Raw genomic sequence first — 54,322 nt, forward strand, 5'->3', positions numbered from 1 at the left:
CAAGTGGGGAAGTTGAGTTTGAAAAGTTAGGGTAGCTACCTGTTATTCCTTTATATCTCGAACGGCCTTTTGTAATCTTTTCCACTAGAAACAATCCTCCAGATCGAGAACTCCGAATAATTGGGACCTGTTCCAAAAAAGACAAAAGCATTTCTCATCCCCATGCAGGAAAAAAAACAGTCCAAGAACCCCAGTAGAACACCTGAAACAGGTAGGACCTAATTCTACACTGCTCCGATGCATGGACCGTAATGAAACCCAAAGCCTCGCAGCCATAAATTTCATTAGCATATTCTATCTGAACTGAGTGCGCACATAAAGGGAGAGAGAGAGAGAAACATAACTTTATTAAAGAAGCTGTGTCTATACAAAAAATTCTGGTTGGCGATTTTACACAACCAGCTTCAAATAACCCACCCAGGAGCAGCCACATGAATCATCATGTAAAGAACCAATTTCAAAAATTGGATTAGAGAGGAGGCTACAAAACGAAAGAGAAAAGAAAAAGATATCTACAATAATTAGCTGACTCAGGTCACTTCTGACGGCTCTACAAAACTGTTCTCCTGCAGGCTACAATGAAAAACTACGTCCAATGCATTCAGCCAACCGTCTCATTTTGTTGGACATCTCGGCGCTCTTGCCAAAATATGCTTGAGCATTGAACAGCATTACGGTCAGGTCATGCTCGAATGCCTCTACACTGCGATAGTAGCCATTCTCGAACCTTGTCTTGATCAAGTCAAAGGAGAGGGGAACGGGAAATCTGTGCAGAATACAAAATCAAAATACTAGCTCAAAAGCACATAAACAAGACAAAAATTGAAGATACATGCACTGGAAACATTTGCCGGAATACTCGAGTTTGATAGGAAGATATCAGTGAATGCTTGTACTAATCATGAAAGTACCTTCAAAAACATTTGCACACGCACAGTTTTACTATGATATACCTCAAAACACGGCCACAAGATCAGCTGGCAGAATAACATTAGCAGATGAAAAATGATTCATGACAAAAAAAAAAAAATCTTTAACAAGCAATGCACCCAGTGGGTACAGTCCAACGGCACAAGCTAAAGGGTTGTTTAGCAAAAGGCAATTGAACCAGTTTGTAACTGTTCCATGAATCTGCTACAAAGACTCAAGCAAATACATGGAATTCAGTAACAAAATGTTACTGTTGTCAAATGACACCTAAATTGCTCTAAATGTCCTCACGTGTCAGAGTTATAATGAAACCAAGATGCTCTAGACATGACCCACGCAGACATCCATCCTTCATTTTTCCAGCATCTCATTATGCTCAATTGACTGCCCTAACTTTTCAAACTCAACTTTCCACCACCACAAGGTCCACAACCAAAAACATGAAACTAAAGTGCAATATATAACTATGTTTGGGCCATGACATTGTCGGAGCTTGCGTATGCTTCATAAAAGGCAACACATTAACACAAGATAGTGTAATCATCATTTCAGGAGAAGCAACAGACTGAATCTGTTAGATGAAGCAACCTTATACAGATAATATACATATGCAAAACAGCAGCTTTGGATGGCAACGTATGCTGACTTGATAATTAGAACTAATTCACCATGCAAATAACTATCATTCATCCAATTCACGAAAATGCACAAAAGCAACAGAAAGCACACACTCCAGCTGTTCCTTCAGGAAAAGGCCATAAAAATGTCCCAAGCATAGAAGGAAAAGCATAGAAGGAACAAACTTATAGCATTGTCATTTTTTTTTTCCAATATCATCATACAATATAAAAAAAAAGGAAGCTAACAGTAATCAACATCAAAAGCCACTGTGCATTATGAACACAAGTCCCACACAAAGAAACCATTCTATGAATATAAAAGCATGTAGGCAACATCTTTCAAATAAAGACAGGTACCTGTTTAGAAAATCACACTTCACTGCAACTTGCTGCAGCTTCTGAAGTCCATAATGATCCTGCAATTTAATATAAGAAATCGCAGGGTCATCAGTCGACGATCTCTGGTAAGAATCATATCCAAATTTCACTAAATTCAATGTAGCCAAACCTGGCTTTTGTTGGATATGCACTCAATTTCATGAAAGGAAGAAATCAACTTCCTTTTGGTCCTATCATCAATCTGTGGATGTTCCCATTGAGGGCCATTTGGATCATGTAGTTCCCATGGGCTATGGAGATGTTGACCTGATGAATCACTCTTGTACTGAATGATACATCTTTCCCATGGACTATCAGGAAATTCAGCCGATTTTGGCTTTACTGCCAAAATTCTCCCTTCCCACCAACTACCACCTTCACCACCCTCACACCTCCACCAGACCTGACACTTATCCCTGTGTGTCCAGTTTCTAGACATAGCAGCATCAAACCGTGATCTTTCAACAAGAAAATCAGGAAAATCTGTCAGTTCTGGCAAAGTCAACCTAAAAGTTTTACCAAATAGGTTGGATGAAGGATCATTAAACTCAAGAGAAAGCTTGCAGCAACTTTCACCAGACCCTGGAAGAGAGGAATATTCCAGGTCTCTAACACTACAAAATTCAACAGCCCTTAAATTCTTATGAAGTCTCCAAGGTGCTGTGTCTTGCAAACGGCTCAGTTCTAAAAACTCTTGATGGCCCTGCATAACATAATTTGAACCAGATTCATAAAATTCACATCAAATAGGACATGCAATGTGAATAAAAAAAATCATTATTATTAATACAGTACCTGACGTAGATACGCAACTTCATCACCTTTTTGGGGAATATACCGATAACCAGCCTCATGTTCTGACAAAGTCAACCATGAATGTTTTCGAACTGGCTGATGGGTCCTTTTCCTATCAGAAAAGCTCTGTTCACCACCATAGAAGCTTGCTCTCCTGCTCCTACTGGACCTTAACCCAACGCTTGTCCGTGAACTAGTTCTCCAGTCGTCATGAAAAAATTGCTCATCATCCTCAAGGCTTAAATTGTGCTTTCCCTCTTTTTCTGAAAACCTGCGTTCTTCCTGGGCTTTCAAATCACAGGGTGCAGAACCCCTGTTAGAAAACCTAATAGACGATTTCCCTGTGGTACGCAATTTGTAAGAATCAGCTGGCAACATCGAAGAACCCCTTATGTCCTGAGATTGCCTTTTCACAGTAGCAATGTTTTCTTCCATGTAAGAAACACTTTCCAAGTCTGGATCATCTTTCACCCATGAAGATTTTGACCTTTTATGGGCAGCAGCGTACAGCTTTTTAGACCTGTCAGGACTTGAATTCCTACAATCGTATGATGTAGAAGTACCAGGTTGCTTATCGATTTTATACCGAATATCCGTGATCTCATCCCATTCTCCATGGCTGAGGCTAGGTTCAGTACCACTATCATCCTCGCCACTAAAAGCAAATGTTTCATTCTCATTCTTTCTTCTTGGACTTCTAGGTAGTACTTTACTGTCAGAGCCTTTCCAATCATCACTTATATGCTGCATCTTTGCTGATGAGCCACAAGATTCTTTTGTTTGCTGTCTTGATTTTATCTTTAACTTGCAACCTACAGTACGCATTTTTCCGTTGAGTTCAAAATTATGAACGTTCTCATTTTGGTATTTGATCTCCAAATATTTGTCTTTACTTTTTATAAGTTTGCTGGATACTTCAAGGATATTCTCAGAACTCAACTCATTGTCTTTGACAGATATGGACTGATCCAGGAATTTCTCATCTGTATTCAGAATTGCCCCCTCCTCCATCTCATGAGCACCATCAGCTGCACGATCATCACCATCATACTTGTTGTTCATCAAGACTGTGTTCTCTGCTGCAGGGTGCCAAGAATGTCCAGGAGCATCAGGCCTCAAAGAAGCAGAAACACCCAACTTTTCCTTGCCAAGTAACTTAACTTCTTGCAGGACTTCACCAGTTGCTTTGTCTACATCCGGTATTCTACCAGATTCACCTGAAACCAAGCGACTGTCCTGAATTGATTTTTCTTGGCAACTGCCATTGTTCTCAATCTTTTCTGGAATGTCAGGCCTCCAACTTGATGATGGCCATGGATCCATTGCTGAAGCATCTCCCAGACGCAAACGCTTTGACGTGCGTGCTTTCACTTCTCCCCATTTTATCTCACTGTCCTTTTGCCCTGTAGAAGAGACATGATGGCCATCGATCTTCTCAAAGGCCTCATCATTGTCAGGTGGTTTACCACTGTTATTTTCAGAAAACACAGTATCAACTATCTCATCAACCGCACACTTGGGATCAGATTTCTTTTTGCTTGACGATGCAACTGGCCAAACCTGCTGCACAGCATTTGGTTCAGCTTCTTGTGGATCTCTCATTTCAGAAGCTCCTGAAACAGATGTCATTCTGTTACCATGACCATGGGAGAGAGTACTGGTGCCCTCTGAAGGAAGCAGCTTCTTTGAATCACGAAGAGGAAATTTAACCACCAATCTTTTCTTTGCTCCGGTTTTCATTTGTGATTCATGATGTTCATGAACCTTAGCAACAGTTGACTCAGGAGGTGAAACACCATTTTCACGCACATGTCTGTGATTGGAAAGATGCATCAATTCACCTGATCCATTGCTTAAAATATTTGAGTCAGTTTTTACTGTTTCACCATCTACTGACCCACTATCAGCATCTTCTTCTCCATCAGAAGATACTCCACCAATTCGAGAGAAAAGATTGAGAGCATTACGTGCAGCAACCCTCTGTGGTCTAGATGACTTTACGGCTCGTTTATTCTTCCTAGAGGACGATCCATTTTTTCGCTTCTTAGATTTGCCAGACTGGGAAAATGTACTGTCATTATCATCCAAGTTTCTCCTCTTAACTCTCCTACCAAAAGATGTAATAAATTCCACCTGCAAATTTAGGATGTAAAAGAATAAGTTGTCATGCATTGAGAAAAAAAAATACAAATAAAAAATTGTGCAACAAACCTGCTCTCTGCGCTTTTTCCGCTTAGACCGTCTAACGTGTTCATTACTGGGACCTGCATCATCACTGTCCTCTGCACCAGAAAGTGAATCTTCAGAAGAACTGGCGCTGATACTAACATGTTCCCCTTCACTAGAAGATTCTTCTGTCACATTATACTCGGAGTCATTATCATCACTTTGGATATCATTGTCCTGGGGTTCCCAGTCTATAACATCTGTAAAATCTGTTGGCTGTTCAAGCCATCTGTCCAAATCTCCATCCAAATGCACTTGGGGAAAGTGGAGACGGTAGTCTTGAATACCAAGGTTGCTAAAATCTACAGGACCAACTGCTAGGTTTACAGAAGGAGGACGCCATTCGATTCCCAGTGCACCTAAACGCCGCTGCTGGTACATGCTTTGATATGGGTCAGGATAAGGAATCAAACCTGCCATGGGCAATTCTGGATCACTATAACTGCAGAGGAGAGAACAATAATTTGACGAAAGAAGAAGAATTCATAATGACGACGAAAATACATACCGTAATCACAGAGGAGATCTTGCATGTTTCGTCGGTAAGGTTGCAGCTGGGTCTCCTAAAACAAGAAGCAAATAGATTCATCTGTAACACCAAGTGATTCATAGCACCTATAGCGTATGTTTGGCAATCTAATGTCACCATTTGGCTCACTCAACATTAACATCTCAAAACATGGCCGACAAAAAAAAAATAAGAAGAATAAGAAACCAGGACTTCTCACCAAGAAAACATCAAAGACATGCAAACCCGAAAATCTACTTGAAGGTTGCCAGGACAAGCAAACTACACACACTTTCAACATTTTAAAATACACATGTTCTTATAGTGTTGACATGGATATCAACGACCAGAACACCATCAAATATGGGAGTTAAATGTTTTGTTTCCCCTTTGACTAAAAGTCTAAAGGTTATCATTTATTCCCTTTAAATTCACTTAATTGCTTCCTTTGATAAGCTAACTCCCAACAAATATTCAAAATAAAAGCCGCACCAGACAACATAAGTGAAGCTGTCCCTGAGCTGAAATTTTCAGGTAGCAGCACATTTGCGTCTAGAATGGAACAAGTATCCCCATTTGTCAACATGTGAAAGAGGTACATTATATATCATATAGCATCCAAATGAGTAATCATGACAGTAATATACATTATTCACAAAGAAATGATCGTCATACAAACCAACTTATACTCGTTCTGATTTTGAATTATCATACATAGACTTTTTCTTTGTACACTGCATTTGTAACTTAGCTCTTATTCACAGTCTGATAAGTAAACTGATTAATTTCAACATTTTCCATGTTCTATAGAAATTGCAACATATAGATTCCTGTGACAAAAAAAAAATACAGGATTTGAGTTCAAAAGGGAAAATCTTATACACAATTAATATCCATGGTGAACGGATGTTGCATGGGATCTCCATTTCCTTTTCCTAATTCAGATTATTACACAGAAACAAACTAAACCACATAGCAAAGAAACACGTTTAGCCAAGAAAAGATACCTGATCCAGAACATTTCCATTTGTATCTTGGATGAGGGGTCGATAATCTCCAAGGAAAAACTGTGATAGAATATGAGAAGAAAGAAATCAGAGCATAAACTTGTTTCATTTTTAAAGCCTTAGGCCTTGCAACTAGCGATACCTGGTCATATTTGGCATCCTTCTGAGATTCCCCTTGTCCAGTTGCTAGTATATATATCTGCCCAACCTCATCTGAAAGTACTATTGATGTCCCATCCCTACATTAGTAAAGCAATAGCAGTTGAGAAACATCTGTGCAAATAGGGTCAACTTATGGAAGAAAAGTCCAAAGTCAATGGCAAAAAGGACTAGATTGCGCATAATGTGCTCAATTTCTGAAAAAAAAAACATATGAATACCCAAGAAAAGAAGCATAACGTCAAAACATTGAAGAAAAAAGGACAAGTTCTCCAGAATAGCAAGTACACACCTAGGATCCCAGCACGAAAGCCGTCCTAGTTCATTGACATCTAACAGAAACATGTGACTATATTGTTCAGTTCACACTGCTCATGGGTAAACAGCAGTGGTGATGAAAAAAGATGCTCAATACAATTTTAGGTACTCCCAAGAAGCATTGATGAGATTAGTGTGAAAAAATCTAAAAGATTCTGAATTTGATTAAACAAATAGGAATTAAGAACCAAGAAGAAAGGAGGAAAAAGGGTCAATTTTCACCTGGAACTGCAAATTAGGCCCATAATGCTAAGTAATTAGATAACAGCAGAAAAGCAAAGAGGCACATTTTGGGAATTAAATGGTTTGGATTCAAGTTGGATCCAGCTTTCAACGAATTTGACTCAATCAGATTCTACAGAGCCAGAAGGATTATATTCAATATTATGTACCCATGTTTGAGGACTTGAATTCAAAGCCTACTACTTTTCAACTGAATTTAGATTCAACTACCATAAGATCGACATTTATATGCAACTGGGTCAGATTTTCATATAATCCCAGTTGGATATTGGACAAAAATACGGATTTACAACTGCATACTAAACCCGAGTCCAATCTATACTCAGATTTCTACTTCTTTACCAGATCTAACTAAACAGATTCAATAAGTAAACAGATATATTGGAATCATGACATCCCTAAGCACAATTTTGTATGATACAAGACCGGCAGAGGTATTACTCAAGTAAAATGACACAATAGTAGCAGATAATAATTACTTTAAGTTCACAGATCAGTAAAGATGCAGTTTTTACCAAAAGCAAGAATACAAGTATGTAAGTTTAAGGCCCTGTCATAGAACTATAAATTACAAAGACAACACTTGAAATCGTAAAAGCTAAAGATGCATATATAATGAAGTTACCAACAGTAGAACCATAATTAACATTCCCATGCCTCAAAGCTTTCTAAGGATTTAGTCAGACCACATATAGATCATGTTTAACCAAGCACATAAAATTAGGCCTGTTGTATCCAGGTATACATGTCCTCATAACATTACTTTAGTCTTTAGCATGTAGAGTACCTTATGCAACACACCATTCTAACTGAATGTTTGAAACAATCATTTACCAGAGTTACAGAGAGAGATAGTGAGAGACTGACTTCTTTATATCATCCTAAAGCTGGAGATGTCATAACATACTCTATCGAGGTCATGGCACCACCAAGAATAAAATGCAAAAGCAAAAGTGCATATGACACAGAGAGAGAGAGTAGAAAGGTTGAGTTGGTGATGTGGTAATAAAATTTATCTGGGACCTGGGCACCAACCCAGCATACAATGCAAAGGTTCTTTCCATAAGAAGAACCTCAGGTCCTCAAGAGATGTAATAACATTCTCTATCTGGGCCTGGCACCAACCCAGTATACAATCCAAAAGTGGAACCAAGCATACAATGCAAAGGTTCTTTCAATAAGAAGAACCTCAAAAGCCTTTTAATTGTGTATAATGATCTATTGGATTTGGGCCAGCTCATGTTTACTTGTCAATCGATATTGTGCAGTGTTCATAGATTGTTATACTTGTTACACTTGGAGACACTTCATGAAACATAAATTTGAAATCTTCAAATTATTAAAGATTTTTGTGCCTAACAAAAATAAATTCCCCTCCAACATTACGCATTTTCAACGTAATGGTAAAGCTTCGTTGACTTCCCTGAGTCGACGTGTGTCTTAACTCTACCCTTGTTCCCCTCAATAAAATGGGGTGGCTAAAGAGAAACACTATCACATCCTCAAGAGCACCATAATCATGCTCCATGATAGTGATGTTTCTATCAGCTTTTCACACTATTGTCCATGTAATTAACCGCTTGCCTGTGTCAGTTTTATCACACAAGTCTTATTATTTACACTCTTTGCACAATCCTTACTATAATAACTTGCATACTTTGGCAATGTGTGTTATATTTGTGTCAACAATTCCTTGACAAATAAGTTTCAGAACAAAGCCATCAAGTGCAGATTCATTGAATATGTGAATGCTTATATTGGGTATAGGTGTAATGACCTTGTTGTCAAACACATCAAAATGAAAGTTTCTCTTTCAAGTTAAAAGTTATGGTTTTTCCAATGTCACTTCATTGTTGTTCATATGTGTGGATGACAGTTATTACAGGCGATGTTGACAACCATACACAAATAGTAAAGGGCCTCATGATGAAAGATCTTGGGGAATTATACTATTTCTTGGGTTTGAAGCTGATAAACAAGAGAATGCTTTGGCTCTTATGCAACATAATTAACCCTTGATTTATAAAGCAAGACAGGAATGTCAAATTGCAAGACAATACATGTCCCTAATGTTTTACATCAAAAACTGACATCTGAAAATGAAGACTTGTACAGTAGTCTGACTAGATATCAAAGTGTTGTGGGATGCTTCCATATCTTACTTATAACAAGCAAGACATTGTGTGCTCCATTAATCAGCTATTCTAATTTGTGCATGAACCAAAGTCTGGGGCATGCTACTGATGTGAAAAGGATTTAATGATATTTAAGAGGACCATTAGATATGGGCTTGTTATCAAAGAAATAGATTTGACAAAAGACAGCATGAGATCATTTGTAAAAAATGCAAATTCGGCAGGAGATCCAGATGAACTGAGATATTTTTTGTAATATATCATGTTAACCTAGTGACATAGAGTAGAAAAAAATAAAAGGATGTTGCAAGGTCTAGCACTAAAAGTAGAATACAGGCCTGTGGCAGCAGGAACAGCTGAAGCCACATGGATCCGACTAAGGCATCAAGCACTTATAAAAATTTAACTGCATAGATGGTTAAGAAATGTCCAGAATGACGGAACAAGGGAATTCATGAAAGATCAGATTTTATGAGACAAGAAAGCTACTACGATCATCAATTTTAAAACCTAAAAAAAACTGGTTTATGCATTGGATTTTTACGACTTTGAATCCTATAGTTTTGGATCTTACATTTATTTGTATCGTCAGTTTTGAGCTGTTAACACATACATACATGTATGTATGTATGTATGTATGTTTGTACTTTGTATACATAAGAGGATTCAAATCTACCAGATGGCAGACGTTTCCAAAAGGCTAACCACCATGAACCGCTGCATAATGTGTGTGTGTGTGTGTGTATGCCTGTAGGAAAACTGGTATATTCCAGACCACTTAGGTCAGGGACAAAACCAGACCTCTTACATTTTTGTTACAAAATATTTTAAACAATATATGAACATTATAATATGTTTATAAACACTAATTCACATAAAAAACTGTCTTAGTCCAAGTTGTCTTTAAGGAAAACAATGATTTTTATATTATTCAAAATGTGATGCCATAAGAACCGGTCATCTTTTTATTACTACAGAAACATGTTCAACTCAAAAAGTGTCCAACTTAGCGTACGATTCCCATCAAGACATTCTTAACATCATAACAATCAATTTTAAGTGGGCTAGTTTTTGTCCCAGACCTAGTGGGGTATATATATATATATATATATATATATGAAAAGAGAGAGAGAGAGAGAAAGGTTTCTTAGTTTTTCACCCTGGTTTAAAAGAGGAAAAAGATGGCACTTACTACAGAACGCCACCGTTCCATTGGTGTGCTTCTTTTTCTTTTTCCAGGATAGCAACTGATCAAATAGTGAACTTCTACCCTCAATCAATGCCTACTCTACTTGATATTTTTTACATTCTTCAAGAGAAACTATGTATGTCATGGCACTAAATAAGATCCAACAGAAAAAAATATCTAGAAATCTAACCAAAATGCAAAAGACATTGGCACTCAAAGTCTTGAAAAATCCATAGGCAGTTTCAAGGGTTCAGTTTACTTTTTCCAGCCAAAAATCAATCATTTCTACTAGTTATTGATCGAACACTGGAATCCTAACAAACCTTTTAAACTAGTGAAACCACGTAAAAAGCTCAAGAATCTGGCAAAAATTCAAGATAAATCACTCGGTTTTCATAAATATAGCAGAAAACGGTAATAAACAGTTAAAACAATGGTCCAATCCATTGAACATGTGTCTAGATGTGTTTTTTACTCTCTTAAAAGTTAAAACACTCAGATCCCAGTCTAGACACATGTAGCAATAAATCAGTGCAAGAAATCAAGATTAGCATAAAAATATCTGCTTTTTAGGTTGAAAAGGGGCTGCCATGAGGTCATTGTTCATAAAATTTTCAGCTGGATTCTGGCAACATCTAACCTTCATAAATCAGAGAGAGAGAGAGAGAGAGAGGCAACTTGGTGAGAGGGAAGAGAAGACGGAGGAATGCCAAGGGGTCTGTTCATCAACCCCAAATTCTCTTTTCCTTTTAAGAATCAAAATGGGAATTTCAAAATACACATGAGAGATCATTATATGAACCACCCGATCAACACAGGATGGACGGTTTTCAGAATTCCATAGCAGTCTGGAAAAAAAATGGTTTTGCAAATACCCGTCTCCCTTTCACACACACACTCTCCCCCCTATCTATCTATCTATTATATACATATATACAGGCATACATACATATATATATATATATATATACAAAAAACCTGTCTTTTTCAAAAAAATCCTGATAAAAATTTTCAATACAATAAAATGAAAAAACCCAAACTCCAAAATGACTTTTTCACGTTTTTTCCCATTATTTTTATGCTATTTTTGCTTTAATGTTTAAAACATAAGTTAACATCTTCGTTTATGTTTTGCGTTTTTATTGAGTTTTTCTCATTATTTTTATGTTATTTTTTCTTTGAAGTTTAAAGCTTAAGTTAAATTATTTATCTTTGTTTCATTCATTATTTAAACATCATTTTTATTATTTTATCAAGCTATGTTGTTAAGGTGTCGCCAGCACGCCTAGTCCATGGGAAGGTATATGCCTGTGATTTTATTGTAAAACTATGTACAATCACTTATAATGTATAATACATGTACAATCTAAAATAATGTATATTTACGTATCGTATATTAATGTGTTAGATATGTATATTAGCACAATCTGAAGCAATTTTTAAAGTGGTTCCATCTGCAGTTGAATCTATTATAATGTATATTATATGTACTGATTTGTACAATCTGTTGTAAACTTGTAATGTATATTATATGTACTGATTTGATACAATTTTTGTTTGACATGATTCAAATGATAGTCCGTAAGGCCTATAACTAACAGTCTATAAGAAATGCAAGCATTGTGTCCAGTATATAAACAAGAATGACGTGTCTTCTTTGTGTATCAAGCTAAGGCATTCGCTAGAACAGAGAAGCACAGTTTTTCAGTATGTAAACAAGCTGGAAATGTACTGTTAGTTTGTCATGTAAACAAGAACATAACAGTTTTTCATGTTTTACCTTTTAGCTTTACTTACAAAGTGTAATCATTCAATTAGAACAGGAACAAAACAGTTTTTCAAGTTTTACTTGGAATAGAATCTTACAGTTCAGTCAGTAAGTACATAATTTTATTATGTAATGGTTAACAAAACTAAAAAAAACCAAAAAAAGTAAAACGGTTACCTTTTTTACCTACGCGCACCTAGTCCCGCCTAGGTGCTGCGCTTGGCCGCCTTGACAAAAAAATCTACAAGTTATTTTTTATGTTCTCTTGTTAGTTTTCAATTATTTTACATTTTTATAATTTTTAGGATTTTTTCTTTTCTCAAAAGATTGTCTATTTTTCCTGAGATTTTTCAGCTTTTGCTGAAAAATACCCAACCAACATCACCGCTCAAAGCCCTTTACCGATATTTATGACTCTGCTTTATAGTAATGCTACCATCATAACCAAACTTAATTTGGTGCCAATCACAAGGCAATAGAAGAAGCAGCACTTGCAAGTAGAATCTCGACACAAGTGTCATTCACCGTATGTCATATAAGTCACGATCATACTGTACATGATACAAGTCACGATACACCACTGGTACACCTTTCTTAAGTGTACTACTGGTGTATTGGTTGTATCTTATAATATGGTTGTTGTATTGTATCATACGGCCGATACACCTCGTATTAATAGGCATTCCTTTTCTATGTTGTTCCATTTTTTTAATTTTACAACTCATTGCTCCCCCCTCATTCCAAATACTTTTAGAGCCTTGAGAGGAGAATCTTTTTTGGGTTTTTGAGATAAAACACTGATCTACATCGACTTGCGAGAGAATACAGCCGGTTTGAAGGAAGATTTGTCTGTGGAATACCAATACGCATAGTGATAATCATGGATTTGTGTTATTAATCACAAACATATTTTCAATTCTCATTTGGCAAAAAAAATTATATGTTGTGATATGATCTAAAACACTTTATTCTTATTAAGTTGTTTTTAATGTGTCGTTACTACATTATGGCTTATGAATGATGAACCATGAATGTTCATTATGTGTGATAAGTTTTTTATATAGAACACATTTGTCATCATTTTTACTTATTTTATGAATTTTCTCTACTTTCTTTTTTTATTTTTTTGAATTAAAATTAATTTTACGATACATTTAGAATACCTTACGATACGGCACATAGGTCAGCTTGACCAATACGTGATACGATATGCCTTTTACAACATTGCTCAACATGCTTTTTTTATTTAACGTTTAGTAGTCTTATAACTCCATAAAGTAATATTTGATACAGTCACATGCATTCAATGAGATCAAAAGTTAGCAGCAGCAAGTCAAAGACCAGAAACATCAGGAGGACAAAAATATCATATTAGAAGGTGAACTTACGGTGAGAACTTTCCATCTACGAGTTTGAAGCGCCCTATATCATATGTGCGTACAGGTATGCCCTCCCATATCTGATTAATGTAGCACAAATCAAAAGAATTAAAACTGAGAAAATCAAACAGATGTGGGTGGAAAAAGCACACTGAAAAAGATGTAGAAAGACAAATATTAGAAGCTCACATCCCACACTATCGTCTTCCCATCATATCCTGCGCTCATGGCTATCCGAGGATTGAAAGGATGTACATCCAGAACATATGTCTGTAATACACAAACAATATCTGGTAATGCTTAATAAATTTCTCAATCCCAATAATAAACATCTTATCTGAATTAGTTGGTTTTTTACTAAACAGATAGAGTATAATGTAATAATGTTGACAGAAAATTTGATTTAAAAATGGAGAACAAAAAATTCATGGCATGGTTAAAGGAACAGTTAGCATTGCAACTAAACCCTGCCAAAATGTCAAAGTAAAGGCTTAAAGTTTCCCAACCAAAATACAGAGACAATAAGGTCTATTAGTAATTTGGAGACAAATATATCAGTGCATCCATGGACACAGTCATACATGGAGTTTTGTGATTACAACGGTGATGAGGAAGACATTGTTGTGGTCACAGAGATCAAACTTTCTTCAAGTTAGAAGGATATAATAAGCAACATCACTTGTAGAATTATAGTTAGCCCCCAGGCACACTGGATCAGCCTCAAAAGCACTTGAGCAGCCAAGGCCTGTTGACCTCAGCAGCTCCTTAATATTTTCTAGCATTTTGCATAGATATGGAAATGATTGTGATACAGCCTTCCTTGTACAGGAGGACAGAAGGCAGCCAAGTATGACACGAGATAACCAACCATTGAAAAGGTGAGCTATGCAAGATGATGACATGCGGCCCATATTGGCAAAGCAAGAGGCACCTGCAAAGGCTTTTCTGTTTATTACAAAATCCTTCTTGCAGCTTTTGAGCAGATGCCTGTACTATCTTTACAAGCATTACAGCATACATGAGACACACAGAAGCCATGCATGAGGTACTGGAGTATCTCATATGCATGATGCACAGGACATAGTTGAAAGACTTGACAAAAGAAGAGAAAGCTATAACTTCCACTGCTCTCAAGAGTGATGATCCCGTCATACTTTCAACTTAAGAGGCAACATGGATGTCCTCAGGAAATCTTTCTACTTCAGCATGTATCTTCAATATGCATGGGAGACATCCAAGACTGAAATTGGTTGATGCTATTGACTTTCAAAGTGTACTTATTCTATCAGATCTCCTTTTCATTGCATGGCATACTCGCAGAAGCCAAATACATGTATAGATAAGCTTTCTCAGTCACAGATGCAACAGACATACAGTGTAGCACTGTGGCTATTTCATATGACTTCTCCAGGATTACCTAAAAAGCAATTGAAGAATGAAAGCCTACATGTAGTTCATAAAAGTTTAAAACATCAAACTTCACAAATAATGCATACAAATTATCGTTGTGTCCATATCTCATTGTAAATGTATACGCAACAAGAACAAGTTCCTGCAAACAAACATACGGCAGAAGCAGGACCATTGCAGTGAAAGAGAAGCACATTAAAGAAATTGTGTTTCTTTAGCATTCACAGAAGAAATACAACATAACTCACCTCAAGAGTTAAGCTATCATAAGAGGAAAGGTAAAGAACATTATGAATCACGTGTGTACCAAACCACAGGTGTATGCCAAAACCACACAACTATTTGACCTCAAAATTCTTTGACACGCACTATTAAAGGTTTAAAAATGGTGCCGAGCATGCAAGGAAAAAATTCCAATAAGAGACAAAACCTAGGACAACTGAAAAAAATGCAATTATAATCAGCTGAAATTTTTGTACAAGTGATAAAGCAACACTCACAGATTGGCTGTGTCCTGTTAAAGAATGCACTAAACTGCCATCAGCAGCATTCCAGACACAAATTCTGCAATCTAAGATACAGAATTAAGAAATGAGAGTTATTAAAACTGTGTGACATATTACTATAGCATGTTTCAAACATTTGTCGGACAAAAAGAAAACTACAAAATGAACAAATTTAGGAAAAAAACAAGCTAAAAAAGGACTGCAGAAGGATACAGCAGTGACTATATCAAGACAACCAACCAATGTCTCTTGAGATATGGATGCAAACAACACACACACACAATATATATATATATATATATATATATATATATATATATATATATATATATACACTCCTCGAAGACATCTAAAGGTCTAACTGAAGGAGAAATACTTCCATGAGGATAGAGAGCAACTAAGACACGATATTCTCACCCTAGGATTTACAAGAACACCAATAAATTTCAACTTGCATACAAATGTGAAAGAGCATAAGCATAAGATTAACTTGGACAGATGATGGTGTAGCTTTTGTTTCTTGAAAGTAAATTTTGCCCTATTCAAGAGTAAGGAAAAAGGCATAGCTATGAATATCTCAAAATCTTGCAAATATTGGTGTTATATATCCAGAAAATAGCATGACAAAAAATATTTTCATATTTGCTAAAAACATATCAAAGAGAAATACCCAAAAAACTGCAGTGTTTCTCTTTTGTTTTTCAATTTCTAGTAGTCACATGACTATTTTTTACGTAAGGTCCCAAACCACATCCTAGAAAACCCCAACAAAAGCTACTGAAATGACAGATAACATTTTTGAGCTACTCTTTCTTGCAAGTTCTTTATTTCTAGTTCTTTATTTCTTAAGGGTGTTGTATCATATATAACACAACGTCGATAACATGCTACTTGCTAGTAGCTTTCATCACCTTGAATGCATGACAACATTCAGCTCCTGACACGATTAAAAGCAGCCGCTCATAATTCATGAATATGCCACTATTTCAAAAATTATCAGAAAAGTAATATCCTCTTCAACATATCAAAAACAGTAAATGATATCCCATTACAGATGATCCAAAGGTTACCTTTCCTTTTTGAAGACCAGATAAGCATGTACTATCATGAGTTATATTGGTAGGTTACTACAATACTCATATGCCTACATGTGTGCATGCATATGATATGACAGTATGACACACCACACTAAACAGGGTTGGATGAGCACGACATACCCATAATAGCAGCAAGGACGAACCGATTATCCAAGCTCCAAACAATCATATTAACACCACGAGGTGTTGGCAGAAATCGCTGCCGCGGTCCGCCACGTGCAGGTTGAGGTGGCATTGGTGGTGGCGGAACTTTGAGATGGTACGCACGAGTCCAACGTCCAACTTTCCCCTAAAAATAGATGTAGAATTATACAGCAGATACGAATTTCTCACATTCAAAATTTCAAAAAAAAAGCATGGTAGGTTGAAAATTAATAATTTAACACCAGCAGGAAGGAGACAGGTAGCCATGGAATTAGATGGATAAAATGATTTTGTACTAGCCAAGACTTGTGTTGCTCAATTAAAATGTAAAGTTTTGAAAATCAACAACCAAAAAAAAAATCCAAAATATTTTAGCCCACAACCATATTTTTACCCAAAAAACATTATTCAAATCTATACTTTCAGAAAACAGACAATAATAAAGGCATTCAATGTTAGCTTTTATATGTACATTATACAGTGATTGCATGTACACCTCACAATTATTTGAACAGCACAACCTTTCGGAATTTTATATCTTATTTATTTTGTAATCCAACCTTACACATCTGATCAATAGGGTTCTTAGTGCAGATCAATTTTTTGACCGCTAGAACCATCATGTATCAAGGTTTTTTTTTTGTGGACCATTTCCACAAATATCATTTTTGGGTATTAGACTGCAACCTGATTTCTCGGGTATAATACAGCAGAGTTGTTTTTCTCAAGATAATCTCGGAAAATTTTAAAAATGTTAAAAAAGAAAAATGCCAAGAATAAAATGTGAAAATGTGAAAATAAAAATATGGTAACTAAAAAAATTAAAAAAAAAACAAAAAAAAATGAAAAGGCATGAAAAAAATGAAAAGGGGGGAAAACATGTTTTTTTTCATTCTGGAGTTTTTTCACACAAAAAAAAACGTTCTTTTTGGCTACCTGTTTTTCACATTTTTTTGTATTTTTTCAAATAAAACGTGTCTTTTGTGAAACCAATATTCAATGGCTGAGAAACCAGAATGCATCAAATTTCATAAGGCCACAAAACATTGTTCTTCTTTGAATTTCAAGAATACATGATCTATAGGCTTTCTGGTTCATGCAGAATGCATCTTGCCCAAATTTGCACAAAAAAGGGAGAAAAGCAAAGACTGGAAAATTTGAACTAAATGCATGTACAATCCTTGCATGAAATATTTGTATACGTATAATTCTTTATGCAATTTATTTCACTTAATGTTTTAATTGTATCTATGCAGGCATGTAATTCATTATATGTTCTTGTACATGTTTATATTCATGTTGATATGCTTTCATTGCTTGGGAAATTAAGTAGTATTTTACTATTTCTTTTTAAATTTTCATTCTTTAGAAACTAACGGACCAACCAATAACACCTATTGCTACCCAGTCCTCATTTAGAAAAATAGAAGGTGAATGATGTCATTGGCTCCTCATCTACACCCATGTGTTCTTAATTTTTCACTTATGGTAGACATGCAGTAACACGGGTCCAATAACACCTATTGCTACCCAGTCCTCATTTAGAAAAATAGAAGGTGAATGATGTCATTGGCTCCTCATCTACACCCATGTGTTCTTAATTTTTCACTTATGGTAGACATGTAGCCTATGTAACACGGGTACTGCTCACCGTACTGATACGCATTGTCATAGAAAACGCGTTTTATTCGGAAAAAAATGCATATAAAACGTGAAAAACAAGTCAGCCATGAAAAAAAATGTTTTTTTAAAACGCCAAAAAATAAAAAACGCAAAAAAATGCATATAATACGTGTTTTGTTACATATTTTTGTATTTTTATTAATTTTTTGTTTTTTTATAATTTTCAGGATTTATTAAATGTTTTAATTTTAAAAAAAAATCGCCAAGATTTTCCTGAGATATTCCCAAGATATACAACTTTGTCGTATTATACCTGAGAAATTTCTCGGCGTATAATACTCATACACGTTTTTTGTCACAGTGCTGGTACGATATTGGTACGGGTACAGGTACGTACTCGAGTACGTCCTGTAGCATCGTCAAGTGTCAACGTACCTGAGTACGTATCCATCAATTTCGAACTCAGTCAAAGTTGACCAAGTCCAAAATTGCCCACGGGTTAGGGCTTATGTTTTTTTTTAACTTTAAAGAAAATGCAGCATTTGTGTTTCACCCACAGCGACCAGCAATGCTCACTGCTCAAGCGAATAGTAAGTGCAACTCCAGCGACCTCCATCCATCGTTTTCCGGCAAGCGATCAAATATTCCGGAGAATGGCGACTTCTCCAGCAAACGACGACGCCTTTCCTATTGTATCAGACGTCATCTGCTTTTCCATTGCCTGATTTGGGCGTTTTTTTCTCTGTCCAACGTTTAAGCTTCTTCCACCTCCGACAGCCTTTCCCGTCGACCGGCAGCAATAATTTTCATCCTCCGTCGACTTCTTTATTTCTGCCACTTTCCCTTTCTTCGATTTGAACTGCTCTATTTGTGGTTCACACACGAAAAATAAGCCATTGTCGCTTGATTGGTGCATTTTTCTGGTCCACTAGAGATAACCTGATTTGTGTGTTTTTCAGTCAACATCGTTGGAGCTGCATCACATAAGTGCACCTTGTGTGAAATATTTATAAATTTATTTTGGATCATGATTTATGAATATGTTATTCTGTTTGTTTAAATTCCAATTTTTTGTTTTTTTTTTTTTGTGTGTGTGTGTGTGTGCAGCCGTACCTCCACACCCAAGTTTTTTGAAAATGGTCCTTACCTGTTCCCATACCAGCACCCGTACCCGTACCTATGTGACATAGCATGTAGCTTGAAGAAAATTCAGGAATGGGATTTTGATAATGAGGTCCAATAAGAGAACTCTAGAGCAGGATCATATGTTGTATCAAGTGTAAGTTCTTTAAACCAGTTACCCATGATCTTGTCACCATAGAAAAATGCAAAATGGAAGACAAGAGAGAAAAATCAAAGAGAAAGAAAAATTGCAGGTGCCTAGTCAAGCAGCTTATGTAAGACATGCATATAACAGTGATTTTGAGGTAAGATGATAATACATGGTGTAAAATATAAAAATGAGAAAACTTACATGTGAACGACGTGATCTAGGAATCCAAATTATTGCACTGCCATCACGGGAACAGGTAACTATATTGTCATGGGTAAACCTATCAATACAACTATCATCAGCACAGAAAACAAAGAGATTGGGGTAAAGATAACTGATAATTATGTTAACAGCAAGTCAAACAATTGCAGATAACTAAAATCTGAAAGGCAAGACAAACATGTGCTTAATATACTTTTAGATTACTAATAAAAGAGAAGTAGAAACAGACCAGGAATTCTTAAATTTCGGAACATTTTCCTCCCTTGAAGCATCAGTAGTACCAGATCTAGATGCCACAGCACATCCACTGAATCATTATAAAGCCATACATCAGTATTTGGGAGACAGAAAAAGTTACTACTGACTCAACGGAGACATACTAACACCAATTACTTTCTAATTTCATTATATCACACGCAGATAATAAAGATATATAGATACATAGATACACACACACATACACTCACACACACTCATACACAGAGAGAGAGAGCGAGAGAGGAAAAAAGAGAGAGAGAAATACCTAAACTGCACATAATTCACATCATTTTCATGGCCAGCTAATACATCCAATTCATGATTTGGTTGATCAGAGTCCTCTGAGTTCGGCTTACAAGCATTCCACACCTGAGAGTATCTAAAGCAGATCAGAAAATCATGATACATCAAATATCAAGAGAACGACAAGCTATGACAATGCAGTCAACAGGTAACAATTACAAACCCTTGCATATGTATCAGAGCTACCCGTGACAAAAACAGTGCCATTAGCATTGAATGCACAGCATAGGATCTGGTGATTTCGTTGGCTGGATGCTTGAGAAGGTTCATTACTTTTTCCTGATTTCAAATAGTACATTTTGAGAATAATAAACAGCACTAAGCACATACACATCAAAATAGTAATCCATCTAACCTGCTACAGTTTCTGGAGGTTTTGGGAGGTAAATACGGGGATTTACACTAGAAGATCTAGCATCCCAAATCCTACATGTTCCATCATCAGATGACCTGCAACAACAAAGGTCAAGCGTATTGCAGTAATGTTAACCTCAAGAGAATAAAATAAGAAAGTATTCAACATACCCTCTACCCTCTGGTCTAGAAAAACAAATAAGTGAGGTAATATGAACAAAAAATGACAGCATATACCACCATATCATCGCTAAATTCATGGGATGTAAAAAAAGAACAAGTCATTCAACTACTTACAACAACTGATAGTGTGATACTCTCTTTTTTCTCAATTCAGTAGTTTCCCACATACACATGAGAAAATTAGAAATTTAAGGGGAAAAAATCAGATGGAATAATATTCAGTGTCAAACATGGCAAAGACTAAAAATAGACACTGGAAACAGCTTCAGGGGGGTGTGTATGTGTACATTTTAGTTACTTCGTGTCGTCCAAAGTGTATTTAAACATGAAGCAGGAAATCACAAAAAAGCAACTGGCGTCTCTGTTTTTTTAAGGCGCGTCACATGTCGGTGTTGAAGTCCAGAAGTGTCAGACAGAGACACTCAAATTTTTAATACTTTGGAAGTATCCATGTGAGATAGTTCTAGATTTAAAAAAAATCTCCATAAATGAAATAATGAGATTACTCTGCCTAAGCACACTGAAAGTCAATGAGTATGATACCTAAAAATAGCAGACTGTATCAGCTGGAAATGGAGATAGACATGTCTGTAACCTAGCTGCTGATATCAAAATTGAAAAATACTCTTTTCAGTCAAAATTGTAAAATTTTCTTTCATATTTTATAAGTTGGTCGGATGGTTGACTGTTGGAAATCCTACCTCGTTTTTTTATGTCCCTCCCTTTTCTTCTCAAACCCCTTCTTCCTTTGCAACCTCTTTTTTCTTCTTCTTTGTTTCACTTTTTCATTTTTCTTCCTGCCAACTAGTTCCAACTTCCAACCTAGGCCTCAATGTTAATATAATGATTACATGCTGGTCAAAATGAAACCCTAATCATGCAGTCTGTGTCTCAAGATCAAGAATAATTTATATCCGATAGACATGAAGAATATAACTTCACAACAATGATCGCCACAAATTTTACAGAAATTGTTAAGACACGTTTAGCCAAATTGTTCCCTCAATTTGTCAAATGCAAGAAGTGGGTAGACTTAAAAGCTCAAGGTATGTTAAAAGGTTTTTCTTTCTCCAATAAAAAAATGGAACAAAATCTCAGCAGCATACATTTATTGATTATGCAACTAAAATTTTAAAAAACCTCATATTCAAAAATCTACAAGAAGTGGGGGGGGGGGGATTTGAAAAGCTCAAGGTCCTACAGTCACATACTTACGCGGTTACGCCTATAAAGTGGAAAAAAATTAGGGCTAATGTCATGCAACAAAGTTGAGTTTTCATGGTTTTTCTTTATAAGACCCAACATCTGTCCTTGAAACTAAGAAGTCTTAAATTTTATGACTATTAAATTGTTTAAAGGCTGCAACAAATAAGTCATACATTAAAAAAGAATCTTATTTCTCTTGATACCCATTTAATCATTAGGTTTCTAATAGAAGCCTACATGTTTTAGGTAGCATCTAGTTGTTATTTTCTTGTGTTTATGTCATTCGTGTTTTTTAGTAGAGAGAAACTCCTTTCATTTTTCTCATTGCTTCGTGTTTTTCTAACTTTGGTATCAAAATTAAATTCATGATTTTTATGTTACATTATGTAGCTAACTTTGAACCCAAATGACATGGGCTACATTATCCATTTTATAATTTTACAGCACTGAACCTATGTGGAGCATCCTCGAGAATACTGTGCACTGCAGAACAATTCAGACAGAAATGTCAATCGTGCTTAACACCAAAAGCATATATAAAGCAGATAAAACTGGAAAAGTTTCTTATAAGGAAAAGCTTACAAGAAAGAGCGTGTGAGAACAATTTGTGGACAAAATCATAATGTAGTAGCTCTCCTTTTTATTGCTCCCATATTGTGTTTGGTGTATATTGCCATATCAGGCTATACTTGCCATAACAATTTGCAACAAAAATGTCTAATAAAAGAGGAGGTTTTGACCTTCCAACATTAGGAATCATCCTGTTTTGGATGTTTCCCTCTCTCATATGCTGGCACTTTGTTCAAAAAAGTGAAAAAATATGTAAAGGAAACCTAAAAAAAAGGAGAAGTCACGATAAATTAAAAAGAAAAATGTTAAAATGAAAAATATGTCCTTTTTTAGAGGCAAAAAAAAAATTCAATATATTTTAAGAATTTGAGGTTTATCTTAACATATTACATAATATACATATATAAGCACAAAAATACAGGATATATATATATATATAGATAGAGAGAGAGAGAGAGAGATAGGTTGACATTTTATAGAGAAAGAACCTACAAGCACTCTGCTGCAGAATACAGAACACACGCACACATATATATGCACAACGGAGCTTCACATTTGAGAGAGAGGAGGGAGATGGCCAAGAGCTACACAAAATGACTCACGATAAAAGCTGATAAACAGCAGATGGCCTTGGACTAAACGCAATGGCTGTGACAGCACCAGTATGACCCCTTAAGACTGAAATTGGCATCCCATCAGGCAAGCGCCACTGTAAATAAAAAAAGTACAAAGCAAGTCACTTGAAAGAAGGGCGAAAATCAGACCACATCAAACACCAAAGAATAGAAAATTGAGAACAAATTCTTAAAAGAGAGAGAAAGTACTCATCAAAGATTCTTACAACTCGAATAATAAAATCATTTGAAGCAGATGCCACCAAGGTGTTGTTTGAACTCACAGCCAAATCTGTAATATCTCCCTGAAACCCAACTCCACAGAGTAAATAGTAAATAAAAACAGTATTGCTTATGGTGACAACATATTCCTCAAGCCGAAGCAGAAGAAAACTCACTTCATGTCCACGACAGCTAGACAAACAAAATGCAGTCTCCATGGACCATATCTTGACAAGACGGTCATCTGACCCAGTAATCACATATCGCCCTGAACGATCAAAAATGGCTGCACAAACCATGGAACTCAAATCATCCAGTTCAGGGCAAGAAAATTAATTGAAAAAAAAATAATAGTTTCTTATGAAAACAACCCGAAGTGACTACATGCACTATTTATGTGCTATAACCCACACAAGAATAATTACTGTCATGAAGTGATCTCCTCTGTCTGTGTGTTTACCGGTTTCACCATGATGTGGATTGATCCAAAGCAAATGCAAAAAAAGTCAGATGGTTCTTTTCGATGTTTCATGTTTTTGACAGGAAAAATTGAATTTATAACCTTTACCACTAGGCCATGTTCAAAAAGCATGTTCCACATTTCTGAACTTCCAGATACAGGCCAAGTCAATGCTGACAACTGTTAATAAAGGACATAACTGTTGCATTAGTGGAATCTATAAATTTCCCTCTTCCAAAAGCAGGTGTCACATTCCCGGACTTCCAAATATGAGCCTAACCTTTGCTGACAACTGTCAAAAAATGATCTAGAAACATATGAAGGTATTGAAGTCCAATATTTGTCCTAAGGTTGAAAAATTTTTGTTTGCACTTATCAGGAGCGATTTTATTATTAACTTGAATCAATGGACAATAAGTCCACAACACAAAGCCCATTTTTGGAATTATGAGCAAAAGTCTGTCCTAGATGGAAAGTTGTGTTTCTTCTAACCTAGTGAAATAAGATCAATAGAAAGAGAAAGGCAGATCCGGGGACCCTGGCTAGATTTTTTAAGCCCAGAGGAGTCGTGCTAATGGACCTATCAGTTGACTGATTGGCAAGTGGCAACCCAATGAATAACCTGCAAAAAAGCTTTCAGCAATTGGTCCTGGATGTTCCAAATCAAGAACCTATTTGGGATAACAACTGCCCTACCTATAGAATTTCCTGACAAGGTTATCATGAGATCAGAATTTCATAAGAAAGTTCCACTGTCAAAACATACCTGAGTTTCCTGTTGGTCATGTAAAAACGAGGGGATAATTCTCATGTTTGTATGTTTTTTTTTAATGGAATTCTCATGTTAGGAACTTAGGAGGCATGGGTTCAGAAGAACAACAGGACTTGAGGATACACTTGGATTATCGAGCAAGAGACCATGAGATTGGAAGTCAGCGGCCCAGAGACGGTTACAAGTCATTCTCTTAAAAGTGACAAAATCAGGACTACAGAAAAAGAAAAAAAAAAAAAGAAAAAAAAAAAAAGGTGTTCCCAATGTGAGTATATTTTTCTTTTGTTATTCGGTTAATGCAACTTAACAACAGACCACCATAACACATGCTCCCTTGTTGCTTCTCTGTTGTCCCGCACTCAACAGCATAAACGAATGTTGGATCTACTAGCAACTTTTTATTGTAGATGCAGCAATGGTAAGTCAGAGAAATCTAAAACACCTCCCCTTCTGTCAACTACACAGGGTTGACAGAATGATAGATTCACCTTACCACTACCTTCTTGTAGGTCCAAGCCTCACTGTCAAATTTTCTTGTACTGTTACATTACAAGGCTTTTTAATGTCAGGTTCTTTAGCATAATTCTCATTAAATGAGACTTGCATATGTTCATGACTTCATTCTGCTTATCTAAAAATTATTTTTTCTTTTTGTATTCCTTTAGAAGTTCAAATCTCCTCCAATGTAAACAGATCGCACTCTATCGTCCATGCAAAATTACGTTGAATGAAAGCTTCACTTTAAATAGGATGCACCATCTCCATGACCAACGAAATTACAATCAGGTTAAGATCCATATAAAAAAGGGTTCATATCACTTCAATCTTTCATAAATCTTTATGAAAATTCCTAGTACATTCATACAAATCCTCATAATTCGTTGAAACTGAGTTTTTTGGATAAGACTTACTTCTACGTCTGACAACCCTACCATGAAACCAAAACCATGTACATCACTGATATTGGTAATTCAAGAATGCATCAAAACTCAAGGAGTATAAAAAGGAACCTAAGAGATCTTTTAAGCAAGGAAATAAGTAAATTTGAACCACGACCTTCAATTAACCTTGATTTTGGTACAAAAAATTAAAAATGTGAAACAAGTTGAGAACATGCATGCTTTGACAGGAGACAATCAGCACTTCATGTACATTCAGTTCAATGGTCTGATATGAAATTTTGTTACATCACCATCATACTTAACCATACAGGATATCTAATTATCTATCATCATCTAAGCATATAGCTAATACAATAGAAAATCAAATCTCATAGTCAAAGGCAGATAAAACATACCACAGTATACAGCATTTTGGTGTCCCCTCAATTTTTTAATTATCTGCATCTTTTGCATTAGGGTTGATGGTTTAGCAATAGCATAACAAGCTGCACGAATGGATGGCGCACGATGATGCTTAGTAAAACCACCTCCAATCTCCCTCAAGCTTAAACCATGCACTTGATCAGCTTGCATATGTGGCCAGCGCAGATAAGTTGGCACCTTCATTATTTTCTCATCTTTACTTCTCTCAGCTGAAGAAGTTGATGTTAAAGAGTAACTAAGTACCAAGAGGTCTCCAATGATATACCAACCAAAAATATTATAAGCAGGTTACTCACAGTCAATAAGTGAAAAAGAACCATTTCCAAGAAGGGTAGGCACATCGGCAGCAGTCAGTGCATTTGCACGGGGCATGTCTTGCGAAGGAGAAGCTCCTACAACTAATAATTGTTTCAATAGTTTCACTAAATGGTCCTTCTCAATGTGAGGATACCTGAAAAAGCCAATAAAGACTGCATTGTTGTAATAAGACCCCACAGTGACTATGAGACACCTTGAAATGGAGAATTTTGTATCTGAAGTCTAGACTATTTCTTACAAACCAGCTGATCACAAACACAGTCAAAGTAAGATCAAAGGAATTGCCTACAATAACTTTAGTGAAATAAAAAAGTCAAGATGGAGATAAACCTGCCTCTGGTATTCCAAACAAAAGGAAAAAACCAATAATCTTGTATGTAATATTCTCTTCTAGTTCTATGGAGATACAATTGAGTCTGGCACATATGTACCCTGGTTCAAATAGACAAGATACTGAACGAACTAACTACGAGGTTAATTTACCAACATTTCAGTGCCAAATCTGTCCACAACTAGGGGGACCCCCACAGTGCTATTGGAACACATGGTGGACTTCAATTTGGTTGTGTGTGCCTTCAATTGTCTACTAAGTACTAACACAATCAACAAATATTAAAAATTTGAGCTGGTTTGAGCTTTGAATACAAAGGGTTTCGTCTAAAGCAAACACAAGATAGATATTCCATCTTTATGATCACAAAAATGAAATAAAAGACAATACAAGACAAACCACCTCATCATGTAGGAACACAACCAGCTTACTACCATAGTCTGGATTTGCGAAGGATATATCACAAACAGACAGACAAATTAAGCAACAAAAAACAGAAGAAAGATCTGGAGTTCTAGACAGATGAAGTATACCTCCCTACCATTTTGTTGTGGCTCAACGAAAGTGACTACCATAGTCTGGATTTGCCAAGAATATATGATAAACAAACAACAAAAGCAGTAAAAAGAAATTGTAGGAAGATTTAGAAAGATAGAAAAGTATACCTTTCTACCAATTTATTGTAGCTTAATGGCAGTGACATGCCATCATCATTTTCATCCCCATTGCAGGCACCTGTCCTTGAGTACCATGCATGATATCTTCTAGGTAGAAGCTGATGCTCCAAAAGCTCATTCCAGATTTGTCCATATGTTCGGTGACATGGCCCAGCTGATAGGAAATGCATGATCAAAAAGTAGACTTCTCTAAGATCGATCTCAACATCTGTCTCCACAGCAGGGCCAGACATATCCCCCTGTTCTGCATATGGAATGGTCTCTGATATCTTACTTGGAATGCATGAGGCAGTCATATCAAGACCAGATTCACTCTTTGGAGGAATGTACTTCCTCAGGGCCATATGCTCCATGTAACCTGTCGCACAGAGAACATGTGATAAAAGAATATGCTTTCTTTAAAAATATGTTACGTTCATTAATTAATTTTACATTTAGACTTCAAACTTACATAAGTATAAGCAACAACTGGCTACGGGAATTTATCGGAAGAAGTTTAAAAAAGAATCACTTAGGGATCTTAACAAGGAGAAAGCATTTTGAATCAAATGAAATACTAAAAAAGTAGAAAAACATCATCACAAAGAGAGGGGCAATTGTTTAGAATTCAGGAAAGTGAAAACGGGTTGTTCAGAGAAGACAATAGAAACTTTGACAAGATAGAACAATTTTTGCTGATAATACCCCCTTGCATAAACATATGCTTATATTTTAGGTTTTATAATTCCTATTAAAGCTATTCAAATAATGACACTTTTTCAAGTACCAGACACTGCTTGGACCTTTATTGGCAAAATTCATGACATGCACACCTTCAACTTTTCAACTTAATTAGGACAGCAATCATGATTCATGAGTCATGAACATGAAGGACATGAAAAGGCAAAATATTTAAGGCAGACCAAACCAAGGGGGTACAAGAAAGGGAGATGGAAGCAAGGTTTTGTTTGACCAATTAGTGGACAATAAACCCAGGAACCACAAAAAGGAAAAGTTAAAAGGAAATATAAGCAAATGCATGTGCACACTTTTATCCTTTTTTTATATAATTTATAATGAAACATGGAATGCGAATGGACAATATGCAAGTGAGTAGGAACAATTGCCACCATTACCTTGATCTATTGGTTCCAGATAGGCAGAACATAAAATGACCGCCACCACAAGAAGCCTGGTTTCGTTTTGAATTGTTCACTAGCAAGTAGCAACACACTCAAGGAGGACATTCATGTCCTTATTTGTCTTTTCTCGACCCTCTAATTTGCTAAAAGGGTGGAGCCAAATTCAATGGCAACTGGTGAAGCATATGGTACAAGCAAACTATAATACATTAATCGCTTGGAAAACAAGTCTCATCTCCTTCCACACCTCACAAGCAGCATTCAATAGATTATTCAATTTCATACACACACTTACAAGCGAACCCAAAGTTTCCTTTTGTCTTCTATAGGCATGTAAAATTAATTCCATGAAATGATTCATCTGGTGCCCGAGTCATTTGAGTTCCTTGTTCTATGGGTTGTCATTGACAGTTCTCACATGATACAATACATGAAGAAAAAATTGCAAAACATGAAAAGCTTCAAATCTTGTTTTTATTTCGACGAAATATATAGGTGCTGAGAATATAATAGAACCAATAATTGCAAACAAGAAAGGTAAAGCAGGAAACAAGGCTGATGGGGAGGAGGCTGAAGAGGAAGAGTGCAGAAACAGACATATGAAGGCAAGACAAAAGCATGGCCACTATGTCATTAATTAGTCCAATAGGAAGATGACAAGGGAGAATATTTCATGAAGATAACAAGAAATGAATGAAAGAGAACTTAAGGTCAGCACCCTATAGGAAAGTTAAACTTAAAAAGCTTCTACTATAACTGAGTCCGAAGCCTCTGTTAAACTAGCCAACAAGGAATAATTTTGTAGAGACCTCCCCAAAATTGAGCTTCACAGTGCGGAGGTTGTGTACGGATATCATTCTCCATCATGGTAACAGACAGGAAATGGACACATATTGCAATAACGAGCAGTTCAAGGATCCTAAAGAAGACCAAAGAGCACACCAGAGCACTCTCAGTCTCCCTCTTAAGCCTTCCCATCCCAACAGAAAAAGCAAAGTAGTCTAACCCTAACCTTCCATGCAGGCAAATTGATGTGAATCGCTGTTTCCAAAATGTGCACCAGTCACCGTTTAATAATCCTGTGACTGGTCCATGTCCACTTTGACGCTTGACCATATTCAACAACCTCTTAAGAATCGCCACTCCGAGCTTGTCATTGTTGGGGATAAATAAACATTACAAGAAAGCAACAGATAAATCAACCGCTCAGATGCGACAACAGATTGGGATGGAGGTGCCTAGGATTAGGGGGGAATGCAGACACTGGGAAGGGAACAATGGCTTCAAATTTTTGCACGATAGTACAGCACAAAATTCAATAATTGTGCATAAAGATTCAAAATGGTAGATACATCAAAAGGTCACCAAAGTCACAAACCCCACGCTTAGGATCAACTGCCAATGAATGTATTTAAGAGATTATGCAAGAAGACTTCCAAGATTTAAGTGAATTTAACATTGTAGAGACATTCAGAAACCCGCAGTTACGGGGAGGAGATTCTGCATATAAATCCTTTAGAATCATCACTTCCTTGTGAAGAAACACCTGCTAAAATTACTACAATGAGATGCAAGCATCCCTTGTATAAGCAAGACCATCGATACAAATTCACCAAAGCAAGCCTCCTCAAGATGTCAAACTCTCCTCCACGAATATATGAAACAAATGCAGATCCAGGAGTTCGCACACACAAATTCTTCTGCCAATCAATGCACTAATTAAAAAGCATCACTATCTCAATCTAATCATCCTAAGACACTAGAACATCAACAGAAACGAACAATTTTTTAAAAGCAGATGAAATGCATGCCAGATTCTCAATAGGCCATACCTCCACCGCGATGAAAATCAACCGGAAGGAAAATCCCGCGAATGCTGGAACTGCCAACGGAAGGACACGGAAAAGCCTAGTCCAAAAATCCCGCCTCCAAAGCCACAATCCCCCAACTCATCCGCGATCCCCGATTCCATAACGCACGGAAAGATTCACACCCCTTGCATCACGAATTGCGATTAGCCTCCTTATACGAGCCAAGACTCAAAAGAGAAGAGGGGGAAATCCTGCAAACCTCTGCAGACAAAGAAATGAAATGCGGTAAACTTTTGCTGCGTTGCTAAGCATCCACATGAGTCCAGAACTACGAGAATCGTATCCGCCAAAAAGAAAAAGTGAGCGGCTCTAGGGTTTCAGGCGAACCTGTGCCATCGATCTCGGTCGGCGGAGAGCGTTCTACTGTCGGATTGCAAGATGCTCAGCAACGGCTACCCACAGAGAAAGAGAGAGACCGAAAAAGAGCAAGAGAGAGATAGAAGGGTTGGGATAATCGGGGAGAGGCTCTTTCCTTTTTTTATCTCGCTCTCGTTCGCAGATGGCTGATGGCTCGAGAGGGGGTTTTGTTGCTTATATAGTATTCCTTCCACGCCCTTGACTTTATTTATTTACCCAAAAAAAATCTCTCCTCTTTATTCTTATTTAGGACTAGAGCGGTGGTTTGGTTTTGGATCGGATTCACGTTTTATAAGGACCGACTGAATCCAAAGGGCATCCGAACGCGATCCAGTTATCTTCAGTCAACAGGTCCAGATCTGATTACCCCATATGTATGAAACTCGTCTCTAGATCCAGATTTCATTTACTTGGTGTTGGTTGGGATGAGATTACAGAAAAGTTCCGATCTACTTCTAGGCTTCAGTGACATGAATTTCGGATCCAAATCTACCGAAATCAATTGATCATTTGGTTTGCTTTCCAGCAAAAAAACGGGAAAAACAAAAAAACGAGATTATATTATTTTCCTTTACGTACTTTTAAGTATTGTGAGGGGCATTTTGGTCATCTATGGGGACTACAATCAGCTGTTCGGGGAAGTTCGAGTTGACCTAACGAACCGTCCCTGTGACTGAACTTCCTTTCAAATTCAGTTGTACTTTTTAGTGTACGTTGAGTCTTCAACAGAATGGGGAAAGAAAGTGATTCATTCACTGCGTCCTCTTTTCTCTCTCTCTCTCGCTCTCTCTCCTTCCTTCTCGTTTACAAAAATAGATTAGATCAGCATCGGCAGTGGCGATCGCTTTTTTTTTTTTTATATATTGGCATCAGCAGAAGTTGTTACCTTTAGTCCTAATCAACTCTCTCTGCTGAAAAATCCGGTCTTAGTGTTCATTTTGAACTTTGTGATTTGGAAAAATCCTCCTGATCTTTTCTTCCTATGAGATTTTGTTCAATGTATTGTTTTAATATGGCATTTCGATCATATGATATGAATTCTTAAATCAGGCCCACATACCCATATCGTCATGCCAACATGAAAAAAAAATCACAATGAAAAAATCAAATTTTTTTAGTTTTGCCAGACTTATCGCTCCTCTTGATCCGCCCCTAACGAAAATCTTAGACTCCACCCCTACCAACATGGTAAACTTTGTGCATAAAAACTGACCTAAGCTACTTATTTTACTCTATTTAGGATGCTTTGGACCTAGTTTTTTAGGGTTACAAGTCATTAATATGTACTGTTTTTATTGATATTATTTGTTTATTTAAGTGTTGATTTGTTTATGATTTTTTTTGTTAGTGTTTTAAGTATGCATATATATGTCTAACCATGCCTTTGTATCCATATTTTTTAAAGTTATCTTATTTGTGTCAACATCTTTATACCCATATCCACAAACATGTGACCTAAAGGAAGCCACCTGAAAAACATGGGACATTAATCCTGCGAAATTGAAAAAGGGAAAGGACTTTTGATGAGAATGTCTGAAACGATGTTTGCAAGTGGTCTGGATACGGTTTGAAGCTTTTGCCAACTCATGCCGTATCGAATCCAATTCCGATCCCACCTCCGATGCATTTTTTTTATTGTAATGGAACCGATCTGTCTATGACCCTAATCTTGAGGAATACATTTTGAAAAAGTAAAATGATAGCATACATTGTTAGAAACAATAATGGGTGAGGTTGATCGAAATGGACCTGTGACGGATTGTTTTAATTAAATCGGTGGCAAACGGATACAATTAGGTGGCAAATCCAAGAAAGCCGATTGTCAGTAATTAAATGCCTTTGAAATATTGTAGGAACTGTTTTTTTTCATTGTTTTATATATTTTATACATTACTGTAAAATAATTTTGAAAACACTTGTACCAATTCACAAAATCAATACGTCTGTTACACTTAGACGTTGAGGCCGATTAATTTGCTCGTAATCAGCCCCTAAATTTCATCACATTCTTGTTCGAGTTCTTGATATTATTTGGGGTTTTCACTGATCAGGCATCCAGGGTCTTGTTTCAGGATTATTGGGGAAATTGAAGAAACTAGTGAAGTCAATGGTAGGACCATAGATATGAAGCCGTTTTCTGTTATATCCTTTTTTTTCCCCCCTTCCCATGTCGATCTCCACCGTATAAGTAATCGCCTGATTGGTTTAGGCGTTAGCGGTCTCCACCTTACTTCCATCGTCAGATTTGAATCCACCTGGAAGTCTGTCTCGCAATTTCAGATAGATTGCTAGTTATATTTCGCTTTCAAACATAGCTGCCTGCCCAAATGAACCCCGCCACAAATACTGCTGCTGCCTCAGACGCATCCGTCGCCTTTCCCCTTCCCTTGCTGCTGCTGCCTCAGACGCACACTCTTTAGCACGAGATTTTGAGTCTCGCCGTCGTCCCTCTCGCTCTTGCTGCAGCTCCTGCTCCCGCCTTCGCGCCAGGTACCCCTTCCTTTCTTCTTCTCCTCGTTGTTGTTCTTCTTCCTTCTTCTCCCAACTGATTTTGCCCAAACGAAACCCGACAGAAATCACTGCTACTGCCTCAGACGCCATCAACGCTCGCATTCACTGATCTTGAGGGACTGTTTGCTACCTCCTCCTTTCCCCTTCCATAAGGTTTACAGGTCTTTTTCTCTCCCTATCTTTCTCTCTGCTGCTTTGTGGCATAACGCCTTTTTCTTCTGTGATTTTTTTCGAGCTTTTTTTTTTAGTCTGATGAGGAAGAGCGTGCGGATCTCAAGTAAGATGTTTTTATTGTAGCGTCGATCTTTTGAGATTTTTTTTTTGTTTGTGGATTTGTAGATTTTCTTACGGCCGTCTATTCTTCATTTGGGCATTATACACTTTAGAATCGTGCTTCTGACTACCTTTTCCCTATTCTTTGTGGTATTGATGTTAGGAATTATACAACTAATTCGAGCTTCTGTGGATAACGTCGTGCATCTTTGGCATTTTTTCAAGTTGGGTTAATGATTATCGGGCTCTGATTTGCTTTTCGCAGCGGCTTCTGTTCACTGATTACGTTCTTCATGAATATGGCGGTGTCTGTGTTTAGGAGAAGTGGTGTTGCGAGTTTGAAACGATCAAAATGTTCTCAGACCCGATCCAACCCGTATCCACCCGTGTTCCATATCCGGATCCGCGTGTCGGCGTATCGGAGCGGGTACATGGGTAACCCACGTATCCATGTCACATAGCTGAAAGTGCATTAGGAATTGATAAGAGCTACACATTACTATAATTCACGTATCAAGTTTTGCATTTCAAAGTTGTGAAGTTGATCAACTTTGGGCTTTCATTGTTGGGCAGAAATATATGAAGCAATATAGTATTTCAACTACAAAAGTCCTTTAGTAGAGGTTATTGGTTTTTCAATTGCGTGAAATGGAGAAAAGCTGCTATGGAGAACGATCTAGTGTGGCAAATGTGAAGAGGAGACCCCAAATTTTGGCAGGACAGGTGGTCCCCTTCTTGCTAGTGAATCAATTGACAGAACAGGTATGTCAAACAACAAAATTGTAGATACTCCAGAAACACTATGAATAAAAATGAAGATTGATGATAGAGAGATATTAGAGAATCTCACTCATTTTCGACAAATTGTTGGTGCTCTCTCTTATCTCTTCATCACCAAACCAGATATTGCTCATGTTGTTCATGTTATAAGTCAATTTCAACAAAGACCCCACCTCAGTGCACATGGGGGTGGCTATGCGGATTGTGTTTTATGTGAAAAACACAATCAACAAAGGACTTTTCTTGTCTTCCTCTTCTATATTAGAACTAGTTGCTTATACCGATGCTGATTGGGGTGAAGATCCCAATAATAGACACTCCAACACTTGTTTTTTTGTGTTTTTAAGTGATTCGTTAATTTCTTGGCGATGCAAGAAACAAAACAAGGTGTCTCTATCATCAACTGAAGTTGAATATCGAGCCATGACATCTACGACAATGGAGATTGTGTGGCTCAAAAGTTTATTGAAAGATATGGGCACTCATCTTGTGGATCCTGTCAAACTTTGTTGTGACAACAAGAGTGCCATTTACATTGCTAGCAACCACACATTTCATGAAAGGACAAAACATATAGAGATGGATTGCCATTATGTTCGTGAAGAGTTCCTTCAGAAAAACATTGATCTCTCCTATATTCCATCTGAATATCAATTAGGCGATTTCTTCACCAAGGCTCTTGCTGCTACCAGGTTTCAATTTCTCGTAGGCAAACTTTCGGTTATCACACCGTAAGTTTGAGGACGGGTGTTAGAATGTATGTATCCCGATGTGTGTATATATATATGTATGTATATTACATATATTAGTCATCTAATATATGTTTTATATGTATATATATATATATATATATATATATATATATATATATATATATATATATATTATATTTTGGGTACCTAGGACACTTATGTAATTTTTACTTTCTCTATGTATCTTTACTTTTACTGTATTTTCTGTTTTTCCCTTTTCATCCTTTTCCTTTTTCTGTTTTACCTAGAGGGTGACTAGTCCCAACGGCTAGATTTCTAGCCGTTGGGACTGCCTCCTCCTTCTTCCTTTTGGCCTTCTCCTCTATAAATAGGGCAACTCCTCTATTGTTAAGTTAAGACTTTTTAGCCTCTTATTATATATTTTGTCAAGATCAATATATTTTCTTTTCTTCAAGTTTGAGGTTCTTGGTGTGTTACTTATTGAAGTTATTGGAAGCTTCAAGAGTATCTCTTGAAGCATTTGTCTTGACAAGTTTGGGCTTGATTTACATGGGAGTCCCATTTCATTGATGCTTGTATCTGAGAAGTGTTATTCTCTTCACATTTCGATGATCCATCTGTTGCTTAAGTCCGCGGGACTTTTAGCATTTCTTCATTTAGTGTAGATATTGATAGAAATATAGCACCAATATATGTAACCGGAAAATAGCAATCACGCAGAAAGAGAGAGAGAGAGAGAGAGAATGGAAACAAGAAGAAGCTGAGGAGAAGAAGCCGTGGCCAAAATGGTTTGCACGAACTCTATTTATAATCCCATTTCCAGAATTCTAAGAGTCTCCAATCGTAGAATCCTAGGACATTAATTACGTCATAGAATCATAGGAGACTTCACATATTACAAGGATATTAACTACAACATAGAATCCTAAGAGACTCTTCACATGTTACAAGGACATTAAATATCTTAACACATTTTACAAGGATGTGGAATCCTAAGAGACTCCTCTTCAACGTGCTGGTGGAGGATTTATAGTTTAACACCCTCCCTCAAGTTGTGCATGGTTTTGCACCATGTACAACTTGCATTTTAGAAACCAGAATCGTTACTTCGTTAATCCTTTTGTAAATAAGTCTGCTACTTGTTCATCTGTACAAACATACATAGGTTGAATCTCATTGTCTTTCACTTTTTGTCTAACAAAGTGTTGATCAATCTCAATGTGCTTTGTTCAACCATGTTGTATAAGATTAAAAGTAATGTTAATAGCGCTTTGATTATCGCACATTAACATTGACGTTTTAATCTTTTCTCCAATGTCTTATAGCAAATGTTTAACCCATGTAACTTCAACAGTACTTGCAGCCATGCATCTGTTTTCAGCTTCAGTGCCGGATCATGCTACTGCCTTTTGCTTTCGACAACTCCAAGACACGAGATTACGTCCAATGAAAATACAAAAACCGGAAATGGACTTTCTTTGATCGGGGTCTCCAACCCAATCTGCATCTGTGAATGTCATAAGTTGATATCCAGTAGTTATATTTTCACTTTTACCATAAACTAAGCCATCTCCTGCTGTCCCTTTAAGATATTTTAATATTCTTTTGACAGCATCCATGTGAGTATCTCTAGGTGCATGCATAAATTGAGATACCCCGAGCACTTAGTCTTTGATTTAGAACACTAGGAGTTCCAACAGGCTTACAATCAGACATACCTGACCTTTTCAGTAGATCCAACGTGTATTTCTGTTGTGTCAATGTGAGGCGATTATTGTGCCTATCAATCTCCACTTCAAGAAAGAATCATAAATCACCAAGCTCTTTCATTTTGAAGCTTTGCATCATCAAAACTTTAGCTTCTTCTATATGTTTTTCTGAATTGCCTGTGATAACAATATCATCAACATATATGAGAAGTAAAGTAAATATGTTTTCCTTCCGATAAATGAAAAGAGAGTGATCTAGAGGACATCTTCGAAAACCACATTCTTGAATGTTGCAGGAGAAACTGTCAAACCATGAGCGTGAGACCTGTTTAAGTCCATAAATAGATTTTCTTAGTTTACAAACCCATGCATGAGAGTCTCCTTTTGTATATCATGGAGATTGTTTCATATATACTTCATCCCTCAAATCACCATGAAGAAAAACATTCTTCACGTCCATTTGATGTAGTCTCCATCCATATTCAATTGCCAATGATATAATCACGCGAATTGTTCTCATTTTGATCACGGGGCTGAATGTCTCATCAAAATCTTCTCCATATTGTTGTGTAAACCTTTTTGCTACTAACCTTGCTTTGTGTCTTTCTATGCTGCCGTCAGGTTTGTATTTAATTTTGTACACCTATTTGGAGCCCACTATGTTCTTTTCGTGTGGCCTTGGAACGATCTCCCATGTTTCACATTCATGCAAGGCATCCATTTCTTCTTTCATAGTCTTTCTCCAATGATGTGATTTTGACGCTTGATCAAATGAAGTAGGTTCTTCCTCCTTGCCAACTTTTGCCATGAATAACTGAAAATCAAGTGATAAAGAATCATAGCTAACCCACCTGTGAATGAGATGACGAATGCGTTGGGATCTTCTAAGGTGGGGCATGTTGTCTTCTTTATTGTGAGCATCTCTGTCCCTTAGTCGTCGATTGTAGATAAGACTTGAATACCGATGTGAATCGTTGCTCTGTTCTTCATTATTGCTTTCGTGATGACTTGATGACTGTGTTGGATCTTCTTGATTTTCACTTTGAGCCATATCCGACGGTTGTATTGCTCTCTCTGGATCTTCACCTTGAGACACATCATAACAGGATCTGCGTTGAATAACTGTGTACTAGTCCAGGGATCGTAAGATTCAATGGTCATAGGCATTTCATTAGTATCATCAAAATTATGCTCATCAAAAGTAACATTTCTTGAAGTCTTAATACATTTAGTTGTTGGATCATGACATCGAAAACCTTTATATTCATCAACATATCCAACAAATCTACACTGAACAACTTTGTCTTGAAACTTGTTCCTCAAGGCAGCATCAACATGAACATAGCACACACAACCAAAAACCTTCAATTTCTTATAATCAGGTTGTTTGCCTAAGAGTGTGAAATATGGCGATTTAGACATCAAGAGTGTCATAGGCAAACAATTTATTATGTATACAGCAGTATGGAAGGCTTCAGTCCACAAGGAAATGGGCACATTAGTATCATGCATCATGCTCATGGCACTTTCAACTATATGTCGATGTTTCCGCTCAACTACACCATTTTGTTGTGGTGTGTAAGAGCAGGAGATTTGTCTAGTTATCCCTTTTTCACGTAGAAATTCAATAAAATCAAGCGAGGAATATTCTCCCCCTCCATCACATTGAAAATGCACCACATTGGATGAAAATTTGGTTTGAATCATGGCATAGAAGTTTCAAAATATGTGGGGTACTTCTGATTTGTGTTTCATGAAGTAAATCCAGGTGAAACGTGAGTAAGAGTCAATGAATAAGACATAATATCTTGATCCAGACATGGAATCAATAGGGGCTGACCCCCATACATCAGAAAAAATAGTTTCAAAAGGTTTGGAAGCCCTTTGATTTATATTATGGAAAGGTAAAACATGACTCTTACAAAGTCCACAACTTGAACATTTTTTGACACTTGAAGTAAGAGGTAAGCTTGATCTTGGAATGAGACTATCTGTGACAAGTTTTTCAATGAAATGTCAACCACAGTGTCCTAGCCGACTATGCCACAGATCAAACTCCAAAAATTGGTTAGGGCCCCTTACTTTTGATTGAAAATGACAAGAACTTGGCACTGATGACGCGTTATGAGAAAGAGAAAATGTCTTCAATCCTATATCAAAAGTGGATGAATCCTTGGGTAGACATTCATTGAGGACGTACATATTCCCTTGACGCTCCCCTCTAGCGAACATTTTCTTCGTTTGGAGGTCCTTGACATAGACAGAAGAATGTGTGAATTCAACAGAAGAGCTTGTATCATCAATGAGTTTAGAAATGGATATGATGTTCTTTTTGATATTGGAAGCAAGAACAACATTAGATAGTGATAGAGATGAGGATGACAATGGAATATGTGCATTTCCAATATTTGTAATGGGATGAGATTTTCCATCACGTGTTATAATGGAACTTCTACCATAATGAGGGGATAAGTTAGTCAATTTACCTGCATTTCCTGTCACATGGGTAGCTGCACCTCAATCCAAGAACTATTCTCCCTGCTCATTTTTCTTTATAGTCATCTTTGAGAATGCGGTCATCAATAGCTGCTGCATATCTTCGGCGGTTGATTTAGAACTTTGTCCTCCTTGTTTATAATCATGTCTTACCCCTTTGTTTTTATTTTGAGGATTAAACCAACACTGTGCCTTCATGTGCCCTTTCTTGTTGCATTGAAAACAAATTGGTATTTTTCTTGAAGTATCCAAAGGAGGCATACCTTGGTTATGTGGTGTTGGTAGAATGCCACGACCACCATGATTGGAGTTTCCATGGCTCTTACCAAACTTTACATTCATAGCCAACACATTTTGGGAGTTTCCTTGATCAGTCATTTCAATGACTCTTTTCATATTCATTTCGTGTTGGAGAAGTTTACCTTGTAGTTCGTTGAAGGAAGGCAGAATAAGAAGGACCTCAAGAGCTGTAATAAAAGTATGATAATCATGCCCAAGTCCATTCAAGGTTTGTTGCATCTTTTCCTTATCAGAAATGTTATTCCCTGAGGCAGCAAGTTGGTCTGCGATGACTTTAATACGTCCCAAATAATCCATGATAGACGTTGAACCTTTGCACAAATTCTGAAATTTTTTTTTTAAGTACATAATTCGAGCTTCTGATATTTGGGAAAATGTATCAGCAAGGGTTTCCCATAATTCTTCTGCAGTACAGTCATCCGAAACTGAAAGTAACACTTGTTGAGATAGAGTAGACAAAATATACGCAACCAGACTTTGGTCATGTCTCATCCACACAACATGTTCAGGGTTGCAGTCTTCATGAACAACAATAACTACTCCTGCCCCATTTTTTATTTCCTGCAAAACGGATATTGGTGGAGCCTTTGTTGAACCATCGAGATGTCCAAAGAGGCCTTGACTTCTTATGAAAGACATGATTTGCCTTTTCCAGATGAAATAATTCTCATGGTTGAGTTTTTCGGTAATAAGGTGAGGAAGAAAACTTGAGGACATGCCAGAATACGAAGGGTTTTCCATGACAGCAGAAAGGATAGGTATACAGGTAGAAGATGAGAGGGAAAGAAGACACGATATAACAAGATGTGTCCTTAGGTAAGCAAGAAGAAAAATGAACAAGAATTACGCAAGAGAAAAGTAAATTCAGGATAGAGATAAGATGAGAAAAGAGTTCTAACCAGATCAAACCTGTTTGGGTATTTCGTTAGGTAGAGATAACGTAATCTGGCGCTCTGATACCATGATAGAAATCTAGCTCCAATATATGTAACCAAAAAATAGCATTCACGCAGAAAGATAGAGAGAGAGAGAATGAAAACAAGAAGAAGCCGTGGCAAAAATGGTTTGCACGGCCTTTATTTATAATCCCATTTCCAGAATTCTAAGAGTCTCCAATCGTAGAATTCTAGGACATTAATTACATTATAGAATCCTAGGAGACTTCACATATTATAAAAATATTAACTACAACATAGAATCTTAGGAGACTTCACATATTACAAGGATATTAACTACAACATAGAATCTTAGGAGACTTCACATATTACAAGGATATTAACTACAACATAGAATCCTAAGAGACTCTTCACATGTTACAAGCACATTAAATATTTTAACACATTTTACAAGGATGTGGAATCCTAAGAGACTCCTCTTCAACGTGCTGGTGGAGGATTTATAGTTTAACAGATATGAGCCACCTTGGGCAATGTTGTAAAAAGCGTATCGTAAGGCGTATCGATCGGGCTTTAAGATACGCCGTATCGTAACGTATCGTAACCGTATCGTAAATTTAAAAATAATAATAATAATAAATCAGAAAAAATTTAAAAAAAATCAAAAAATTCATAAAAAATCAGAAAAAATTAAAAATAATAAATTCTTCATAGAAAACATGGTTTAGTCTTTTAGATAATGATAGACTTATTATTTTGCTAAATGCTATAAACTTACACGTTCACGGTTCATCATTCATACTTCATAGACATCAAAATTCATAACAATATCATTCTTTTTCATCTTTATCTTCATGGTTTAAAAAAAACCATTTCCTCTCAATGGGAATCAGCCACCCATGCACAAATCCATGGTTTAATAGATGATTTCATGGTGACAATCGATGATTTCACAATGAAAATCGATGATTTCACAATGGAAATCAATGATTTCCCTCTAAAACGGTACAATCTATAGATTAGAAATGAGGAAGGGGTGGGTTTTTATAAAAAAAAAACTCGAAAAAATGGGGTTCAAGTCTCCTTTTTAGAAATCAGCCCGTATCGTACGATACGGGCCGTATCGCACCGTATCGTACGATACGGGGGCCCGTATCGCACGTATCATACGATACAGGTACGATACACCCCCATTTGCGATACAGGGGGTGTATCGTATCGTATTTTGCAAACGATACGATACGTATCGTACGATACGGCCCCGTATCGTACGATACGTACAACACTGGGTTTGGGACTTCTCATTGCCTTGAGGCAGCAATTTGATGCAAAGCTGGACCCGGCGCCCTCGTGACGCCCCAACGAAACCGGCACTTCGCAGACCCTGGTTCGTCGTTGCGGCGAAAACTGTGGCCTCTGTAGCTGTTTTGCTGCTGCTTCCTCAGTTTGTGAAACTCATTGTCTGCTTTTGCAGGCTGCAACTCTGCTTGTCATCGTCTCCCGATCTTCATCTTTGCAAGAGGATCCACATAGGGAACCATTTCCAGCGAGGGAATAACTTCGGTCAAATCTTGACCATGAAGTCATTGAAATTTTAAGCTTCTCCTGATCCATGCAATCTAGGGCAAATCCCATCAATCTGAGGGTGTTGGGCGTCTGTCTCCAGCTTGGCCACTATCTTAGTAGCTTTCGTTGCTTGGAATATTTATGAAGTATTGGGTAAAACTTAAAAGTTATATTACTTGAAGTTGTGCAATATGCTGTGCATAATCTCTTATTTTTTGTGCAGTAGTTTGAACTTGACTAGTGGTAATTGGAAAATTTGCTTAGTCATGGCATTAAATATTGTCATACTACAATCTCATGTTTTACTTGCGCCCTCATTTGTATATTTTTTAAATTTAATTTAGGAAACATATAAGTGCATTTCTTTCTTTCCTTCGCCTTTTGCTCCCTTTTATAGCTTAATTTTGTTGGTTGCATGAGATAGAGTTTGATTGGCTAATCTTTCATACAGGCCTCTGTGAATGTGGCTTCCACTTTTGATTGGCTAATCTTTCAAGATTTATATCATGTGCAACACGTCGGTTGCTTCAAGAAAGTATGTTTACATTAATAATGGAACCATATCACAATCGCCAGTTGTGGATGCCCACCATATTATATTTCAGAAGACTTCTATGAGCTATTTCATGCTGTGGCTGTTGGCTACTGCCTTTATAGTGACCTTCTATTGTATGCTATTTTACAAGGTAAGCGACATCATTACTTGATTGTTTCATCCTCTTCACTTTTGGAATTGTGAAATTTGTTTCATGTTGCTCTTTAGTTCTATAACTGCATTACTTTCATATATCCTTGCTTTTGCAAAGAGCATTCTAGGAATTTTATATTGCTTTTAAATTGAACAAGCTGCAAAAAACAGGAGCATTTGGGACTGTCTTGTTTTTGGAGCATTCTTCTTTATTTAATCCTTACCGCAGTCTTCCATGGGAAGGTCGTCAAGAAAGGTAAGAAAAAGGATACCAGTAGATAGACACAAGATTACTAGCCTTCGGTGTAATTTTATTTAGTTGACTGTCAAAAGAATAGATTTATTGGGCATTTACTTTATAAATCATGCCTTCTTCTCCATATGATCTTGCAATATAATTTTTCTCCATACAAGATAATTAATGCTTAAGGGAAGAAAATCCTGGTTGCATAAACAACCTACTTAATTTAAATATTCCTTTCCAATTCATAATGCCTTACTTCTGTTGCAATTTCATTTGTTTCTGAACCCCCTTTTTCTTTGGTGAATTATGCAGAGTCAATTTTGATTATGCCAATGCTCGGAGTGCAGCTTGAAACACATTATAGAAGGTAATCCCCTGTGAATATTAGATGTCATTGGATGTTCTAGTTTAGTTACTGAGGCTGGTTGTATGTTTGAATGAAGCGTTATTATCTATTGCCCTTATGCTTCGTCAACCAATTCTGGGAAACTTAAATCCTAAGTGATGCCAAGTTGCATGCCAGTGCTTGGGCCGGTCAAGTGAAATAAGTACTTGTCTACAGTCTACTGCACAATTGGCTCTCCTGCAATATGTGCCTGATCATCTTCTTCTATCTCTGGATGTTAATTTTATTGACTTAGGTGGATTAGCAAATAAAATTTCATAAACATGGTAATTATATGAAAACTATGCGAACTGTAGAAAGAAATACTTGCACCAGTACCAAAAGTAGCTTGTTACTTTTCTAAAATAAAAGAATTTGATAGCCAAAAAATAGTGGAACAGCATGAGACAGCTTGTTGAATTCACTGCTAGAATTTATTCACATTGTAAATAGAAGGTGAAATCCAATATGGAAAGCCCATAACCTGATGACCATAGTTTTTCTTTAAGTTAGCTGTTAAGCCTGATGACCATAGTTGTTCTTTAAGTTAGCTGTTAAGCTGAACAGATCGTGAACAGTCAATATGTTGTTTGTGTTCCTTGCAAGTATATTTGACTATTGGACTTGAGAATGCATGCTAGAGTAAGTTTACAAAGCATGATAAAGTTCGAACTTGTTTGCAAATGAAAATCTCAAGGCATCTGACAATGATTGGATGTTGGTGAAATAAGTGTTGAGATTTTATTCAGTGGAATCTTAGTATTTAAGTTGCTTAATGGAATTTGACCATGTTGATGAAGTCTAAATTGCTTACTTGACAAGAATCGACCTTTTGTGAAAACCTGATGCCAAATAAGTTTTATATAATAAAATTTTGATGTTTCCTGATGTGTTTATGGGGTCTTATAAGATCTTTTACACGTGTTTCCAAGTTAGGTTTGGTGATTTAAGCGTTCTTTCTAAGTCAACCATGTATATATGGTCCACTTAATGGAAACAACTTGCATTTATGAGATTTCATGGAGGTGTTATTCTTAAGAGTTGATTATGAGTAAACCGTGCATATATGGTCAAATTTGTTAAAAGAACTTGCATATATGATATTCTGCAGGTGCATGTCTGTAAGCTTTTGGATAAAGGTTTTACTGAAGCTAACTAATTCAGCAATACATTGATGTCATCAGTTAGCACAACTGTCAGATGAGAAAGTATCAAAATGTAAAAAAGTATTTGTGAAATGCACAAAATGGGAAACTGGTAGAAAGTAATTCCATATTTGCACCTATCTTTTTAAATTTATGATTGGCCTTCTTAATTTTCAACTGTTCAAAGAAAAACAAGCATAAGTTGGTAGATTGCGTTTTCATAAGCTATCAAATGTCCTCAAAGTAAACTAAGAATAAGTTGTAGGTTATCTTTTGATTAAAGTCAAAGTTAGAGGAGAGAAACCATTGGGAGGGAAATTTGAGTCAATTCATTGTGCCCCACATTTGAGGTTTTGGAATGGATAGCCTGCCAATTCGGTAGCAGGTCCTTCTTGAGCTTCTATTTCCATTAAGGCAGATTTAAGGAAAGGTGGAATACAAGTTCGTGCTTCTAGCAGATATGAGTTGAGAAGAAGATAGTCACAGAAAACCCATCCTTTTCGAAAAAAACCAATAAAAATGCTAAAAGCAAGGAAAAATGGGAAAAACCCGTCTTTTTCCCATTTTTCGAAAAAACTCCAAAATGATTTTTTTTTTCTGTAGCATTTTTTCTTGTTATTTTTACATTATTTTTGCTTTAAAGTATAAAACATAAGTTAAGTTATTTATCTTCATTCCTATCATTACCAAAACATAGTTTTTATCATTGTAGCAAGTTATTTTTTGTGTTTTTTTTGTTATCACCTAATTTTTATGATTTTATCTTTTCTACATAATTGACGATTCTTTCCCAAGATTTTTAGCTTTGCCGAAAAATACCCGAGAAAAAGGTTGCTGTTTAAAACCCATTAATGATATTTGTGACTATGGATAAGACATACATTAGATACTTTTATATAAAACAGTATTGTCTTCTTGAACAACTCTATGATTGTCTTCATCATCTTTATCAACAAATGTTGAGTCTATTCTCTTGTCAACTTGTGCTCATCGTTGCAGATACTGGTGTTGCTGAAAGATTCTCTGTATGTTCACGCCTCTGTAGTTGCATATTTATTATATTCTCACTGAATTTTCTTGCATTTTCATAATGTGCATGCTTCTTTCCATGTAGTAAAGAGTGCCCAGCTGCAGATCCCCAAAAAATCCTACGCTAGGGCCTAAGCGAGGCCTAGTAGATCCTATTTGACAGAAAATATGGGGAAAATGAGAAAGTAGGAAAAAGGTAATTAGGGAAAGGGAGAAAGTGCAGATTTTGAAATTCCTTCAGGTCAAGCAATACATTAAATAAATTGGAATACCAAGATAAATTATCTGGGATGACCAATTTGTTTGGGCTGTGCAACACTCATTCAGGTGTGCCAAAGTATATCTTGGCTCTCCAAGTTCAAGCCCCAGGCCCTCAAGTATATGGCTTTGCTAGATTTTTCAGTTGGGCATATGGTGTTTGACAGAAAATAATTATTGGGCAAACAAACATGCCCTAGAAGATAGGACAAACAATAATGTCAAAATTTTAATTTTTTTTTTTTTTTGGTTTGAGGCACCTCACCCTAGGTGCTTAGGTTGTCATTCAATGCATAGTGTGTTCCACAAAGGTTTCATGTAATCCTGCTCCACAAAGGTTTCATGTAATCCTAAATAAATATGGAAATTATAATCAGTTAATTGGTTTATCTCGTTCTTGGATCTTGTGGCATCAAAGTATTTATTGAATTTCTCAAGACAAGTCATTATCCTGTCACCACTGTTTATTGTTCCTTGCACTTACAAGAAGCTTCTCTTTGCTCTCAAAATGTAATATACATAAGCAAGATGGATTTTTTTTCTTTTTTGGGTTTGTTGCAGCGGAAGGATTCACCACAGATTTGTTCCTATTGACAAAATTCTAAAACCTGTACTTAATGAATGTGTTACGCCAGTCACTTGTTATTGGAGCTTGGCATTAATTTTGCAAGAAGATGCAGAGCTAACACTAGTTTTCCAAGTAAGTATGTGAATTTTGGTTCTACTTTCTCTTAAATCAAATATTTTTTAGGTGAATTTTGTCCTTGGTGTCAATTTCCTGATATCATCCATCTAATGCTGTAGATGTTCTGTTTCCTAATTTGATTGTTGAGGCTTAGCATTCGACCTATCAATGTTCAGTTTTACATTTAGATTGGTTGATTTCAATATAACTTGGAAGGTTTATAGTGCTGCAGTTTTGTTTAACAAATGCTTTCATTTCTAGCCATCAGCAGATTTTCCTTACAGAGATTTGTCTTGATCCTCTGATTTTGCTTGCAGGAAGTGCACCCACCGTTGGAAATGTTAGTCTTAGTGTGGAAAGCTTTATGTGCTGTTGTTGATGGTAGACTGGCACAAATGAAGTGACAAATGGAATGGTAGACTGGCACAAACAACGGTTCTGTTGGTTGTAGTTTGGTGAAATTTTAATCTCCAATTATATGTTTTGGTTACATAGTGGATTTCTCAAAAAACTTCACTATTTTAAACAAGAGGTGCCAAATTTCCTGCAAGTCCTACAGTTCTCGCCACCAAATGATAAAAAAGTCTTGAGAGCAGTCACCATTTTCAATGTGAGATAATTTGTACAGACGGCCTTCGCATGGTATACAATTAAAGTTTATGTACGTACAATTTCAACTTCAGTTCAAAGTACTGCTTCATTATCACTCTATAAAAAGTTTATAAAAAGGCGTGTAACTTCTGATGATGTAACAAAACCATTCTCAAGTTTTATAAGGTACTTGATTGTTTTTGTGTCTGAATTCAAGCTACTAACCTTCCATACGCATGTTTAATGGTATATGGTCTACATATTTTACAAATTCATAAAATACATTTCCGTTATATTTTGCATATAAACTGATATGGTTGTTGATTCTATAACGTTAGATTCTGCAGAAAAATTTTCAAAGATACTTCTTCCAGAAAATGATCCATTCATGATTGGCTTATATTACCCATCGAACCAATGAAAATTCTATTTAAAACACCTTAGAAGGCTAGTTTTCCCAGTTTATCCCTCATTTTACCATTTTCTCCTTAAATTTGATGCCCGTGACTTAAAAAAATATATATTCATTTGAATTTTCAGTTGAGATTTGAACCGGGCTCAAGCTTAGAGGTTGATCTACTACCTACCCAATATGATAGATTAGGATCATCCAAATGTCGAAACTTTGTGCCAAGGCTAAAATAGTCATTTGCTAAGCATGTTCAAAGGCGGTCTTAGGGATGTCAACAGATCTGATTGGCATTGAACATACCTTCTTTTGGCCAATATGCTGAGGACCTCAAAGCGTCTTTCTTAATATAGTGGTAAAATTCTTACTCCATAAGGTGTGGATACTAATTAGACTGTTTTAGATCTGACAAGATTACCATAAAATTTTCTAGTGGGTTTTTCTATGACCTTCTGTATAATCATCCAAGAAACCAAAGATCCCCTCAGTTGAAGGGGGATTGGTCCAATGTTAGGTACAAATGTTGGAAGTGGGTTAGTTTTTTTTCTCTACACAGTTTGTCATACTTCGTGGCAATAGATCACTAAAACTAGTCAAACGCATTGCATTTTTCATGTGGCAAAGCTAAGGTCTGAATGCAATTTTCCATGACATAATTTAAAATTGATCTATTTGACATTATTTTCCGTTCTAGTCCAGTTAACATGGACATATTTAGCATAAACGTGACTCAGGATTAAAGGAAACAGTGCAGGAAGCTAAAGTTTTAAAAAGAAAGAGGATTTTAGTTAGATTGCAAATAGGACGAAGCCTTGTCAAATTTGCATACGCATTTTGATTGGGCAATCAAACTGAAAGCTATAGTGGCAAGTTGTCAAGGACTTGATGTTTCCGAGTCAGGTTAATTGCTTCATGTGCTTTTGTACTAAGTTAGAGTGCGGCATCGAATTGAAGGTGCACTAACTCTCTCTCTCTAACTCTCTCTCAGCCACCGACGCAGCCTTGAACTCAAAAGGCATGGAAAAGGGAGTACGAAGTTAGAACCTCTCATTTGTAATTTGAATATTACAATTTATTTTGGAGAATTTGCTGATAAAAGCTTAAAAAACGAAACATCTGAAAAGGCTCCGGAAAATTTAAAAAAAAAAGCAAAATATCATTGTTTAAGATTTTTCCAAGTAAGGGGGCCGCATAGGACAAAGACTCCATAAAACCCTCCGAGTCAACCAACCAACGTCGAGTGCGGGTCCCACCACCGAAACCGACGAGAAAAGGTAAAATATCATTAAGGCGGCCATGTTTCACTGTAATTCTGGAAACGCCTTCATTATTTTGTTTTATTGGCATGAGCTTCACTTTTTGAAGGTCACATGTTTTGTTTGGATGGAGGAAAAAAGAGAGGTGAAAAGGAAAGAAAATGAAACGATGAGGAAAGAAAAATGAAAGGAAATAAAATGAAAGAGGTGATTATAAAAATTGTTTGGATAGCTAAAATAATGTTTGTTTAAACTACATAAAGAAAAAAAAAATAAAATGTATATTACTTTACAATAATACCTAAAAGGGGGCGTCTTAAATGGTGGTAATAAAATAGTTAAAAAAAAAAGAGAGACGAACGTAGAAACTTTTTTGTTGTGATGGTTTAAGTGAATGGTGATAAAAAGATACTTTAGATAAAAAAAATGTTGTTATCACGTGTGAAACTTTGTTAATGCATCCATAGAAACAAATAAATGTCATATAAGATAAAAAAAGATAAGTTTTTATTTTTTCACAATCTCTCCAATTTTAAAGGAATTGGATTTACATTATAGTATACTTTTCATTCCTTTCTTTTTTTTCTCCCTCTTTGCAACCAAACAAGTTTTTCATTTTTCTTAATTAATCAACCAAAAAAAGGATTGATTGTTTTTCCTTTTCTTTCCCTCCATCCAAACAAAGCGTAAAGGTGTTGTCATTCGTATGCCAAGTTACATGGTTCTCTTTATTTTGCCATTTCGGTTTATTAGATGATGCTATCAAAACATTCACATTATGGAGCTAATATTGGAAGACATGTTCTCAATTAATGCATTTTGCTGATCTTATAGGGAAAAAGTTTTCAAGCTTCACTTTTCCTCATACAAGGAGAAGGAGAAGGTCTTTCGTTTTATCACTTACGTATTTTGGTTATTTTCAATCCATAACGCATGATTCTTTATTAGGAGCCATAATTTAACATTTGTTTATAAAAAATTAATGCCCTTATTGCCAAAAAGATAAAGTTATTTGCTTTCAAATGGTTAGATCGAAACTGAAAATTCCAAAAAGAAAATAGGACATTTTTGCACTTCTTAGTCAAATTACAAACATATCCAAACTTTTACAATCAATATTCTCCAATATTCTTCAAAGTAGTCCAAACTGTAGAGATTGTCTTTCCTTATGATAAGTTATTTGCTTCGAGAGGCAATAATTGTCTTTTCTATGACAGTTAATTTATCTCAAGGGGCTTAATGTAGCTGGTGGGACTTCCAAGGTGGTAAAAATCTAATAAACAATTTGATTCCTATGACCACTATTCCTCGTGACTACAGTCACTGGACACACAACATAGTGGACACACAACATTTTAATTGATAGATACACTGCTTCCCACCCAGCCATAAACCCCATGGAACAAGAGAAAACGAAAGAGGGGCTTTAGCCTCTTGAGGATATTTTTCCTGTGATAATTAATTTGCAAAATCTTGCAACCAAGGAATCTAATTTATCAGGAGGGAAAGAAAGTATCAAGCTTGCGACATTTGCGTTCTATATGGGGACATCATCACATTGGATTCAAATCGGATGTATCCTCAACAATATTCGCTTTTTGGGATATTCATATATTCAGATTCGAGAACAAACAAAAAATAAGTCACATTCGAACACAAATCCGAGTCGATTTTGACAATCATGTCCAATTCTGAATATGAATTTTAAACCTAATTTGACCAATTTTCAAAATATAAGAGGACTGGATATATGATATATGTATTTTTCAAAATAAATCTGATATGAACCCGTGTTCGAATTCGATATGATATTACATATATCTAAATCTGATCTGAATGTGAATATGATCGGATGTCATTTCTTAAATCTGAATTTGATCTAATTTTTTAATCAGATATTAAATTTTTTCTATATTTTATATTTTTTTAATAGTTGAATTAGATATCCGAACTAAATTGGATATATTTGATGACTAATTAATATGGAGGGAAAGGAATAGAAAATCAATAACAGAAGGAAATTAGTTGTAATGTAATTTCAATTCCTTCGCAAATAGAGAGACTAGAAGAGAAAGGAATGAACGATCATTCTCTTTCCTTTTTTCTCATTTTACTTCCCATTCACTTCTTTTCCCTTTCTTTTCCCTCCATTCATTCCTTTCCCTCTCTTTCCCTTTATCCAAACATAGCGTTAAATTATGATCCTAAGAGATAGCGATCAAATTCTTGTTTAAGTGGAGATTGTCTTTTTCGAAGGGCATAGTGTAGCTGGTTGGACTAATGAGCCTCTAAAAATCTATTTGTCAATTTGATTCTCAAGGCTACTATTTCTCATGACTACAAATACAAATGGTGGACACACGACGTTTTAGGTGACGGGTGTACTGATTCCCACTCAAGTTTTGAAGGAGTAGTAGACCCTATAGGACAGAAGAGAAAGGGAGAGGGGCTTTAACTTATTAGGATATTTTCTCTAGGATAATAAGTTTGCAAAATATTGCAAGGAATCTAACTTATCAAGAGGGGAAGAAAGTATAAGCACGTGACATTTGCCATTCTATATAGGGATACTAGCAAATTGGATTTGAGACGGATATACCCTCAGCTATATTTTCTTGTGGAATATTCATATATTTGGATTCGATGACGAATAAAGAAAAGTCATATTTGAACGCTAATGCGAAATGATCACACATATATTAGGATTCGATGACGAATAAAGAAAAGTCATGAACACTAATTCGAAATTCCATCACACTCTCCATCTAATTTTGGCATTCTTATTTAAATCTGAATATAAATGTTAAACTTCATTTGACTGATATATATATATATATATATATATATATATAATATGAACCCATATTCTAATCCGATATGATATCTACATATATCCGAATCTGAATATGAATATGTTTGGATGTAATTTCTTAAATTAAATATGAATATGATTGAATGTTATTTCTTAAATTAAATATGAATATGATCAAATTTCTTTATCACATATTATTTTTTTTTTATATTTAAAGTTCAAGAGAAAGAAAAGTTCACGATGAAAACAACGAGGACGTTCTCATGATGAGGGTCATCAAATATAAAATTTTATTCTTTTTAAAGTAAAGAAAAAAAATCAAAAATATCATTACAAAAAAAAAAAAAAGGGTTTCGTGTGGACAGTTACTTAGCCGACGCCTCCATTCGCTTCTGATGTGATGTAATGGGAATATATCGAGTAATATGCTTTGCTTTAGCCATGGAACCTGTCCGCTTCTATTTAGACCGTTTTCAGTTTGCCCATGGTGGGTGAACACATTACCCAAACGCCACTTGATCTCTCGTTCGATCTATTTCGCCAAATAATGTCATCAATGACGTCCGGGCGGCACGAGCATACGACTTTAGAAAAGGTTTTCAAATCTGGCTGGGCTGTGGGTACTCGATACTTGGCTTAAGTCAGGTAGGTACTTAATATTCAGCTGGACTCAAGCCCGAGAAAAAGAGTACTGGGTTGACCGGATAATTTATTAGACCGAGAGCTCTGGTGGGTTTAATAATTTTTTTATATTTATTTTATTGTTTATATATATAAATATAATATTTTATTATAATTAATTATATTTATATATTATTTTATTTTATATTTTTAATTTAATAAAACCAAGTTCAGATTTCAAGGCTTACCCTACTAGGGTTAACGACAAACGACAATAGTGATGCACGTTTCCAACTTATGCGGCTTTAACCGTGGCGCTTGTTTGAAAAGCAACATGAAAGTGCACTTTCATAAATTGAGGATGGCTAAAAAAGTTGGTAAAACATATCTGCACATTACTAAACATTTTACCTACGTTCCAGACAGTCGACATTGAAGATACTATTGATGAAAATTGACATTCAAGTGCATGTGCCGGTAATTACCCAATTTCCATTATTATCATTCTCCAATATTCTTCAAAACAATGTGGTCGAAGAGTGTAGAGATTGCCTTTCCCTATGATAATTAATTTTCCTCGAGGCGATTGTCTTTTCTTATGACAATTAATTTGTCTCAAGGGGCTTAGTGGAGCTCGTCAAACTAGTAAGCTGGTAAAAATCTAGTAATCAATTTGATTCCTATGGCCACTATTTCTCATGACTACAGTCAGTGGACACACAACATTTTAATTGATAGGTACACTGCTTCCCACCCAGCCATAGACCCCATGGGACAAGAACGGAAGAGGGGCTTTAGCTCTTTAGGATATTTCTCCTGTGATAATTAATTCTCAAAATATTGCAACCAAGGAACCTAATTTATCAAGAGAGAAAGAAAGTATCAAACTTGTGACATTTGTCATTTTATATAGGGATATCATCACATTGGATTCAAATCGGATATACCATCAACTATGTTCGCCTTTTGGGATATTCATATATTCGGATTTGAGAACAAACAAAGAAAAGTCATATTCGAACACGAATCCGAGTCGATTTTGACATTCATGTCCAAATCTGAATATGAATTTTAAACACAATTCGACTGATTTTCAAAATATAAGAGGATTGGATATATGATATATGTATTTTTCAAAATAAATCTGATATGAACCCGTGTTCGAATTCAATATGATATTGCATATATTCAAATCTGATCTGAACGTGAATATGATTGGATGTCATTTCTTAAATTTGAATTTGATCTGATTTTTTAATCAGATATTAAATTTTTTCTATATTCGATATTTTTTTTAACAGTTGGATTAGACATCCGATCCAAATCGAATGTATTGACAACCAGTACTTCTATATGTTAGGTTGGGAGGACATTAAAAATGTAGCATGCATTGCTGAATGGGCTAATAAACACAGAAAGGATATCTCCTCTTGGACCAGAAGGGGCATCGGATCAGAGCCGTCGGCCTGCGTTTGAAGTTGTTATCAATCTATCTGTATAGAGAAAAATCTATTCCAAACGATTACACATGTTATCAGATCAAAAAATGACATGTTCCTGAAAGGTGGTATAATTAAATGAGGCCGTGGACTAAAAGATTTGACGTCAGGGATATTGCGACGGCATTTGGCCGGCCCTATGCTAGAATCCGAGTTCGGGTTTGGCCCAGTAGCCTAGCCGGTACCTGAGCTCGGGTTCGGTTTGATTAAAATAAAAAAATTAAATATACAATAATGTTTTAAAATAGAAATATATTTTTAATAATAATATATATGATTTATTAAATAAAATAATATATAGATTTTTAAAAAAATTTGTTAGTCGGGCTGAATGGGACCCATCACTGAGTCATCTTTTTCGGGCACGAGTCCGAATACAAAATTTAAAAAAATAAATGGGTTTCGTGTGGACAGTTAGTTACGTAGCCCACACCTCCATCCGCTCCGCCCCTGATGTGATGCAATGGGAATATATCGGGTAATATGCTTTGCTTTATGTCCGTTTCTATTTAGACCGTTTTCATTTTGCTCATGGTGGGTGAACACGTTACCCAAATGCCACTAGATCCCTCGTTCAATCTATT

The 54,322-nt window shown here is 36.2% G+C and overlaps 2 protein-coding genes across 6 annotated transcripts; one reads left to right on the forward strand and one right to left on the reverse strand.

The window, feature by feature from the left end:
• Nucleotides 1-328: 328 nt before the first annotated feature.
• On the reverse strand, nt 329-31,012 carry LOC116266564 (uncharacterized). 2 transcript variants are annotated; one of them, XM_050081149.1, is made up of 25 exons: nt 30,843-31,012; nt 30,477-30,639; nt 27,512-27,881; nt 26,494-26,648; nt 26,170-26,406; nt 23,817-23,926; nt 23,646-23,723; nt 23,407-23,513; nt 20,847-20,941; nt 20,655-20,770; nt 20,454-20,557; nt 20,160-20,237; nt 19,910-19,988; nt 16,789-16,957; nt 15,566-15,636; nt 13,845-13,925; nt 13,665-13,735; nt 6,607-6,703; nt 6,465-6,524; nt 5,458-5,512; nt 4,935-5,362; nt 2,724-4,856; nt 2,059-2,631; nt 1,908-1,966; nt 329-766 (listed from the first exon to the last, which is right to left on the reverse strand). In XM_050081149.1, the coding sequence occupies exons 3-25, from the start codon at nt 27,874-27,876 to the stop codon at nt 574-576; spliced, it is 5,514 nt and encodes a 1,837-aa protein (XP_049937106.1). In that variant the 5' UTR covers nt 27,877-27,881; nt 30,477-30,639; nt 30,843-31,012; the 3' UTR covers nt 329-573. The 2 variants fall into 2 exon arrangements, with proteins under 2 accessions (XP_049937106.1, XP_031503673.1); XM_031647813.2 differs by having other exon boundaries at nt 30,477-30,716.
• Nucleotides 31,013-32,936: 1,924 nt separating this feature from the next.
• Nucleotides 32,937-47,232, forward strand: LOC116266543 (uncharacterized). 4 transcript variants are annotated; one of them, XM_031647785.2, is made up of 8 exons: nt 32,937-33,362; nt 33,446-33,536; nt 34,230-34,418; nt 42,568-42,802; nt 42,976-43,060; nt 43,361-43,415; nt 46,427-46,565; nt 46,868-47,232. In XM_031647785.2, the coding sequence occupies exons 4-8, from the start codon at nt 42,623-42,625 to the stop codon at nt 46,952-46,954; spliced, it is 546 nt and encodes a 181-aa protein (XP_031503645.1). In that variant the 5' UTR covers nt 32,937-33,362; nt 33,446-33,536; nt 34,230-34,418; nt 42,568-42,622; the 3' UTR covers nt 46,955-47,232. The 4 variants fall into 4 exon arrangements, with proteins under 4 accessions (XP_031503645.1, XP_031503647.1, XP_031503641.1 ...); XM_031647782.2 differs by lacking the exons at nt 32,937-33,362; nt 33,446-33,536 and adding exons at nt 33,820-33,880; nt 33,976-34,091; XM_031647787.2 differs by lacking the exon at nt 34,230-34,418.
• Nucleotides 47,233-54,322: the final 7,090 nt, after the last annotated feature.

Source organism: Nymphaea colorata, chromosome 13, assembly GCF_008831285.2.
Source record: "Nymphaea colorata isolate Beijing-Zhang1983 chromosome 13, ASM883128v2, whole genome shotgun sequence".
NCBI lineage: Eukaryota > Viridiplantae > Streptophyta > Magnoliopsida > Nymphaeales > Nymphaeaceae > Nymphaea > Nymphaea colorata.

Bases quoted from the DNA above. Each gene is read 5' to 3' on its own strand.
- LOC116266543 (XM_031647785.2), top strand. From the start codon at position 42,623: ATGTGCAACACGTCGGTTGCTTCAAGAAAGTATGTTTACATTAATAAT. The intron at 43,061-43,360 runs GTAAGAAAAAGG...TGAATTATGCAG, and splicing joins TGGGAAGGTCGTCAAGAAAG to AGTCAATTTTGATTATGCCA. The intron at 46,566-46,867 runs GTAAGTATGTGA...TTTTGCTTGCAG, and splicing joins AGCTAACACTAGTTTTCCAA to GAAGTGCACCCACCGTTGGA.
- LOC116266564 (XM_050081149.1), bottom strand. From the start codon at position 27,876: ATGGAGCATATGGCCCTGAGGAAGTACATTCCTCCAAAGAGTGAATCT. The intron at 15,637-16,788 runs GTATGTCGTGCT...TCTGTATCTTAG, and splicing joins CGTCCTTGCTGCTATTATGG to ATTGCAGAATTTGTGTCTGG. The intron at 5,363-5,457 runs GTATGTATTTTC...TGCCCATGGCAG, and splicing joins AGATCTCCTCTGTGATTACG to GTTTGATTCCTTATCCTGAC.